The sequence below is a fragment of the Thalassophryne amazonica genome, chromosome 1 (assembly GCF_902500255.1).
Source record: "Thalassophryne amazonica chromosome 1, fThaAma1.1, whole genome shotgun sequence".
In the NCBI taxonomy this organism is placed as follows: Eukaryota; Metazoa; Chordata; class Actinopteri; order Batrachoidiformes; family Batrachoididae; genus Thalassophryne; species Thalassophryne amazonica.
Genome location: NC_047103.1, coordinates 131,821,471 through 131,893,559, shown reverse-complemented (window position 1 = coordinate 131,893,559; position 72,089 = coordinate 131,821,471). Strand labels below are relative to the sequence as shown.

Here is a 72,089-nt window from a genome sequence, read left to right as displayed (position 1 = left end):
TGCCCCGGTTACATGTGACACACACGAGTCATGCTATCAAATAGCTGATAGACTGGAGAAGACATAACACATGTTCATCAGTTGGACGGGGTAGTCTTCTAACTAATAATTTTTTGGGCCACCTTTCCTCTGTTGTGAGAAATAAATGCAAAGACACTAACATCCACAAAATTTACTTTTGATAGGAAAAAACTGACTTCACTTGCCACTTAGTTTTACCCTTAATGCATCCAAAAACAAAACACAAATTTATAAGGGTAATGTCTTTATGTATACAAATATGGCATAACTGCTGTAAATATATTTGTAGTTTTGCAGATATAGCTACTGATTCATTGTTCCCCAGTTTCCCCTATGACCAAAACTGTTAGATATATGACTATTTTTTTTATCTCCACGTGTGTGGTCTCTCAAGTTTCAGGCATACTATTGTTATTTCTACCCGGTTCTTTTTATGTAAAATTCTGCCCCTTACCAAAAACCAAACCATTGTATTCCTCATTTAGAGTTTATTCAAGATCACGTTAGAAACCAGGCCTGGAACCCCCACAGACAGTGTCCATCTTGTGAAAGGCCCCTAAAATGAGTCATACAACACTTTTTATACCTTGTGGGTGTTAACATAGGTGTGGTTTAGTCTAACATTTCTAATGTTACTGGCTCTCACCAACAGGGGGAGATCTGCCTGTGTCTGAAACTTGGACAGATGATAGAACGTCCAAACAAATAACACAAATACTTAATAGCTAACATAAAAAAAAAGAATTAGCACAGATATATATATATATATAAACTTCCATTTTGTGTGATATAATTTAAGATCTACAGTGAAGTTTTAGGCTAGAAGGTAGGCATAGTGGTTGAAGTCAGTTTGAAAAACAAGTTCAGTCTTTCATTTTAATTTCTCACCTAAAAAATGAACTGAACTTTGAACTAATTCAAAATTGAAATGGTGATCTATGAATGTGAACAGTTCACTTTGAACATGTGTGAACTGACCTTTGAACTAGTTCATGAAAAGTGTGAACTTGCACAACACTGATCAAGACTACACATGGACATTTTATACTTACTTCTCAGATTATCAAGGGCCAAATGCAGCTGCTTATTTCTTGCCAAAAGTTTAGCATTTGCTTTTGTGAGGTTGTTGACCTTCTCTTTCAGCTGTAAATAAATGCAGATTGTTCAATAATTATACAAAGTCAAAATGATTGCCACTATTGCCACTGGGTGTTTTATATGAGTTAAAAAGGACAATGGGGTGCTCACCAATGCAGTCTCCATGCCCTTGTCCATTACTTCATCATCATCATCTTCACTCTGTAACAGAATAATAATCATGATTAATTTTACCCTACTGAAATTAAACAAAGAGTTGTGATGATAAATAAAGCAAGCAAAGAACAATAAGAATTGTAGATGTAGCTTACCTCAGGACTCAAAATACATTCTTCTTCTTGTGAAGCCGCTGTGGTCTGTACATGTGTGGTAAAAAGAACAGTTTAATATGATGTGTATGTAAAGCATGCCAGTAAATGTAATTTATCTCTATATACTATTATACCATTCTTTGGAAATAATCATAATGTTACTTTATACATACCTTCTCTTTCATTTCCTTCTCTATAGCTCTTGCCAGTTCTTCTTCATCATTGTTCTTTGAAACCACTTTCTTTTTCTTCTTAATCTACAGAGACAAAATTATATTGCAGCATTAACAAAGTGAAATCCACACATGACAAGGACATACACAGACACTATCATAGTGCATTCATGAAGAAAACAATCCCTAAACTGTCATTAAGAGAGCAATGTTACTGGATGGCATACGCTGTCAAAATCACCATCAAATTCCAGAAGAAGTATTTCTTTTACCAAAACTGCACAAATGCTGTGAACTTATTTTCAGTTTCTCAATCGAGATAATGGTGAAATTTGCAGGACATGAAAGCATGTAAATTTGAATACCATGTTGATAAATTGCCTCAAATAGGCACAAGTATTGTTTGTTTTGTGTCAGATACAATGAGGGTGTCTATTTCAGGGAGGAAATTTACAGATCACTCATGATTCAAGAAGCAAATATAGAAAACGGTACCTGCAATAATGGACGATCATCTTCATCTTCTGAGGATGAATCAAACCTTGGGTTTTTCACTCTCACCCTTTTCTGGTTTGGTGTCTGCAAACATACATTTGTATTCTTTGCATACTTATTTGCTGCTTGGTGCAAGCTTGGAAGATCATCTGAAATAGAAGGTACATGAATGTTAATTCTGTAAGGTATTAGGATGTGATATTTAATTATTTTCACCAAATGTATTATTTTGCATGTTTAAAATCTAAATATATACCTCTCAAGGGTATTTCACACTGGACACTTCATAAGCTTCAGGTAACGCCTACCAACGCTTTAACGCTTCGGAAGCGGCAAGGGGGTGGAGATTGCTACATCACACTTTGGCTGTTTCCACAACCTGAAAAAAGTTCAGCGATCACCATGTTTCTTCAGAAAACTGCTCTATAACTGAGCAGTCCTGTGACACGTTTCTGTTTTGTACAGATCAGTGGTTTCTGCGCCGATCTCTTATGTAGAGATCAGCGGTTTCTAACACTAGTCTTCCGTGTTTTAGCTATGTCACAGCTCAGTGTCAAAAAGTTGGACTGGGTTGAACTTTGACCACGTCCGCCTGTCGACAAGCGGCAATGTGCGCTCCCGTCAGAAGCGTCGCTTTAGCTTTTGACGTGACGCTTCTTACGTCTCTAAAAAGCAACGCGTCTAATTGAAAATAATGCTTTTTAGACCAATTCGTGATGCCTCTGACGTGTCCAGTGTGAAAGGCCCATTACTTCTGTGAAAATTTCAACCTAAGTGTAACATACTGAGTTGAAAATGTCAAAAATGATTCATTTTTTTAGACCAATTTGCATACTATTTACATAAGCAATCTTTCAGGTGTGTAAATATATCTAATAGTTTACCATAATCAAAACATACACATAGCCATTTAAACATCTAAGATACACTGATTCTATATAATATAGGCATGTAAACTTGCAATAATAGTAATAAGGTCAATGACCTTGTTGATATGCAAATTAGAAATTATCTCAGTTTGACCATTTCAATTGCTCAATGGATTTGGATGGATTTTGGAGCAAAAAGATCCCAGTGTAAATGGCTTCAAAATGGTGTCTCAGAATTTCTAAGTTCGGCTTAGATAACAGTATTTTCTAATTTATAGGATAAAAATCATGATTTTTATTAATTAAAAAATAAATGTTAGCAGTCTATTTTTTAATTTTGTAATTATTTTATTTAATAGAAGAGTATTTAAGCTTTATAAAAATATATGGTTGTTGGGGGTTACTGCAGCTTTGTCATTACTTTATTATTATTTATTTTCTGTTACCATTTATTCCTGGAGCATGTTATCCCTAAATAAGGCCAAAAAGAATATGATGCCCCCTAAATAATACATAAGCTTGTAAGGAAACTAGAACCACCCATTGTGGTCATATTGTTGGGAAGGTGTCGTAGCACGGACCCACAACAGGGGGCGCAAATGAACGGACAATGAATAAGCTAAAAAGGTAACAATTTAATGTTGCGATAATACACAACGAAACATACTGTAATCTGCACAGTCAATTTAACACCAGGTGACGTGTGGGCAGGCTCGAAGATAGAAGACCCCTGACGAGAGAGAAGCCGCGTCCCACACGGCTTCCACCACCAACGGTCTGAAGAATACCAGAGCCGCCAAGTCCCGAGTCCCCAGGTGGCCTCTGTCTTCGGCTGTCGACCCTGGTACTGCTGGCAGAAAGCAGAAATATGATGAGTGAGTGTGAGTCCGCATACTCAGTAAATCCACAGTTAACGAGGGAGGAAGCGCCTCCACCTCCAAGCACATACTCGTGCAGCTCCTGTTTGAGCACTTATCTGGGTGGGAGGTGTTGCGAAGCCGTCGCTGAACACCTCAAACGCCACCTCCACAGACGAGTCTCACCGACAGGAAAACGGCTGCAAAGAAGAGTTTAGACAGATACACAGTCTTACGTTCACAGAGAAATTACCTTGGTAATGGTAGTCGATTTCTCGGCGGGGAGGTGGAGTTGCAGTCCGGCTTTTATGGTGGTGATGATGAACGAGTGACAGCTGGTGCAGAGGATGAGTGACAGCTGTCACTTCTTCTGGGTCTAGCGCCCTCTCGTGCTTGGAGCCCGCACTCCAAGCAGGGTGCCCTCTGGTGGTGGTGGGCCAGCAGTACCTCCTCTTCAGCAGCCCACACAACAGGACCCCCCCCTCAACGGGCGCCTCCTGGCGCCCGACCAGGCTTGTCCGGGTGTCGTGCGTAGAACTCGGCCAGGAGGGCTGGGTCCAGGATGAAGCTCCTCTTCACCCAGGAGCGTTCTTCGGGTCCATACCCCTCCCAGTCCACCAGGTATTGAAACCCCCGGCCCTTACGACGGACGTCCAGGAGCCTGCGGACCATCCAAGCAGGCTCCCCGTCGATGAGCCGGGCAGGAGGCGGCGTAGGTCCAGGTGCACAGAGGGGCAAGGTGCGGTATGGCTTGATGCGGGACACGTGGAATACAGGGTGGATCCGCAGTGAAGCCGGGAGTCGGAGCTTCACTGCGGCCGGGTTGATGATCTTGAGGATATGAAATGGTCCAATGTACCTGTCCTTTAACTTAGGGGAGTCCACACAAAGGGGGATGTCCTTTGTTGAAAGCCACACCTCCTGCCCGGGCCGGTATGTGGGGGCCGGGGAACGTCGGCGGTCCGCATGGGTCTTAGCCCTCGTCCGGGCCTGTAATAGGGCAGAGCGGGCGGTCCGCCACACCCGGCGGCACCTCCTGAGGTGGGCCTGGACCGAGGGCACACCGACCTCTCCCTCCACCAGTGGAAACAATGGGGGCTGGTACCCCAAACATGCCTCAAAAGGGGAGAGGCCGGTAGCAGACGAAACTTGGCTGTTGTGGGCATACTCGATCCAGGCCAGATGGTGACTCCAGGCCGCCGGATGCGCGGAGGTGACACACCGAAGGGCCTGCTCCAACTCCTGGTTGGCCCGCTCTGCCTGGCCGTTGGTCTGGGGGTGGTACCCGGACGAGAGACTCACGGTGGCCCCCAGCTCCTTGCAGAAACTCTTCCACACCTGTGAAGAGAACTGGGGACCACGATCTGATACAACGTCCGATGGTATCCCATGCAGCCGCATGACGTGGTGGACCAGGAGGCCTGCCGTCTCCTGGGCCGTCGGGAGCTTCGGGAGGGCCACGAAGTGGGCTGCCTTGGAGAACCGGTCCACTATCGTGAGAATCACGGTGTTGCCCTGGGACGGCGGGAGGCCCGTGATGAAATCCAGGCCGATGTGAGACCAGGGGCAATGAGGCACTGGCAGGGGTTGGAGGAGGCCCGTCGTCCTCCGATGGTCTGCCTTGCCTCTGGCGCAGATGGTACAGGCCTGGACGTAGTCCCGGATGTCGGTTTCCAGGGACGCCCACCAGAAGCGCTGCTGGACTACTGCCACGGTCCTACGCACTCCGGGATGACAGGACAGCTTGGACCCGTGACAGAAGTCCAATACGGCAGCTCTTGCCTCTGGTGGGACGTACAGTCGGTTCTTGGGGCCAGTCCCCGGGTCCGGGCTCCTTGACAGGGCCTCCCGGACGGTCTTCTCCACGTCCCAGGTGAGGGTGGCCACGACAGTGGACTCGGGGATGATGGTCTCGGTGGGGTTCGACAGCCCCGCTTTGGCTTCTTCTTCGTGCACCCGGGACAATGCATCTGGTTTTTGGTTCTTGGTCACGGGGCGATACGTGATCTGGAAGTCAAAGCGCCCGAAGAACAGAGACCAGCGGGCTTGCCTGGGGTTCAGCCGCTTGGCGGTCCGGATGTACTCCAGGTTCCGATGGTCCATGAAAACCGTGAAGGGCAACGATGCCCCCTCCAGCAGGTGTCTCCACTCTTCAAGAGCCTCCTTCACCGCAAGAAGTTCCCGATTGCCGACGTCATAGTTCCGTTCAGCGGGGGTCAACCTCCGGGAATAAAAGGCACAAGGATGGAGAACCTTATCAGCCTCCACGCTCTGGGACAGCACGGCTCCTATCCCTGAGTCAGAGGCGTCCACTTCTACTATGTACTGGCGATCAGGATCAGGCTGCACCAGAACTGGTGCAGTCGAGAACCGGCGTTTCAACTCCTGGAACGCGGCTTCGCACCGATCCGACCAGGCGAAGGGGACCTTGGTGGAGGTCAGGGCAGTCAGGGGGCTAACTACCTGACTGTAACCTTTGATGAACCTCCTGTAGAAATTTGCAAAGCCTAGGAACTGCTGTAGTTTCCTGCGGCTTGTTGGTTGGGGCCAATCTCTCACCGCCGCAACCTTAGCCGGATCAGGGGCGACGGAGTTGGAGGAGATGATGAACCCCAGGAAGGACAAAGAAGTGCAGTGGAACTCGCACTTCTCGCCCTTCACAAACAGCCGGTTTTCCAACAACCGCTGTAGGACCTGACGTACATGCTGGACATGGGTCTCAGGGTCCGGGGAAAAGATGAGTATATCGTCCAGATATATACGAAGACGAACCGATGCAGGAAGTCCCGCAAGATGTCATTTACCAAAGCTTGGAACGTCGCGGGGGCGTTAGTGAGGCCGAACGGCATGACCAGGTACTCAAAATGACCTAACGGGGTGTTGAATGCCGTCTTCCATTTGTCTCCCTTCCGGATCCGAACCAGGTGGTACGCGTTTCTAAGATCCAATTTAGTGAAAATTTGGGCTCCATGCAGGGGCGTGAACACTGAATCCAACAGAGGTAACGGGTATCGGTTGCGAACCGTGATCTCGTTCAGCCCTCTGTAATCAATGCATGGACGGAGTCCGCCGTCTTTTTTACCCACAAAAAAGAAACCAGCACCCATCGGGGAGGTGGAGTTCCGGATCAGCCCGGCAGCTAAGGAGTCCCGGATGTAGGTCTCCATTGATTCGCGTTCCGGACGTGAGAGGTTGTACAACCTACTGGACGGGTACTCAGCGCCCGGGACCAAATCGATGGCACAATCATACGGTCGGTGCGGGGGAAGAGTGAGCGCCAGATCTTTGCTGAAAACGTCAGCAAGATCATGGTACTCCTTTGGCACCGCCGATAGATTGGGGGGGACTTTGACCTCCTCATTAGCCGTAGTGCCGGGAGGGACCGAGGATCCTAAACACTCCCGGTGGCAGGTTTCGCTCCACTGCGTGACAACCCCGGACGGCCAATCTATCCGGGGATTGTGCTTCACCATCCATGGAAAGCCCAAAATCACTCGGGAGGTAGAAGGTGTTACATGGAACACTATCTCCTCCCTGTGATTCCCAGACACAACCAAAGTCACTGGTTGTGTCTGATGTGTGATTAATGGAAGCAGGGTGCCATCTAGTGCTCACACCCGCAATGGTGTCGGCAGAGCCACCAGAGGGAGCCCTACTTCCTTTACCCATCTGCTGTCCAGCAGATTCCCTTCAGACCCCGTGTCTACCAGTGCTGGGGCGTGAAGGGTTAAATCCCCACAAAGGATTGTTACTGGGATTCGTGCAGATTTGCGGGGTTTTCCCGCGTGCGTGTTATGGCCCACCCTTAGCCCAGTTTCTAAGGACGGGTGTTGTAGTTTGACCGTTTGGGGCAGTCCTTCTGCATGTGCTCACAAGAGCCGCAAACAAAACACTCCCCGCGGGCCAGCCTCCTTTGTCTGATATTTGATCTTAATTTGGCCCTGCTCGTGTCCATAGCCTCCTCAGCAGGGGGAGCTGTAGCCACACGGAGCTCTCTGGCAGTGAAGCGTGGGGACGACGTCACCTTGTCGGAACCGGAAGGGGGAGGGACGGCTTGTGCCCAGTCACGCCCCCCGGCCTGCTCCCGACGATGCTCGTTTAAACGGTTGTCTAAGCGTATAACTAAATCGACAAGCCCATCAAAATCCCGCGGTTCCTCCTTAGCCAGTACGTGCTCCTTAAGGACCGGGGACAGTCCGTTTACAAAGGCGGCGCGGAGCGCAACGTTATTCCAGCCGGACCTCGCTGCCGCGATGCGGAAGTCGACTGCATACTCGGCTGCGCTACGGCGCCCCTGTCTCATCGACAGCAGCACGTTCGAAGCGGTCTCGCCTCTGTTGGGATGATCAAACACTTGTTTGAACTCCCATACAAACCCAGTATAAGACGTTAGGAGCCGTGAATTCTGCTCCCAAAGCGCCGTAGCCCATGCGCGTGCCTCTCCTCGAAGCAAATTAATAACATAAGCCACCCGGCTAGCGCCTGATGCGTACATGACAGGGCGCTGTGAAAGACGAGCGAACACTGCATGAGGAAGTCCGCGCACGTCTCGACACAGCCCCCGTACGGTTCCGGAGGGCTTATGTATGCTTCAGGGGACAGTGGGGGGGTTCGTTGAACGACCAGTGGGCAGGCTCGAAGATAGAAGACCCCCGACGAGAGAGAAGCCGCGTCCCACACAGCTTCCACCACCAACGGTCTGAAGAACACCAGAGCCGCCAAGTCCCGAGTCCCCAGGTGGCCTCTGTCTTCGGCTGTCGACCCTGGTACTGCTGGCAGAAAGCAGAAATATGATGAGTGAGTGTGAGTCCGCACACTCAGTAAATCCACAGTTAACAAGGGAGGAAGCGCCTCCACCTCCAAGCACACACTCGTGCAGCTCCTGTTTGAGCACTTATCTGGGTGGGAGGTGTTGCGAAACCGTCGCTGAACACCTCAAACGCCACCTCCACAGACGAGTCTCACCGACAGGAAAACGGCTGCAAAGAAGAGTTTAGACAGATACACAGTCTTAAGTTCACAGAGAAATTACCTTGGTAATGGTAGTCAATTTCTCGGTGGGGAGGTGGAGTTGCAGTCCGGCTTTTATGGTGGTGATGATGAACGAGTGACAGCTGGTGCAGAGGATGAGTGACAGCTGTCACTTCTTCTGGGTCTAGCGCCCTCTCGTGCTTGGAGCCCGCACTCCAAGCAGGGCGCCCTCTGGTGGTGGTGGGCCAGCAGTACCTCCTCTTCAGCGGCCCACACAACACATATATTGTGAAAATACTTAACTCACCGCCAGTTTTCAAAATGTATGCGCAGCAGTTTTTTGCCTGGTAACTCTTCAAGTGGATCTCTTCTTTCCCAAGTTTCTTCATCAAATTCTTGTTTAAAGGCCATTTAACAATAACCTGAGGAAAAAGAAACACAAAGTGACAAAATATTACATATATAATTTGGGGCATTTTAAATTAATTTATTGCTGAGGTCTGTGTAGTCACACATTGTACCTTAGGGGTAACATAATGCGGTTATATTTTGTAATGGAATTCATAGGAAAGTAGAAATGAACACTATGGAATTTAATTATGCTGTAGATAAAAAGTGCCTGGTTGTTACAAAACATGAATTTCATCTTTTGTACTGTTAGCAAACAACCAATCAACAGGACAAATGAACTTGTACATGACACAATGGAGGGAGGGTGTCCTTGCATAAATAGGGCGAGCATTGCAAACAAATGGAGCATGTTTTATTCAATGGTAAAATGAGTTTCCTAGTCCAGAACTAGTGTTGAAGCAGGTCTTATAAATGCTGGTCGAAATAAGCGAGATTGGAGTTCCGAGTGCGCATGTGCGAGTTGAACATCTGGTAGGCAGCTCGGTATAAACAAACGCTGTTCGTCAATCGTGAAGCATTGTTGAATCGATTTAAAACTGAAATTGAATATTAACACAAAAAGTATTTACGAGATGAAACGGGCAGAACACAGCAGGACCGGACTTGGGAGTCCATTGTTTCTTTTTGTTGATACTCCCATCGGTGTTTACAGTGCCCCTGACGATTGCAGCGAGCCATTTCTCACTCCTGTATTTCTCAGATGGTATAATATAGAACTGCCGTTCGGGATAACTCCTGGTTGGCTGGTACAACCGGGAGCCCAAGCGCGCACTCGGAACTCCATTCTCTTATTGTGTGATGTCCGAGGCGATCACACGTAACACAATCCATACCTCTGTTTTACTTCCAATCGTAGACTCTGCAATCTGTTCATGGCCAACAATCCACTTGAATTTGCCTACTTCAACGGCATCTTTCTCAAAAAACTCAAAAAGGGCGTATTTCACCATTATACAAGTGTAAATGTGAAATAAAGGAAACAGACAAAAGTGACGCAGTCTTTCTCCAAGATCGGCCTCGTTTTGAAATGGCGCGATCCTATGAGCGCGTGGCATCATGGGATATAACGACCTATGACCCGGAGACAGATTCATCACTTATACGTGTTTATTTATTCACATTGATCCAAGTTTTAGATGTTTTTATAAAGAAAATTGAAAAGTTAATTCTATTTTAAATTTTTGTTTCATTTATTTATTAAAAATGTATTTATTGTGAATCATTGCGGGCGCTGCTCTGTTGTACGCATGCGCACATAACCTGATGGCCCCTCCTGAGCAACAGAGAGAAGAAGAAGCAGAAGAAAAACAACAACAACCCGACGGCCATATTTCGGTTGACATGCTTCGACAACGTTACAGACAATATGGGATTAATCCCGATATCTCTCTTCCGAGACAAACAAAATGTAATCGACAAAAGAGAAGAAGAATTGTAGGTGGTGAAACCATTGATCTCAATTGTTCACAGTCGGTTGCTCCCGTAAGTACAAAAGAGACCCGTTGTCTTATGTTTAGACTGGGGGGGTCACTAACAATCGGGCAGGGGGGAATTTGAAAAAAAAAAAAAAATTAAGATTTCTTTCATGGAGAAAAACACATGTAACATAATGCCACACCATTCTAATCATTGTCCACTTGATTGGCTTGTATATGGTTAGAAACAATGAATTTGGCATGTATATGGTTAATTTGTAGATTCTTGAATGTTGGCTATATTATGATCTACAGCATGTATAGAATAACCAGTTGAAATTGAAACTAAATTAGTATGGCTGTTTTCACTATTTGAATTGTTTCCATTTGAACAATATTTCTGTTTGCTTGAAGATAATTTGTATAGTGACTTTTTCCTTTTATTAATTTTATGAGAAATTGTTTTTAAATTTTGATAAACATCAATCAAGATTAAAAATATTAAATGCCACTTCTCTGCATACTTGAAATTCATGTTGCTAAAGGTGCATGTATCCTATATTTTTTTCCTAGGAGCATTCAAAGACTGACGAAGGGATTGATTGTAATCACTGTGGCACTGATGTTGAACAACCTGAAACTGACTTACCAATGAATGATCGAGTGGACATCAGAAATAGAGCTGTGTTTCAACATAGTAGCTCTCAAGAAGGTGGGGTGGTTTTAGAACAGGATGATCTAGTGGACAATGGAAGCAAGGATTCTCAATGAAGTAGACCAAGCAGATTCAGCAGACATGTGGTATGGTGATGTTGGATCTGATCATAACGTTGAAGATAACACTTGGCATATTGATGGCAACAAGGAAGGCACGGATGATTTGGGGCAAGACAAGGGTGGAGACTCAGTACAAAATGAAGAAATGGATCAGGGGGATGATGAGGACTGGCATGACAATGGAGTTGACTCTGGAGGAGATGATGAAGATGATGATTTTCAGCATGGTGATGGGGAGGAAGGAAATGAACCAGATGATAATTACCGGGTAAATAAGCATCATGACTGATACCAATTTATGTACCATATTTCCTCTATTATAGAAATAAATAGAAGCACACCTAAACCAAACATTGCATTTATTGCATATAGAAATGTTAACATACGAGGTCTGTCCATAAAGTATAGGTCCTTTATATTTTTTTCAAAAACTATATGGATTTCATTCATATGTTTTTACGTCAGACATGCTTGAACCCTCGTGCGCATGCGTGAGTTTTTCCACGCCTGTCGGTGATGTCATTCGCCTGTGAGCACTCCTTGTGGGAGGAGTCGTCCAGCCCCTCGTCGGAATTCCTTTGTCTGAGAAGTTGCTGAGAGACTGGCGCTTTGTTTGATCAAAATTTTTTCTAAACCTGTGAGACACATCGAAGTGGACACGGTTCAAAAAATTAAGCTGGTTTTCGGTGAAAATTTTAACGGCTGATGAGAGATTTTGAGGTGATACTGTCACTTTAAGGACTTCCCACGGAGCGAGACATCACGCAGCGCTCTCAGGCGCCGTCGTCAGCCTGTTTCAAGCTGAAAACCTCCACATTTCAGGCTCTATTGATCCAGGACGTTGTGAGAGAACAGAGAAGTTTCAGAAGAAGTCGGTTTCAGCATTTTATCCGGATATTCCACTGTTAAAGGAGATTTTTTTAATGAAAGATGTGCGGACGGGTCCGCGCGTCGGGACGCAGCCGGCGCGGTGCGGCGGTACAGGAAAAACACCTCCGTGTTGATGACCATTTGTAAAATCCAGGTGGTTTTTGATGGCTTTCAGTGGAGTGAGTATATGAGAAATTGTTTAACAGCTGGACATGTTCCAACTTGTCCTTAAGGCTTCCAACAGAGGTGTTTTTCCTGTGGCGGAGCGTCGCGGCGGCTGCGTACCATATTTCCTCTGTTAGAAGTGCATCTTGGGCCAAAAATTTAATTCTTTGTATAAAGGAATTTTAAATTATTTATACTTATTTTATTTTAACCATATACAAGATAAATGGCATAGGTAACCTAATTATTATGCAGTTCAAACAATATACTTTAGGTGTTTTAAATAAATACTGTCATTATTGATTTAGAGTAATTATATTTTATTAATACAAAATACATAAAGCTGAGGATTATGCATTTCAAATAAATAGGAATTATTACAGTAATGAATATGAATCATGTAAGGTTTATTTGGTAGGTTTGTATTAAAACTATCTAAAAAAAAAGTAAATGGGAATTAGTCATGTAATAATAACATAAATACATAAATCTTAAAAGTCAGGGTTAAATATTTCTGTGAGTGTAATAGTGTCGCAGTTAATGTTCGTATAATAAAAAATTAAGGCTCAACCAACTATAAACAGTCCATGTGTGATGAGTGCAGCCACATGTTAATCTAATGTGACTAATGTTACACCTTTCTGATGCTCACTGTTTTTTTTTTTTGTTGTTGTTGTTTTTTTTTTTGCCTTTTTTAGGGATTCAGCCTTGAAGAAGGAAATCTTCCAATTTATCCAGATGCACCCATCACCAAGTCACAGAGTCTACTGCTAATAGTGTCCTATGTCTTGCGGCATGGTCTTTCTGATAGTGCTTTGGATGATCTTTCTTTGATGAATATACACTGTCCAAACAGTGTTCCTACATCAAAGTATTTGCTGTACAAGAGTGTTGAAGATTCAATGTACAAGGTATGTTTATTTTTTTATTAAATCATCATCTGTACTGACCAATGTGTTTCATATAAAGGGAGTTATGCTGCATTTACACATAGGCAGAATGCATTACGAACGTCATATTTACTTCATTCTTGGCACATTCCTGACATTCTTAACGTGATCAGCGGCCAAGAATGTATACTTCGTGGCATTCATTACTTGTCGTCGTTATGTGTAAATGCAGCATTAGTCTGTGCTGTTATTATTTGCCATGGTATGCTAGTAAATCATGTTCTTGTTGGTGTATGGTGTTTTTTTGTTGCTATACAGATTGCTTATCATTGATAATGTTGCTCAAGCTTCTGTTGTGCATTAAAAAACGACCATGCTCTAGCAGGTTTCAATGTTCTTATATTCATACCATTCTTCTATTTCAGTTTCAGGTTCACTATTATTGCATGGAGTGCACTGCATATCTTGGCCCCGAGAAATTGACAAGGAATTGTACAAACTGCAGCAATGAATTCAGTGCAGACATCTCAACTGCAGAAGGTAGTTTTTTTCTCAGGATGCCCGTCAAAACACAGCTGCAAAGAATGATGAAAGTACCAGAAGTGGCAGCTGCCCTTGAAAATCGAAATATTGATGAACTCTTGAGAGAAACTAACATAAATGACATTGTTCATGGTAAACTTTATAAAAACCTTCTTCATGATGGCATAATAGGTCCCAATGACTTGTCATTATTGTTCAATACTGATGGAGTTTCTATTTTTAAATCCTCCAATTTTTCTGTTTGGCCTTTGTTTGCCACAGTAAATGAAATTCCACCACATATGCGCAGGAAACATATGATTATGGCAGGCTTGTGGTTTGGAGAATGTAAACCCAAAATGAATACTTTCTTAAAACCATTTGTGGATGAACTTAGAGATTTGGGAGCAGATGGTTTGCACTCACCTCTTGGCCAAACCAGGATTTTTGCTCTTTGCCTGTCAGCGGATGCACCTGCCAGGGCTTTAGTGAGGAATTCCAAACAGTTCAATGGGAAGTATGGATGCGACTGGTGTAAGCAGGAAGGCACACCAATACCAAATGGAAATGGTCCTCCCATTCGTACTTACCCATACAATGGTGAAGCACTCCCAAGAACTGACGATGATCAGAGGAGATTGTCAGTAGAGTCACAGAGAACAGGGATGTGTCAGCAAGGTGTGAAGGGGTCTTCAGTTGTCATGCAGTTACCACATTATGACTCTGTGAAAGGCATTTGTTCTGAATCACAACACACAGCTTTCTTAGGAGTTACTAGACATTTTGTGGGGACTTGGCTGGATTCAGCAAACAGAGCAGAGGCATATTACATTGGGGACGAAGTGAAGAAATTAGATGAGAGACTGCAGGATATAGCACCTCCAAGTGAAATAACCAGATGCCCCAGGTCTCTCAAAACGCAGAAGTATTGGAAGGCATCTGAATGGCAAGCTCTCCTGTTATATTCTTTGGTGGTATTTCAGGGAATTTTACCTGCTGTGTATATGAAACACTGGTTCCTATTTGTATTTGGTATTTATTACCTCATGAGTGAGTGTTTCTGAAAGGTTCGTGAGAGCAATGCTTGCCTCAGGATGTTTGTTCTGATGACTGAGCGTTTGTATGGAATAAGACATTGCACTTTCAATGTCCACTCATTGATTCATTTTGCCCAGTCAGTTATCAACACTGGCCCTTTATGGGCAACTTCCACCTTTGTTTTTGAGGGATACAACAGGACTTTGATTAGGTGTTTCCACGGTACCCAGAAAGATGGTTTTCAGATTTGTGAGACATTCTCTCTCATGAAGGTGATGACAGAGTTAGCAGTTAGTTGCATGGAGGAGAACATTGATGTGTCTGTCCTGTATACCTCATTGGCCAGCAGACACACTAAATCAAAATGTACAAACGTACTTTCAAATAATTTGCGTGCTCTTGGCAAAGGAGAGCAAGTTATTCTGCCTCCATCAAAGTTACTGGCTGCAAGCAGACTGACAGGGAACCAAGTGCACACTTCCGCCATTGTATATAAGAGATTTATTTTTCACCACCAGCTGTATTCCAGCAGTGACTATTTTCAATCTGCTCGGCATTGCAACTGCTATGTTGCATTTACTCATGGTGTGTATAAATATGGAAGAATTGAAACTTTTCTCTGTTAAATTGGGACCACCTGCATGAATGATAATGGTTTTTGTTTGTGTGATAAAGCAAATATCATACTAGTAAAGCCATTCAGCATTACACGAAGACCATCATTTGTTGATGCAAGGCTAGGCTGTTCATCTGACTTTCTTGTAAATATTGACCAACATGCAGATAACCCAAATATTTGTATTTATCCAGGAGACATCCTGCAAAAATGTATTTTTATGAAAACTGATGTTTCATCTTACCTGTGCCCACTGTTGTGGGCTGGGGTGTTTGGCTGGTTTGGTTTTTGTTTTCTGTTTCTCCCACCAGATGGTATGCATTCAGGACTGAGTGGCTGAGCATCAGGACCTCACCCTGAACACCTGAGGCTTGTTATCACGTGCAGGTCATCAGGACTCACAGCTGTGGTGTATTTTGTCATAATCAGAGATTACTGCATTTAAACCTTGAATGCACAGTGTGTGATTGCCAGAGACTCGACCTTGTGAGGAGACGTGTGAGATCGACGTCACCATCACGGACGCAGAGACTGCTCCAGGTTTGACGCCACAGTCTGTGAAGGAGGATTGGGTGAGGTCTCACGCTCTTCAGCACACTTCCTGAGGTAATTTGGTTTTGGTGACTTTTATGAAGTAATGACAGTGGATTTGGTGTCCCTCACACCTTGTGTTAGTGAGCTGTCACGTTATGCTAATTGTCTAATCAGCTTCTGCTGCAGTGGAGATTTGAACTGTGTTGTTCCGTGCCTGCAGGGTAAGAAGCTGATGTATAGATTTAAGCCAGGAAGTGTTTGCTGATTGCGTGCACCTTTGAGTTGTGTCTCTCTGTGTGGAGTTGGACTCACCTCATGTTTTCTTTCTTCACAGACTTGGTTTGTCGCGGCCACCTGGGGGGTGTCGGCGGGGTCCCTGGGTCCGAACTGCTGTGGCTCCAGACCGTTTGCGCTGCTGAGAGCGCGCCGTGTTTTCACCTCACCAGACCGCGGACTGTTTAGTTGTTTAGCATCACTACACTGTTATGTTTATTAAATTCTGTTATCTCTTGAACCGTGCTCTGCTTATTTTATGCTGGCTCCTTCAAACGCTGGGTCGGCCCTCCGACCGCGTCCGAAACATAACAGTAGTCTCTGGCCATTTAACAATGGACCAGCGGAAGCAGAGACGGTATTTTTTGCCGGGAAGGCTGCAACAGATGTTGGAGCTGATCCGGGATCAGTTGCGGGTGCGCTCCGCCCGGGTTGTGCGCGTTGGTGCGCGCATGGCGGAGTTTACAGCTTGGGTCGCGTCGCACCCCGCTGTTACGGATGTAGCCCCGTCTCCTCCCGTGCAGCGGGCTCCGACGCCTGTTGTAGCAGCCCCGGTGGTATTTAGTTTGCACATTAAGCTATTTAGTATAACCTGCTGTCGTTTGCAGCAGTGTGAATTGGTTTTTACTCTGTTACCACGGGGATTTTCTTATTTGGCACTTTGGCTCCCTCTGTTGGTGACAGAGTCACATTACCGTTCAGGTGCAAAGGATGGAAAACAATGTTTTTCCATCCTTTGCACTTGACGATGTAGGCCAATGGTAGTTTTTTTTATTGGTCTATTATCTGTTTCTTGTTTTAGTATGAGGTGTTTTTATCAGGGGTTAATTTGTTGTTTTTGTGGGTTTTTAAGCACTGTCTGTGGTCTGGTGGCGTGAAAATGCAGGCTGTCTGTAGCATTGTTTGACCCATGTGACTTTATGTTAGTCTGTTAGTCTTTCTTTTTTGTTTCTTTTGGTTTCACCTCCCAGGGTTTGATGGGATGGTCCTCTGGGGGGTGATGGGGGGGGGGGGGGGTAATTGGGTTGTTTTTTTTTCTTTTTTTGTTTTGTTATGCCCTCTCTTCTCCTCTGGCTCCAGCCGTGTGAGCCGTACATTGTCGGCGTTGCTGGAGTGGTGCAGTTTGGTTATGCTGGGCGTTTCCCAGGTAACCTCTGCACCCGGGAGGGGGGGGGGGTTTGGGGTATTTTTTTTTATTCCCTGTCTTCTCCTCCGGCCCCAGCCGTTTGAGCCGTACGTTGTCGGTGTTGCTGGGGTGGTGCAGTTTGGTTATGCTGGGCGTTTCCCAGGTCACCTCTGCACCCGGGAGGGGGGGGGGGGTTTGGGGTATTTTTTTTTTTTTTAATTCCCTTTGCAACTTCCAGCCTTGGCGCGCCTCTATGCCATTTGCCATTGGCGTTGCTGGGGTGGTGCAGTTCGGTTATGCTGGGCATTTCCCAGGTAGCCTCTGCACCTGGGTGGGGGGCGTTTAGGGTTTTTTTTTGTTACTTCCCGGTTCCACCTCCGGCTTCAGCACGCCTTTGAGCCGTACGCCATCGGCGTAGCTGAGGTTTGGGGCAGTGGAATATACCCGCAGCTGGTGGCTGGTTTAAAAGTCGGAGGGGTGGCGCCGTCTTGTGCCGTATGCCATTACCGCTGTTCCACTCCTCCCGGTTGACTTTTGGGGTATAGTCGTGGTTGGTGACACTGGACGTACTTCCAGTTTCCACTGCGCTGAGGGGGTGGGGTTGGGGTTGTTGTTTTGTTTGTATGTTTTTTTTTTTGTTTTTCCCCCAGTTTCCACCCTCAGGGTGTGACTGTGGTGTCCTCTGGGGGGGGAAAGGACTGTGGGTCCATCTAGCCGTAGACAGCCGGGGCTGGGTCTGTTGGTCATGAGGGGGGGCGTCTCCTGGGGTTTGATGGAACGGTCCTCTGGGAGGCGCTGGGAGTCCCCGTGGGTGACTTTGGATCCCAGAGGGACCTCGGCTGTGGTTATTACTCCTGGAGCTGGCGGGATGTCCTCTGGGGGTGTTGGTCCCTACATGTCATCCGGGGGGGGGGGGGTGTCAGTGTTTTTTTTTTTTTTTTTTGCTAGCTTAAGTTTGGGTTGTGTTTTTTCTTTTCTCCTCTTCCCGGGGTTTGATGGAACGGTCCTCTGGGGAGGGGGGGGGTTGGTATGGTTGTTTGTGTTTGTCTTTTTTTTGTTTATGACTAAGCAGACTTTAACACATAGTCGGAAGAAGGCTGAGTGCACAGGTTTAAGAACTCCTGGCCAAACCTATGCAAAAGTGAACTAAAGCAAGAGTCGACAGGAATGAACGCAAAAGGTGGAGACTCTAACAGGTTTGCTAAATGAAACAGAGGGCAAGACCATTCAAGTCAACAAAGGATGTCTCTGCACTGGAGTGTCAGCTGCAGAGCAGTCTGCTGCAGACAGGCTCAGGATGGGAAAGGATGGGCTCCAGGATGAGAGTGATGGTCTCGGCACAGAGTTCCCTGTTGACAGAGAAGAGGCAGCTGGGAGCGTGCGTTATCCAGCTGAGGGAAGAGCTGGAGAGGCTCAACATTGGGATGATCAATGACTGCATGAAGAGATTAACGTTGCAGGTGGAGCAGCTGATGATGGAGCTGTCATCAGAGCACAGTAACGCACAGCTCCTGGAGACGGGCCTTTCCCAGCTGGATCGTCAGCACAAGGAGCTGAAGCTGCAGGAGGTGTTTTTTGTTCCCAGCCAACATTCCAGCCATGGTCCCTGGAGGGGGGCTTTGTTTTTCCTGGCCCAGGTCCGTATGGTCGCCGGGAGGCTTCCCGTGAGGGTGGGGTACTGTTGTGGGCTGGGGTGTTTGGCTGGTTTGGTTTTTGTTTTCTGTTTCTCCCACCAGGTGGTATGCATTCAGGACTGAGTGGCTGAGCATCAGGACCTCACCCTGAACACCTGAGGCTTGTTATCACGTGCAGGTCATCAGGACTCACAGCTGTGGTGTATTTTGTCATAATCAGAGATTACTGCATTTAAACCTTGAATGCACAGTGTGTGATTGCCAGAGACTCGACCTTGTGAGCAGATGTGTGAGATCGACGTCAGGAGAACAATCTCACCATCACGGACGCAGAGACCGCTCCAGATTTGACGCCACAGTCTGTGAAGGAGGATTGGGTGAGGTCTCACGCTCTTCAGCACACTTCCTGAGGTAATTTGGTTTTGGTGACTTTTATGAAGTAATGACAGTGGATTTGGTGTCCCTCACACCTTGTGTTAGTGAGCTGTCACGTTATGCTAATTGTCTGATCAGCTTCTGCTGCAGTGGAGATTTGAACTGTGTTGTTCCGTGCCTGCAGGGTAAGAAGCTGATGTATAGATTTAAGCCAGGAAGTGTTTGCTGATTGCGTGCACCTTTGAGTTGTGTCTCTCTGTGTGGAGTTGGACTCACCTCATGTTTTCTTTCTTCACAGACTTGGTTTGTCGCGGCCACCTGGGGGGTGTCGGCGGGGTCCCTGGGTCCGAACTGCTGTGGCTCCGGACCGTTTGCGCTGCTGAGAGCGCGCCGTGTTTTCACCTCACCAGACCGCGGACTGTTTAGTTGTTTAGCATCACTACACTGTTATGTTTATTAAATTCTGTTATCTTTTGAACTGTGCTCTGCTTATTTTATGCTGGCTCCTTCAAACGCTGGGTCGGCCCTCCGACCGCGTCCGAAACATAACAGCCCACTGCCTTCTCGGTTCTACTGGGATTAAGTTGTGAATTGATGGTTACATATGAATGTTTTACATGTTAGCAGAACTTGGCCCTCTATAGAATGCTATAGGGCAGCCTATAGAATTCTCTCAAAGTCACCGTCAAGTCACTCTCAAGTCATTAATCGGCCACCAATTGTTTGCAAGCTCACTTGAGATTTGACTTGAGACTTGCCGATTCATGACTTGAGAATTATTTGACAGTAACTTCATCCCACCTCTGGCATATAGGATATAGACGGTCCTACAGTATTGTATACACTGGCGTACGGGTTGAACTGATATAACATATGCATGTGTAGTTTCAGTTACAGATGTTATAGTAACCATTTGAAGCAAACTGTCTGCATTAATGCTGACCTGTTTGGATGTTTACATCTATACTTGTGTTTGATGATACTGCAGTTTCCAAGTTCCATGGTTCTACAAAGAAAATGATATATGTGATTATGTATATACATTTAATAATTTTTAACTTGTAATAAAAGATATTGTTTAATTTGTAATGTTGTGTAACTTTTTAAACTTTGCCTTTATCTGCTTGTGTATAAGCGTGATGTGTATATACACACTTCTCAAATATATTATAGTTACAAGTGAACAAAAATTAATATCTCCTTGCTAGTACAGTGGCAACGTTATCTTTATAAAAATATGCAGACAAAATAAAAAAATCTGTTTTTTCATCCAAATTCCACATTTTTTCTATCAGATAATTTATCGGCTACATTTGAGTAGAATGCCAGAATTGATTAATATGGTGATTCTATATGCTGGCATGTCGATAGAAAGCTATAGGTTTCTATACGCAATGGCGCCTATAGGTCCTTATGTCTGTAGAATGCTATCGGTCTCTATAGGCCAAGACCCCTGTAGGTCGCATGTCTATAGGTGTTCTATAGAAAGCTATATGACCTCTATAGAATCCTATAGAAACCTACTGAACTTTTTCGTAAGGGGAGAAGTTTCCCACTGCCATACTCGACCATGAACTGGGACAGTTCTACGCATCAGTGCACTCCAAGTCTGGCCAGAGGCTGAAATACTGGTGGTTGACTCTCACTGCGGTATTGTATCACTTCCTGTTCCGGAGCACAGCGGTGTTTTGCTGTATCTGTTAGCTGTTTAATCTGCGTAGTTAGATTTATCTAGATAACTAGATAACGATTTGTTTCACAGTGTAATCTTCACGTACCTTAACCAAAGCACTCCCTCTGCTGAATCACCTCTAAATTATTTACACATTATTCACTTTGTGTGTTTTTAAGAATCCGCTAGCTTAGCTCAGCTACTAGCTCTTAGCCGGTTTAGCATGGTGGCTTCTCCTGTCTCTCCCGCACTTCTCTGCTCTGGGTGTGAAATGTTTAGTTATTCCTCGGCCTCCTTTAGCAGTAATGGTACTTGTAATAAGTGTAGCTTATTCGTAGCTTTGGAGGCCAGGCTGGGCGAATTGGAGACTCGGCTCCGCACCTTGGAAAATCCTACAGCTAGCCAGGCCCCTGTAGTCGGTGCGGACCAAGGTAGCTTAGCCGCCGTTAGCTGCCCCCCAATGGATCCCGAGCAGCCGGGAAAGCAGGCCGGCTGGGTGATTGTGAGGAGGAAGCGTAGTCCTAAACACAAGCCCCCTGTACACCACCAACCCATTCACATTTCTAACCGTTTTTTCCCCACTCGGCGACACACCCGCGGAGGAACAAACTCTGGTTATTGGCGACTCTGTTTTGAGAAATGTGACGTTAGCGACACCAGCAACCATAGTCAATTGTCTTCCGGTGGCCAGAGCAGGCGACATTGAAGGAAATTTGAAACTGCTGGCTAAGGCTAAGCGTAAATTCGGTAAGATTGTAATTCACGTCGGCAGTAATGACACCCGGTTACGCCAATCGGAGGTCACTAAAATTAACATTGAATCGGTGTGTAACTTTGCAAAAACAAGGTCGGACTCTGTAGTTTTCTCTGGGCCCCTCCCCAATCGGACCAGGAGTGACATGTTTAGCCGCATGTTCTTGAATTGCTGGCTGTCTGAGTGGTGTCCAAAAAATGTGGTGGGCTTCATAGATAATTGGCAAAGCTTCTGGGGAAAACCTGGTCTTGTTAGGAGAGACGGCATCCATCCCACTTTGGATGGAGCAGCTCTCATTTCAAGAAGTCTGGCCAATTTTATTAAACCCTCCAAACCGTGACTATCCAGGTTTGGGAACAGGAAGCAGAGTTGTAGTCTTACACACCTCTCTGCAGTTTCTCTCCCCCTGCAATCCCCCCAATACCCCATCCCCGTAGAGACGGTGCCTGCTCCCAGACCACCAACAACCAGTAAAAATCTATTTAAGCATAAAAATTCAAAAAGAAAAAATAATATAGCACCTTCAACTGCACCACAGACTAAAACAGCTAAATGTGGTCTATTAAACATTAGGTCTCTCTCTTCTAAGTCCCTGTTAGTAAATGATATAATAATTGATCAACATATTGATTTATTCTGCCTTACAGAAACCTGGTTACAGCAGGATGAATATGTTAGTTTAAATGAGTCCAAGATTTCTCACAGTATTACTAGAGGTCAGGGTAATGCCATCCAGAGTAAGGATCTGGTTAGACACCATGTTTCTAAGATTTCTGGGGCCAAGTACAATAACTTCAGTTTTATCTGAATTTAAAAGCAGGAAATTAGAGGTCATCCATGTCTTTATGTCTGTAAGACATTCCTGCAGTTTAACTAATTGGTGTGTGTCCTCTGGCTTCATGGATAGATAAAGCTGGGTATCATCTGCGTAACAATAAAATTTAAGCAATGCTTTCTAATAATACTGCCTAAGGGAAGCATGTATAAAGTGAATAAAATTTGTCCTAGTACAGAACCTTGTGGAACTCCATAATTAACCTTAGTCTGTGAAGAAGACTCCCCATTTACATGAACAAATTGTAATCTATTAGATAAATATGATTCAAACCACCGCAGCGCAGTGCCTTTAATACCTATGGCATGCTCTAATCTCTGTAATAAAATTTTATGGTCAACAGTATCAAAAGCAGCACTGAGGTCTAACAGGATAAGCACAGAGATGAGTCCACTGTCTGAGGCCATAAGAAGATCATTTGTAATCGTCACTAATGCTGTTTCTGTACTATGATGAATTCTAAAACCTGACTGAAACTCTTCAAATAGACCATTCCTCTGCAGATGATCAGTTAGCTGTTTTACAACTATCCTTTCAAGAATTTTGAGAGAAAAGGAAGGTTGGAGATTGGCCTATAATTAGCTAAGATAGCTGGGTCAAGTGATGGCTTTTTAAGTAATGGTTTAATTACTGCCACCTTAAAAGCCTGTGGTACATAGCCAACTAATAAAGATAGATTGATCATATTTAAGATCGAAGCATTAATTAATGGTTGGGCTTCCTTGAGCAGCCTGGTAGGAATGGGGTCTAATAGACATGTTGATGGTTTGGAGGAAGTAACTAATGAAAATAGCTCAGACAGAACAATCGGCAAGAAAGAGTCTAACCAAATACCAGCATTACTGAAAGCAGCCAAAGATAACGATATGTCTTTGGGATGGTTATGAGTAATTTTTTCTCTAATAGTTAAAATTTTATTAGCAAAGAAAGTCATGAAGTCATTACTAGTTAAAGTTAAAGGAATACTCAGCTCAATAGAGCTCTGACTCTTTGTCAGCCTGGCTACAGTGCTGAAAAGAAACCTGGGGTTGTTCTTATTTTCTTCAATTAGTGACGAGTCATAAGATGTCCTAGCTTTACGGAGGGCTTTTTTATAGAGCAACAGACTCTTTTTCCAGGCTAAGTGAAGATCTTCTAAATTAGTGAGACGCCATTTCCTCTCCAACTTACGGGTTATCTGCTTTAAGCTGCGAGTTTGTGAGTTATACCACAGAGTAAGGCACTTCTGATTCAAGGCTCTCTTTTTCAGAGGAGCTACAGCATCCAAAGGTGTGCTCAATGAGGATGTAAAACTATTGATGAGATAATCTATCTCACTCACAGAGTTTAGGTAGCTACTCTGCACTGTGTTGGTATATGGCATTGGCGAACATAACAAAGAAGGAATCATATTAAACCTTAAACCTAGTTACAGCGCTTGCCAAAAGACTTCTACTGTAATGAACCTTATTCCCCACTGCTGGGTAGTCCATTAAAGTAAGTGTAAATGTTATTAAGAAATGATCAGACAGAAGGGGGTTTTCAGGGAATACTGTTAAGTCTTCAATTTCCATACCATAAGTCAGAACAAGATCTAAAGTATGGTTAAAGTGGTGGGTGGACTCATTTACATTTTGAGCGAAGCCAATTGAGTCTAATAATAGATTAAATGCAGTGTTGAGGCTGTCATTCTCAGCATCTATGTGGATGTTAAAATCGCCCACTATAATTATCTTACCTGAGCTAATCCTTAGTCAGACAAAAGGTCTGAAAATTCACAGAGAAACTCACAGTAATGACCAGGTGGACGATAGATAACAACAAATAAAACTGGTTTTGGGACTTCCAATTTGGATGGACAGTACTGAATAAGAGTCAAGCTTTCAAATGAATTAAAGCTGTGTCTGGGTTTTTGATTAATTAATAAGCTGGAGTGGAAGATTGCTGCTAATCCTCCCCCTCGGCGCGTGCTACGAGCATTCTGACAGTTAGTGTGACTCGGGGGTGTTGACTCATTTAAACTAACATATTCATCCTGCTGTAACCAGGTTTCTGTAAGGCAGAATAAATCAATATGTTGATCAATTATTATATCATTTACTAACAGGGACTTAGAAAAGAGAGACCTAATGTTTAATAGACCACATTTAACTGTTTTAGTCTGTGGTGCAGTTTAAGGCGCTATATTATTTTTTCTTTTTGAATTTTTATGCTTAAATAGATTTTTACTGGTTATTGGTGGTCTGGGAGCACCTAAGGATCCTCCAAGGAGACCTAGCACCAAAGTCGTCGACTTGTTAGTATCCAAGTCTCACAACTATACAGTAAAACAGACAGCACCAGGGCCCCAAAGACTTGGACCTTTGTTCGCCTCCGTAGATATTGGCATCGCCAAACACCTCTGTCCAGCAATCTCATGACTCCATAAGGTCTTCCCAGGTTCTTTCCTTGCCAACAAAAGCATCTAAGTTACTGGTTTCCACAACCCTACTCAACATGCAGTCCATGCATGCATTGAACAGTGGCGGAGCAGAACACACCCCTCATGAACACCATTTTTCACTGAGAAAATCTCGGATTCTGCCTCCACTCTGCACAGCACTCACAGTATCTGGATATAGGCTGGCTATGATATCCAATAGCTTCTTGGAGATCCCATAAATTTTGGGATGTCCCAGAGAGCAGTCCAAACAATTGAATTAAATGTGTAGCAAAAATCAACATAGGCTGGAACAAAGCACTGCCGATATTAACACTTGCGTCCTATGAATACCCACTAGAATGCGGTCGATAGCTGACTTCTTGGGCATGAAGCCAGACTATTCTGGTCAATGAGCAGCAAGTAGCTGGAAGTGAATCCTGTTAAGGATAATCCTTAATCCAAATAAGCACTTTGCCTGGCATAGAGAGCACTGTGACACCCCTATTGTTACACCTATTGGATCACCAGACAAGTCCTTTCTGTAGGGATGATACCATGTCTCCTAGATTTAACCAAAAATTGTTTGCAGTGACAGGGCAATAACATCTCCACCCACCTGGAGGAGCACAGCTCCAATACCACAAAGCCCTGGAGCATCCCCCGCCCTCAGCTGTTTCACGGCGTTTGAGATCTCACCAAGATTTGGTGGTCCACAGTTTGAGTGGAGAATCACCTATAACAACCCTGGCACCAGAAAAATGCAAGGAGGATCAGCCTTGCACAAGTCTTTCAAAGTAGCTGGCTCAGTATGACAATACAGCAGAAGCATCTGTCAGGACTGAACCATCTTCTGCCATAACTGCAGTGGGACAAGGTGTAGGTCTTTGATTCCTCTGAAAGCAGAATTAAAAAATAAAAATAAAAAAAAACCCAGATGTGCCAGCTACACAGCTTAACCCCAGTTCAACCCCAACAAAACTGCTTTTCTTCTTCTGTCCCATTGTGTCCCCACTGACTTGCTTAGCTGCTAAGTGCACATGCAGGAGGCGCTGCACAGTCCAGACTGGATGGCCATCCACAACCTGGGCAGAAGGAGGGAGCCCAGCCGGAGCGAACAGAGGATTGATCCGGACTGACCGCAGGCAGGAGACATGGAAGACCGGGCAGATCCGGAGAGACATTGAGAGGTGAAGGTGGACTGCCACGGGATTGATTAACTGGTCCACCACGAAATGTACCAGGAATCGAGGAGCCAGTTTATAAGACCCCGTCTGTAGTGGGATGCCAGTGGAGGACAGCCACACCTCCTCCCCAGGATGATAGAGCGGGGCCTGGGTCCAATGGCAGTCTGCATGCGAAGAGCCTGGTCCCTGGATCCCAACAACAAGGCAGAACAGGCTGCAGCCCAGATCCTGGAGCAATGTCTAAGATGTGCTTGGATGGAGGGCATGGCCAATTCCTCTTCTTGCTCCAGAAAAAGATATGGCTGGTCACCTATAGAGTGCTCAAAAGGGGTTAGTCCTATGGTCATGCATACCTGTGAATTGTGGGCATATTCACTCCATGGCAGGTGTTCACTCCAAGCCTCAGGGTCTTTAGTGGTGGTGCAGTGAAGCGCCAATTCCAAATCTCGGTTGGCCCGCTCCTCCTGGCCATTAGCCTGGGTGTGGAACCCAGAAGACAGACTGACTGTCAGCAGAATGCCTTCCAGATGTGTGATGTAAACTGGAGGCCACAATCCAACACAATGTCCATTGGGATGCTGTGCAGATGGAAGATGTGGTGGACCAGGAGGTCAGCTGTTTCCTGGGCCATGTGGAGCTTGGCGAGGGGGACGAAGTGCACCATCTTGGAGAACCAGTTGACAGTGGTGAGAATCATCATGTGTCCATATGAAGGTGAGAGTCCAGTGATGAAATCCAAACCAGTGGGAGGTTGATGTGATGTCTTGCCTAGGGCACAAACAGAGCTGAACAACACAAAATCGTTGCAGTCCACAGCCATAGAAGGCCACCAAAAATGTCTTCTGAGATTATCCAGTGTACAAATTATTCTAGGATGAGAGGTGAGTTGTGAGGAGTGACAAAATTGCAGTGCCTGAGAGACCATGGTGGGTGGAATGAAGAGCCACCATGGAGGTCCCCCACTTGGGTCTGGATGTTGTGTCTGGGTGGCCATGATGCACTGCTTGATCTCCCAGGTGAGGGCCTCCACGATAATGGATGTGGTAGCAATGCCCCTGCCTGTTGAGATCCGTTTCTGTGGAAAACAGTTTGGACAGTGCATCGGGTTTTGTGTTGTTGGAGACAAGTCTGTAAGTAATGGAAAAGTTAAATTGTTAAAAAACAGGGCCCACCTGGCTTGATGGGCATTGAGCCTTTTGGCATTCTGAATGTAGGTGAGGTTCTTGTGATCGGTACAGACTATGAATGGTATGGTAGACCCCTCCAAGCAGTGACAACACTCCTCCAGAGCCTACTTGATTTCTAACAGCTCCCAGATGCCAAAATCATAAGTGACCTTAGCTGGCCTCATGGACATAATATGAAAGCACCTCCCCAATCCTGCTATTGGAGGTGTCGACCTCCACCGTAAACCGGTGACTAGAGTCCGGTTGCACGAGTATAGGCACAGTGGTAAACCACTGTTTAAGTAGTGTGAAGTCCAGGGCCACGGCAGGTGTCTTGGGGGAAGTGAGAGCTGTGAGGGCTGAGGCTACCTGACTGTAGTTACGAATGAATTTCTGGTAGAAATGTGCAAACCCGAGGAATCATTGTAGCCATTTGTGATTTGTGGGGAGTGGCCACTCAACCACAGCATGGATCTTCTCCAGGTCTGGACAGATCTGTGCATGGGCAATGATGAACCCAAGGAATGATACTGAAAGGAGCTGAAAGGCACACTTCGCGACCTTCACAAACAGCCAGTTCTCCTACAGCCACAGGAGGATCTGACAAATGTGTCATATGTTCAGCTAGATCTTTGGAAAAATTCAAGATGTTGTCAAGGTAGACAACCACGAAATGATCAAGAAAATTGTGTAGGACATCCTTTACTATGGCCTGAAATGTTGCAGGAACATTGGTCAAACCAAAGGGTAGAACCAGGTATTCGAAATGGCCCAGAGGGGTCTTAAGGCCATTTTCCATTCATCTCCCTCTCTCACACGAACAAGATGGTAGGAATTACGGAGATTCAATTTTGTGAAAATGGATGCTCCGTGGAAGGGCTCAAATGTGAAGCTAAGGAGGGGAAGTGGGTATTTGTTTTTGATGATTATGTTATTGAGCCCTCTGCAATTTATGCATGGATGGAAGGTGCTGTCCTTCTTCCCACAAAGAAGAAGCCGGTACCCACCGGAGAGGAGGAGGGTCTGATTATACCAGATTCTAGTGACTCCTGTATATACTGTTCCATTGATTCATATTCCCGGTGATTAAGATTGCATAGCCTACTTGATGGTAAAGTGGCACTGGGGAGAAAATTAATGGAACAGTCATAGAGATGATATGGGTTTAGAGATCAGGCCCTGTCTTTACTAAAAACAGGGCGAGGTTGTGGTAGGCTGTGGGTACCTGAGACAAATCCAGCAGGGTGTCAACAGAGGAGGGAATGGAGGACTGGCTAATGGAAATAGTGGAATGTAAACAGAGGGAGTGGCACCTCTCACTCCACTGGGTGATAATGCCGGTCGACCAATCCAGAGCGAATTGTGAAGCCGTAACCACAGATGCCCAAGGACTATGGGAGTGGAAGAGTAGGCAATGTAAAATTGCATCTCTTTGTGGTGGTTGCATGAAGTTATGAGGTGCAATGGGGCTGTGCAGTGAGTGATGGAGGTAAGGGGGGACAGTCAAGTTTCTGAACCCTGGAAGTCTAGGCATTTTCTCCAGGGGGACCCTGAGACTATCAACTAATTCTTGATTAATGAAACTGGCCTCCACCCCAGAATCAAGCAGGGCAGAGGTGGAAAAATGATTCTGATTATATTGCAGAGTGGCCAGAAGGGAGCCGGGACCTGCTCCTCTGCATGGGGCAGTCTGCAGATGGTGCCACAGGAATGGGGAGTGCCAGCCTGGCGGAGGGAGAGGTGACCTGTGTGACGGGAGAGACAAAGGACTAAGATGTCCAACTCCTCTGGGCTCATTGCCTACTCTGCTCCTGCAAGTGGTTGTCGTGACAGATGTACAGCACGATTAGGTTGTCCAGTGACTATGGTTCCTCCCTAATCGCCAACTCTTCCTGTAACCTATGGGAGAGCCTGTTGATAAATACAGCCCGAAACACCATAGCATCCCAGCTGGTCTCCACAGCCAGAATGTGGAAGATGACGGAATACTCAGCCATGCTTTGGGCCCCCTGGCAGATCTGGAGCAGCCGTTCGGCCGCTGTCTGCCCATGCAGTGGGTGGTCGAACGTCTTTTAGAGTTCTCTGCACAGAATGTCATGGGAAGCTAGGATCAGGGAGATCAAGGACTGGCCCTTTCACACAGTGACGAACCATTCCAGTGCCCACCTCCCTGGAGCAAACATGTCAGGTAAGCCACTTTGCTGTGGTCAGTGTTGAATTTTGAGAGCAACTGGGAAATTACTATAGAACACTGAAGAAGGAAGGATGAGCAGGTGGAAAATCCTCCTGAAAATGGTTCTGGATCACAGAATAGTGAGTCCGATGATGAGGTGACTGGTGAGCTTACTGTGGCTGTGGGTGGAGTACTGAGTGACTGTTCAGTGAGTGTAGTGAGCTGGGTGCTGAGCTGGTTTACCTGATTGGAAAATTGCTGGTTGCTGTCATGTAGTTTGGAAATTTGTTGCTGATGTTGATTAAGCATACCTGGGAGGAGAGCGCCTGGTGGACAGATCCTGTCCCAGCTGAGTCCATGTTTGGCCAGATCCTTCTGTTTTTCAATTTCAATTTATTTTCATTTATATAGTGCCAATTCACAACAAAGTTGTCTCAAGGCACTTCACACAAGTAAGGTCTAACCTCACCAACCCCCTTACCAACTGTTATGGTGAACCAGGAACTGGAGACAGACTCAAAAGCAATGAGGCAGTTATGGGTGTGAAAATACAATGGTAACAATTTATTTTAAAGCTGCAGAGTGTGTAGATGAGGTGGAGACTGGGAGGCAGAATCACTGGCGGACGGGTCACAGGTGCAGACAACCAGGTGAGCCAGTGGAGTGGGTGGCAGCTGCGGACTGCAACAAAAGAGAAAACACGGTGATGAGCGCACAGGGAGTAAAACAATAAAGAAATGCACGGGGAAACTAGCAAGGAGACTTTAACACAATTTAGAGGTCAGATTACCATTTCCATGGATTGAAGGATCTGGCGATGTCCTCCGGTTCAGCCCAGATTCTAATAGGTCACCGCTAATTGAGGCAGGTGTGAAGCAGCTGCAGATGTAATCAATTTGCTCCGCTGACAGGAAAAAAACAGAAGTGAGGGGAGACTAGTTCTCCACACCACAACAAAAATCCTGATGTGTATGAGATTACCAGCACTTATTGGCATATACAACTGAGTGTCATCAGCATAGCAATATGCCCAAGGGGTGCTATATAAAGGCAAAAATGCAGGGGCCTTAGACAAACTCCTGTGGAACCCCGTATGTCATGGCAACAAGGTTAGAGGTAACGTTATTGTACAGGATGCAGTGAGAGCGAGTGGTCACACGGCATACAACGATTCCTGAATGAAGGCAAAAAAGTTAAAAAGTCACAAACTGTTGAGAAAAGGTGGACGAACGAACTTTATCATTGAATAGCCTGCGAATCAAGTGCAAAAGGAACAAAAGAGGAGCAAAACAAAACCAAAGCTAATGCTGATCTCCATGCTTCAAACAAAACGCACCTGGAGCCACTGCTGGAGCAGTGTGTGTCTGCATCTCTGCATTCCAGTAATCGGCACTGGGATGGAGCTCATAGCGCCTGAGTCATGGAGAAGCTGCAAACAGAAGTGCGTGATCCGACCCACTGTTGAGCTCTGTGTGCATGTTGGTGAATCCACCTGCTCTGATTCCTCGTCCAGAACAAAAGAGGGATCATCTCCATCATCAGAATCCTCACTGTCTGGTTCAGACTCTGATGACACGCTGCACGGTCTGTCTTGCTCAAATAAAAAAAAAAAAATAACTGAAGTGCTTGCTCAACATTCATAAGAAGTCTCATTAAAAAAAACATCACCACACTAACCACATATGCTAAATACTCCACCAAAATTATACACACTGCAACCACGCCAAACATTTCTCAAATACCAAAACTCTAATCGCTGTCTGTATTCCCGAAATGCACCTGTGCTCAGCTTTTTTCACGTCATTACATTCGTAGATTTGCTTGCAGCTGCGTATGTTTGCATTTATTGTATATGTTGTTGTGTGGGCCGCCGAAGAGGAGGTACTGCTGGCCCACCACCAGATGGTGCCCTGCCATTTTGGCATTTTTTTTGGGCTCTAGAGGGCGCACTGGCTTTTGGGTCACCGTTAGGCTGACAGCTGATTCCCATCATCATCACCTCATCCATAAAAGCCTGGGAGAGACACCATAACTCTGCCGAGTTATCAGCTTACAACACAGGTAAACCTACTCAGCCGTTTTGTGCCGTACGCACATTCATTGTTACTGAAATCTTTGCAGTTGTGACTTATACTTGCAGCTTGTAGCCGAGTTTGTGGGAAGTTTGGAGGAGTTGGCGTCTCCACTCCTCACTTCTGACTTACTGAGTATAACATTTGACACTGCACGTCCTCCAGTTTTTCCTCTGCACTCTGGGAGTATCTGAATTTATTCCTCCAAGAGGATAACTGTGAGTTGCTGACTGTTTGCTGGGTGAACACTCACCCACCCTAACCTGTTTTTGCTCCTGCCAGCAGTGGCCACCTGGTGGACCAGGACTTGGCGGCTCTGGTGTATTGCAGGCCTCCGGCTGGTGGTGGAACTTCGTGGGTTCCGGCTCTTCTCTGGATAGGCGTCTCCTACCCTCGGGCCTGCCCACGTGTCACCATTTTGTTATTAACTGGACTCAGCATATTCGCCTTCTATTTGCATTTTTGCATAATAAATTATTTATTGGAATTCCTATTGACCGCTCATTTACGCCCCCTAACGTGGGTCCGTGCATTCACTTTCCCAACAAGATACCTCGGCCACGTCATGGACTCCGAGGGGCATTTACCACCTACTGACTGATCAATGGAAGTGCAAGGTGCGCAGGATCCACCAGGAGGATCGCTGGGTGAGCAGCAGCACATTCTGTCTAACCTCACTGCTCGGTTGGGTTTATTAACTGAGCAGGACGCTCACTTCAGCCATTGGATGGAGGCTCTCACCATGCAGGTAGACGCGCGCGCGCCAGGCGCGGCTGCAGCCGCTCCACCTCCAGTGGTTCAGCCGCCAAAAAGAGTTAATCCAGTGGTCGTTCAGAGGTCCCCCCCCCCATCGCCCGACGCTTACATAAGTCCCCCTGAACCATACGGTGGTTGTGTTGAAATGTGCGCGGACTTCCTGATGCAGTGCGCGCTCGTTTTTTCACAACGGCCCGTTATGTACGCATCTGAGCACAGCCGGGTGGCTTACGTAATTAATTTACTTCGGAGCAGAGCATGCACCTGGGCTACGGCGCTCTGGGAACAAGATTCACAGGTCCTCTCTACTTATACTGAGTTTATAAGGGAGTTTCGGCTGGTGTTCGATCATCCCAACAGAGGCGAGGCCGCTTCAAATATGCTGCTGTCAATGAGACAGGGATGGCGGAGTGCAGCTGATTACACAATCGACTTCCGCAGTGCGGCAGCGAGATCCGGTTGGAATGCAGTCTCACTCCACGCCGCCTTTGTAAACGGGCTGTCTCCGGCCCTAAAGGAGCATCTGGTGGCTAAGGATCAGCCGCAGGATTTAGATGGGCTTATTGATCTGGTTATACGCTTAGACAATTGGCTTGAGGAATTCAAGCGGGAGCGAGATGAAGGGCGTGGCCAGGTGCGCGCTGTCCCTCTCCCCTCCAGATCTGAGTTAGTGCTGTCCTCTCCCCACTCCAAAGCCAGGACTCTCCGCGTTACAACAGCTCCCCCTGCTGACATTGCTATGGAAACGAGCAGGGCAAAAGTGACAGTAAGGGAAAAACACAGGAGACTGGCACGTGGAGAGTATGTTTACTGGGCTCGAACGAGCATGCGCAGAATAAGGGGCCCCAGGTGGTTAAACAACAAAGCTCAACCTTAGAGACTGGGCTAAGAGTGAGACATACAAACCACACGAGTGTCCCACGCAAATGCGCATGACTCCCAGTCACAATCCTCTGTGGGGATTTAACCCTTACTGCTCCAGCACTGATTGACACAGGATCGGAAGGGAACCTACTGGATAGTAGGTGGGCTAAGGCTGTGGGGCTCCTTCTGGTGGCTGTTCCTTCACCATTGAAGGTGCGGGCACTAGATGGCACCCTACTACCAGAAATAACACACCAGACACAGCCTTTAATCTTCATTGTCTCTGGTAATCACAGGGAGGAGATTGTGTTTTATGTAACACCTTCTACCTCCAGAGTTATTTTGGGTTATCCATGGATGATAAAACACAATCCCCGGATTGATTGGCCGTCTGGGGTTGTGGCTCAATGGAGCGAAACCTTCCACCGGGAGTGTTTGAGATCCTCGGTGCCACCTGGCGATGAAGTTAAAGAGGAGGTCAGAGTTACCCCCAATCTCATGGAGGTGCCGGCTGAGTATCATGACCTTGCTGACGTCTTCAGCAAGGATCTGGCACTCACCCTGCCCCCTCACCGACCGTATGATTGTGCCTTTGATTTGGTTGCAGGCGCTGAGTATCCGTCCAGCAGGCTGTACAACCACTCACGTCCTGAACGCGAATCAATGGAGACCTACATCCGGGACTCATTAGCTGCAAGGCTAATCCGAAATTCTTCATCCCCGTTAGGTGCAGGTTTCTTTTTTGTGGGTAAGAAGGACGGCGGTCTCCGTCCATGCATTGATTATAGAGGGCTGAACGAGATCACGGTTCGCAACCGATACCCGTTACCTCTATTGGATTCAGTGTGCATGCCCCTGCATGGAGCCAAAATATTCACAAAACTGGATCTTAGGAATGCTTACCATCTGGTTCGGATACAGAAGGGAGACGAATGGAAGACGGCATTTAACACTCCCTTAGGTCACTTTGAGCACCTGGTCATGCTGTTCGGCCTCACCAACACCCCCACGACTTTCAAGCTTTGGTTAACGACGTTCTGTGGGATTTCCTGCACCGATTCCTCTTCGTATATCTAGACGATATCCTCATCTTCTCCAGGATCCTGACCCACCCGGAAATGAAATGTTCTTTGAATGTTCATTGAATGTTTGCATGAGAACGTTTGCAAACGTGGCATGAACACTGCATGAACATCATATGAACAAAGAATGAGGACAGGTAATGTCTGCATGCGAACATTCAATGAACATTATACAAACATTCACAAGTGTTCACAAACATATGAACAGTTGTGGCAGAACATTAAATGAACATTTGTAGAATGTTCAAATGCGAACATTACCTGTCCTCATTCTTTGTTCATATGATGTTGGTGCAATGTTCTTGCTCAATTACCTACAATTTTTGTGATTGATCCTATTGAGAACTAAAAAAAAATAAATAAATAAGTAAAACAAACTTTAGAAATGTTTTAAAATTAAATAGGTTTTATTCCAATAGTGATTTGCAATGTGGAATTATATTGTGGAACATATAAAATCAATAATGGAGAAACTTTTGAAATCACTTAATTGATAAGAGAGGAATTCATCTTTATAGAATTAAACATCATTGCTAAAAAGCACATAAAATTAAAAATTTTCAACGTTACGAAACATTTCTTAAACGGTAAACCACAAACGCTACTCCAAAAAAATGTTCAGACATAAGAATAAATCTTCTAGAATTAATAATGAAACCTAAAAAAAAAATAATAATCTATTGAAACATACAACTGTTAATACACATTTCAGGAGCAAAAATACATTCAACTTAAACATAAGTCACCACTTGAAACAAAAACTACAACAATCTTTTAGACATCTACATACAATTAATAAAAATCATATTTAAGAGCAAAACTGTGGACAGTTTTAACACAAACATTACTATCAAATTCCCTGAGAAAATTCCTATGGAAGTTTTTAATCACAGATTTGAAGACTCAGTATGACATTAGTCAGATACGACAATGCAACTGAACACACATTTTAAGAGCGAAACTGAACAGTTTAACACAAACATATTACAATCAATAAATTCTGAGGAAATTCACATGATGAAAAAAAATATATACAAAAATAATACAAAATTTTTAATTTAAATTAATGTTTGATCCCCAGATAAAAAGTTTCTCTGGAAGTAAAATTAAATTTTATCAAAAATATTCCACGTACAATGCAAATAAAATTATGCTACTAATCTGCCCATAAGCTTTGATATTATAGAATATAAACACCCTCATATCATATAAACTACCCTCAGCCATATGTGCAGTCTTCTTAATAATTATTTAATTGGTATATATATGTATACAGGTGGGGCCAAAAGTTTACATACCCTGGCAGAAGTTTAGTTTTTTTGGCCATTTTTCAGAGAATATGAACGATAACACAAAAACTTTTTTTTCGCTCATGGTTCGTGGTTGGGTGAATCCATTTACCGGCAAACAACAGTGTTTACTCTTTTCAAATCATAATGACAACACAAACTACCCAAATGAACCTGATCAAAAGTTTACATACCCCTCTTCTTAATACCATGTACTGCCTGTCTTTTGTGGTAGTTGTGGACGAGGCTCTGACGGTAAAGCTGCCACTGAATGTTTTGGACTTTATTTACATCAATTATGAAGAAATACAAACAATATGGCACTCTATGGTAAATCTGCATGGACAGTTCTGAAAAACTGAGTGACTGTGCAAGAAGAAGAAGAGTGAGGAAAGTCACCAAGACACCCAGACAACCCAGAAGAAGTTATAGGCTTACGTGGCTGTGATTGGAGAAATTGTGCACAGTGCAAGCTTTGCATTTTGCATCACCAGTTATCCCTTCATGATGAAGTGGTATAGAGGAGGATTTTCTTAAAAAGAAGACCTGAAACTTTAGCTACAAATAGCCAGAAGATACATCTGAGATGCAAGCCTGGATTTGATCTGTTTTGGTGAAAGAAAATCCTTCTGTGCTCTACTCAACTATGAAGCTAAGATTAGTAATGCAAAATGCAAAGCTTGCACTGTGCACAATTTCTCCAATCACAGCCACATAAGCCTATAACTTCTCCTGAGTTGTCTGGGTGTCTTGGTGGCTTTTCCTTGTAAATCACTGCAGAGGTGTTATCAGGTTGTGAAAACAGTGTTTTCAGTTTTCAAAGTGTTTTTCAGTAGCTTTTACATAATATATGATAGACATGTTAGATTTACACAGAAATGAAGCTGTTTTGAAGTGGATTCTGCCACGTTGGATTCGCAGCCAAAGAGAGACCAGACGTCACAGTGCCTCTCTACTGTGACTGGCTGTCACCCCCCCCCCCCCCCCCCAAAAAAAAAAAAAACACAGATTTGCAAGATTGTTAGTTTTTCAAACCTGTAATCTGGGTCAGGAAAAAGTTCAGGATGGTCCCGTCTATACTTCTTTGACTCTGCTTGGATAGGACATCTTAGGATTATGGCACAATTGCAGAAATGATGGTAGTACTGTCCATTGATGTGATATTTATTGCAGCCGCCATGACAACTCTAAATTTGTGGCACATCCCTGGCAAGGCTGCCTTTGACAGTTCCTGACTTGTCCTGGCTGCCAAAGATAAACAGGAGCCGTAGCGTTCAAGCCGCCCCTGACAATGATTGTTACTGTATCCTTCCCTTGTTCCATTCCAGGGGTGTATGCAGTCAAGGCATTGATTAGGGCATTCCTCTGGTGCCTGGTTCCCTTGTCCTCACCATCAAGTCTGTCATTAGCACTCTTGAGCTGCAAGTTGAAAATTTCCTTTGTTAGTCATAAGCAATTACATATAGTTCCTGTTCAGATACTGTATAATTTGAGGTACATGGTCATAACTGGTATTCAACTCAACACCTTATTGGACAGTCCCTATATTTTTAACAAGCTGTTTATATTGCTTCCAGAATTTTCTCAATTTAGTTATCAATTACGTATACCACACAGGTGAAAGCAGATCAGACAAAAATGATTAATCCTCTGTACCCACTGCTATTTGTGTAAAGGGCCTTTCACACCGCATGCTTTGAAAGCATCAGAGGCACCACAAATCAGTCTAAAAAGCATTATTTTCAATGAAACGTGTTGCTTTTTAGAGGCGTCTGAAGCGTCATGTCAAAAGCCGAGCTAAGCCAACACTTCTGCCGGGAGCACGCACATTCCTGCTTGTCAACAGGCTGACATGGTCAAAGTTCAACCCAATCCAACTTTTGCCACTCTGAACTGTGACAATCTTCACACTGTCTAATAGAAACAACGTGTCGGGTCCAAACATGGAAGACTAGCAGCAGAAACCACTGATCTCTACAAAACAGGAAGGTGAATGAATGAATGAAAGTAAGTCCCTTCGGCTGCTCCCTTGTTTGCACTCGGAGTCGCCACAGCAAATCTGAGGTGGATCTGCATGTTGAATTGGCACAGGTTTTACGCCGGATGCCCTTCCTGACGCAACTCCACATTACATGGAGAAATGTGGCAGGGGTGGGATTTGAACCCGGAACCTTCTGCACTGAAACCAAGCGCATTAACCATTTGGCCACGACTCTGAGTGATGAAAGTGAGCCATGGAGGGAAAAAAAAAAAAAACTTGAAAGATCTTGGCAAGGCCCTGGCGGGGTCTGGTGGTTGTCCCCCAGAAAATGTGAAATCTCAAATGCATTCTGGTTAGGGCTGTAGCTATCAATTATTTTAGTAGTCGAGTATTCTATCGATTATTCTGGTGATTAATCGAGTAATCGGATAAAAAGTACTTTTGCGTTTTAAACAACATCAATAGTCCAGGGCTGTCCATAAGCAATGGCACAATATCACTGCGCCAAAGTGTTGGCATTTTGCTGAAATGGCAATGGGATGTGGCCTTCCACTTTGTTTTCTCCAATTTGTAAAAATTAACCATCTTTAAGTTTTTTTTTTTTTTTTTAAATAAAGGTTGATGGACTGGGTCCCTGCGTGATTTTTTTTTTATCCCTCTTTCTCTTCGGCAGATGCATTTCAGCTGGAGGTTGAACATGCAGCATCGCAGTCAGTTTTTTATTATTATTATTTTATTTAAATTACCGTGTTTGTGAAGTGTTCTGTGTTGCCCAAAAACACAAAAATTAAAAAGTCAAACACTCAGTGTGAGTCTGAGGTAAACACAGAAGAAAGAGTGGACTTCTGCTGTTTGTCAATGTAGCTGGGGACAGAGCTATGACTCCACTGGTCTGAGAGCTCCTCACGCTGGGCAGAGAGACAGCAGCTGGCCACCGGGTCAATAGTCCCTCCCCACGTAGAGCAGAAAAATAGACAAACACACTGCTTCGCTTTAAATGCATAGTAAGTCTATTTCAGATGATCAGCGTGGACCATCTTTCTCTTAAAAGGCTTTATTTTACTCTATGTGTCACACTGGAAAGTGGTAGCTATCGTTGGTAATTTGATTAGCTGTTATGCTCGCCTTTTTCGTTTTTTTTTCTGCGGACGATGCAGCGCCACACACAGGCCTGGCATATGTACTACAACGTTAAACGAAGCTTCGAGGCACAGAATTTGCCTCGAACATTTTTTGTAATCGAATTATTCAAATTACTCGACTCATCATTTCAGCCCTAATTCTGGTGCTTTCTCAGGTCTATTTACCCACCAAAAGAATCTCAAAAAAAAAAAATTTTTTTTTTGTTTGGACAGATCACTTTTCTCACACCAGATAAGGTGGTAAACCTCAGTAGTATAGCATAGACGTCCTTCTGTTTCAAGTGTATGGTACCATAGACAGTATGCACACACTATGCAAATGAAACATTATGCAAGGGACATAGAAATTGAGTTTTTATAAAAAGGAATTCTGTAACTTTATAACAACAATAAATACACGTTAATTAAGTAACAGGGCCTGTAAATTATTTCTTTAAATAAGGAAAGTTAGTATATAAAACTTCATTACTGGCAGATTTTACTGTATTTTCAAATTATATCCTAAATAGAACAGAATATTTCTTGCCAGAAATTTTGAATATTTTGCTTGCTGAATGTGAATTTTTAGAATCTTCTGGCACAAGACACTATACAATCTTATTTAACCACTATAGTACAAACCTCTGGATATCGGGCTGATGTGAATCAACTGCAGGCACACACTCAACTGACTGATCAGATGGAGGATTCAGTGATTTAACAACTCTTAAGGCAGCCCGCATGGTTGCTGTGGGGGGAACAAACAATAATCCGAAAATATTATCAAACTTATCTTTAGAAAGTCTCTTTCTGGGCACTGACATTACTTAAACTTTAATTGCATCAACACCTAATAAAAGACAGAGTATATATTTTAGTCATGGTCATAAAAAGTTATGTATATTTTAAATTTAGCATTTATTTAAGCAAATAAGTCCCTTTGAGACCGAGACCTCTTTTATAAGTGACCTCGACAATTATAAAGTTTCCAATTCACCCAACCTGCATGTCCTTAGAAGTGAGATGCCGACACACACTTTGACACCTTTAGGCTTCTGGCTTAATATCAGAATAAATTAAACATGGACAAAATATGAATTAGGCCTGTGCCTCTCTGTGGCTAACGTTAGCTCTGTGCTAGTCAAAAATGTGTTGGTTTGGTTTCCATTAGTCCATGTCTGGCATAATCAAGCTTCAAGCAAGTTCTGTCTTTTCTGTCTAAAATGGGTTTGTGCTCACATCAGGTTCCATTACCTCCTGATGACTGTAGGAAGGCCTCACCATTTGAAGCTAGCTGCTAACTCGTGGTTGTGTTGGTTTTCTGTGATCCAGTCAATGATCTTCCAGCGTTAGTCTCCTCTTCTGCTCTCAGTGGTCTCTTAATCGTAGTATAGAGACTGAACAGGCAAATTAACGTCTTGAACATAAACTTTTATTTGCCAAAAGAGAACGGAGAGCATGCGGCACTGTTAGTTAGCTAAGTCGTCTTCTTCTTCTTTGTTAAACAGTGGGTTTTAACCCAACTCGGTGCACTACTGCCACCAACTGTTTGGTGGAGACCACTGCAAGCTTTTTTTTTTTTTTTTTTTTTTTTTTTTTTTTTTTTTTAACCAGAATGAGAATGTTGCATTTTACATACAGAAATGATTGTATCCAGGTGTTATATTGTGTACAATGTACATGTTTTACCCTGGATAATTATAATAGCATGCCTCACTGCAAACATGAATTGAGCAGCTGAAATTAAAGGAATCAGAAAGGAAGAAATATGTTGTTATGGTAACAATTCCCACCAAACACTGTTCGACTGTGACATGAAGTCATCCTCAAACGAGGTCTGAGCGAAACAGTAAACCCTGGACAAATGTTCATTCTGGAAATGTGAAATCTAGTTGATGTTCGACTGTAACGTGTGACTATTCATCTCATGTTCAGGATGTTTGTTTAAAAACGTCTGATAATGTTTGAACTGCAAGTCGTGAAGTGACCAGTAAAAAATATTATTTGTCTATGAGCTGTTTTATTTAAATGTCAATGTTTCCTGCTCATGCATGTTGAAAACATTATTTTGTAAATCAATTTTTAAAACCTTTAATGTATTTTTCCTTATTTCCAAAAATGCTAAAGATATTATGCTTTTAGAAAATTTGGCAAAATGTATGTAACTCAGGTCTGAGGGACCTCTGGATAATAAGCTGCCATTGCAATCTGTTTCCATAAAAAAACATATTTTTGGTAGCTGACAATCACAGTCTGTAGTGATGTAAATTTTTTTTTGCAAAAATTAATATTCCAATTAACAGAGTGCATGTTTATACAAGTTGCCCCAAGACATGTTTCTGAGTTAGCTTTGTCAGTTTATCACAGTAATCTTGAAATTCTATATTCAGTAGGCCTGAATAAATCATAAATCGACAAATTATTGGTTACCATGAGTGTTTAAATCATTTCCTATTGTTCATTCTACCTATGTTTGCACACATAATGTAAATGTAGTCCAACATTAACTTTCTGTAGGCAGTAAATGATATGTAATGTTTTCCTGTAATATGAAATTTTACAAAATTTTAGAATACGAGGTCTGTCAATAAAGTATAGGTCCTTTTTATTTTTTTCAAAAACTATATGGATTTCATTCATATGTTTTTACGTCAGACATGCTTGAACCCTCGTGCACATGCGTGAGTTTTTCCACGCCTGTCGGTGACGTCATTCGCCTGTGAGCACTCCTTGTGGGAGGAGTCGTCCAGCCCCTCGTCGGAATTCCTTTGTCTGAGAAGTTGCTGAGAGACTGGCGCTTTGTTTGATCAAAAATTTTTCTAAACCTGTGAGGCACATCGAAGTGGACACGGTTCGAAAAATTAAGCTGGTTTTCAGTGAAAATTTTAACAGCTGATGAGAGATTTTCAGGTGATACTGTCGCTTTAAGGACTTCCCACGCAGTGGGACGTCGCGTAGCGCTCCCAGGCGCCGTCGTCAGCCTGTTTCAAGCTGAAAACCTCCACATTTCAGGCTCTATTGATCCAGGACGTCGTGAGAGAACAGAGAAGTTTCAGAAGAAGTCGGTTTCAGCATTTTATCCGGATATTCCACTGTTAAAGGAGATTTTTTTAATGAAAGACGTGCGGCCGGATTGCAGCGTCGGCTCGCAGCCACCGCGACGCTCCGCCACAGGAAAAACACCTCTGTTGGAAGCCTTAAGGACAAGTTGGAACATGCCCAACTGTTAAACAATTTCTCAGATACTCACTCCACTGAAAGCCATCAAAAGCCGCCTGGATTTTACAAATGGTTATCAACACGGAGGTGTTTTTCCTGTGCCGCTGCACTGCGCCGGCTGCGTCCCGACGCGCGGACCCGTCCGCACGTCTTTCATGAACATTATGTGAATGTTTGCAAACACACTGAACATTAAGCATACTATAAACATTTGTTTGATTTTTGCAAATGTTTGCTTACATGTTTGTCTAATGTTTGCTTCCATGCAAACATTAGATAAACATCACAAACATTATATGAACGTTCGCAAACTTGCTGAACAGTAAATGAACATTCTATGAATGTTCAGTTGATGTTTGCAAATTTTCGCTTCAATGCAAACATTAGACAAACATCACGAACATTACATGAACATTCGCAAACTTGCTGAACAGTAAACAAACATTCTATGAACGTTTGTTTGACGCAAATATCACAAATGTTCGCTTCCGGGTGGGGAGACAGCGGTTATTGAAGAACCGGCTGTTCGTGAAAGCCGAGAAGTGCGAGTTCCACCGCACCTCTCTGTCCTTCTTGGGGTTCATTATCTCCTCCAACTCTGTCACACCCGATCCGGCTAAGGTACCTGCAATGAGAGATTGGCCCCAACCGGTAAATTATAGGTGCAACAGTTCCTAGGGTTCGCCAATTTCTACAGGAGGTTCATTAAGGGCTATAGTCAGGTAGTCGGCCCCCTTACAGCCCTGACCTCCACAAAAGTCCCCTTCACCTGGTCGGATCGGTGCGAAGCCACGTTTAGGGAGTTGAAACACCGGTTTTCGACTGCACCCGTTCTGGTGCAGCCCAATCCTAACCACCAGTTTATTGTTGAAGTGGATGCCTCTGACTCAGGGATAGGAGCCATGCTGTCCCAGAGCAGGGAGTCCGATAGTGTTCTCCACCCCTGTGCTTATTACTCCCGCAGGTTAACCCCCACAGAACGGAACTATGACGTTGGCAATCGGGAACTCCTGGCAGTGAAAGAGGCCCTTGAGGAGTGGAGACATCTGTTGGAGGGAGCTGTGGTCTCATTTGTGGTTCTCACTGACCATCGGAACCTGGAATACATCCAGACCGCTAAGCGTCTGAACCCCAGGGAAGCCCGATGGTCACTGTTTTTCGGACGCTTCAACTTCAAGATCACCTTCCTCTTCATGCACTGTCCCGGTTGCATGAAGAGGAAGTTGGAGCAAGGCTGTTGGACCCACAGGACACTATCTTACCGGAATCCACTATCGTTGCAGCCCTCACATGGGAAGTGGAGGGTGTGGTCAGGGAGACCCTGACACGTCATCCGGATCTCGGAGGTGGTCCTCCCAACAGGCTGTATGTGCCACCAGACGCTTGGACTGCCGTATTGGACTTCTGTCATGGTTCCAAGCTCTCCTGCCATCCGGGGGTGCGAAGAACCGTGGCAGTGGTCCGGCAGCGGTTATGGTGGCTGTCAGTCGAACCTGACACCATGGACTACATCTGGGCTTGTACCACCTGCGCCAGGGGCAAGGCTTCACATCAGCTGGAGACAGAACTCCTCCAGCCATTGCCTGTGCCTCGTCGCCCCTGGTCGCACATCGGAGTGGATTTCGTCACGGGTCTCCCTGCATCTCAGGGAAAAGACGGTCATCATGACGATAGTGGACCAGTTCTCCAAGGGGCTCACTTCGTGGCCCTCCCAAAGCTCCCGACAGCCCAGGAGACTGCAGACCTCCTGGTCTACCACGTCGTGTGTTTGCATGGTATCCCGACTGACGTATCTGACCGTGGTCCTCAGTTCTCCTCGCAGGTCTGGAGGAGCTTCTGTAGGGAGCTGGGGGCCACGGTGAGCCTGTCGTCCGGGTACCACCCTCAGACTAACAGTCAAGCAGAGCGGGCCAACCAGGACCTGTAGCAAGCATTGAGATATGTCACCTCAGCGCACCTGGTGACCTGGAGTCAACATCTAGCCTGGATCGAGTATGCACACAATAGCCAAATCTCATTATCTACTGGCCTCTCCCCGTTCAAGGTCTTTTTGGGGTACCAGCCACCATTGTTTCCGGCTGTCGAGGGAGAGGTCGAGGTGCCCTTGGTCCAGGCCCATCTCAGGAGATGCCGTTGGGTGTGGAAGAAAGCCTGCTCTGCTCTCCTGAACGCCCGGACGTGGGCTAAGGACTATGCAGACCGCCAACGAGCCTTGGCCCCAGCATATCAGCCCAGGCAGGAGGTTTGGCTCTCAACCAAAAACATCCCTCTGCAACGGACTCCCCCAAGTTGACTGACCATTTCATCGGACCCTTTAAGATCCTCAAGGTGATCAGCCCGGCCACAGTGAAGCTCCAGCTCCCACCTTCACTGCGGATACACTCGGTTTTTCATGTTTCCAGGATCAAGCTGTACCACACATCTGACCTCTGCATGCTCGGACCGGCGCCGCCTACTGCCCGCATCATCGACGGAGAACCAGCGTGGACGGTCAAGAAACTCCTTGATGTACATCGGAGGGGTCGGGGGTACCAATACTGGTAGACTGGGAGGTTATGGTCCAGAAGAACGTTCCTGGGTGAAGAGGAGCTTAATTTTGGATCCCGCCCTCCTGGCAGATTTCTACCGGGAACACCCGAAAATCCGGGTCGGGCGCCTCCTGGCGCCCGTTGGGGGGGGGTCCTGTTGTGTGGGCCGCAGAAGAGGAGGTACTGCTGGCCCACCACCAGATGGTGCCCTGCCATTTTTGCATTTTTTTGGGCTCTAGAGGGCGCACTGGCTTTTTCAGGTCACCGTTAGGCTGACAGCTGATTCCCATCATCATCACCTCATCCATAAAAGCCTGGGAGAGACACCATAACTCTGCTGAGTTATCAGCTTACCACACAGGTAAACCTACTCAGCCGTTTTGTGCCGTACCCACATTCATTGTTACTGAAGTCTTTGCAGTTGTGACTTATACTTGCAGCTTGTAGCAGAGTTTGTGGGAAGTTTGGAGGAGTTGGAGTCTCCACTCCTCACTTCTGACTTACTGAGTATAACATTTGACACTGCACGTCCTCCAGTTTTTCCTCTGCACTCTGGGAGTATCTGGATTTATTCCTCCAAGAGGATAACTGTGAGTTGCTGACTGTTTGCTGGGTGTACACACACCCACCTTAACCTGTTTTTGCTCCTGCCAGCAGTACCGGTCTGACAGCCTCGAGCGGTGGCCACCTGGGGGACCAGGGCTTGGTGGCTCTGGTGTATTGCAGGCCTCCGGTTGGCGGTGGAACTTCGTGGGTTCCGGCTCTTCTCTGGATAGGCGTCTCCTGCCCTCGGGCCTGCCCACGTGTCACCATTTTGTTATTAACTGGACTCAGCATATTCGTCTTCTGTTTGCATTTTTGCATAATAAACTGTTATTTATTGGAATTCCTATTGACCGCTCATTTACGCCCCCTAACATGGGTCCGTGCATTCACTTTCCCAACATATGTTCTGTCATGTGTAGCCCTTGCTGCACTTCTGCGTTCAGGTTTTTTTTTTTTTTTGCATTGTATAAATGCGCTCTGTTCTCAAAACGGTAAAGCAAACGGCCCTCAAGTTTGAAGATGTACAGGGTTAGGGTTAGGGACACACTGCTTCCTTGTCAGGGCTGGGAACATCAGTTCGTAAAGTTCAGCGTTCAGCACCCCCCACAAAAAAGTAGAAAATGTTTCCATTTAAATTCACAAGCAAACTTAAAACTGTCCGTCTCTTGATTCAGCATTGAGAGCGAGACAGAGGGAGAGGGACGCTGTCTGTCTCTCTGCCTTTTTTCAAAACCCTGGTGTTTCTGATCACCGGTGTTGTGGCTGCGTGATCAAGCAGTAAGTCACACGCACACACACGGTTTTGATTACCAGTTTTGATCACGGACGCACAGGCGCTGCATACATGTATCAGACACACGCACGCGGTTCACCTTCTCTCCAGCTGATTCACTCTGGATAAATGCATTCAGTGTTTGGATGTGTTGTAGCGCACGTGCACATACATGTGTGCACAAAACAACTGCCTCGTACATGATTGAGCGACTCAAACATTCAAAAACAATGAAGCCATTTGTGATCACACTGGGTTGTCTGTTTTCATATATCACACCTCTGTGGATCAAAGCTGTTCACACAAGAATGTCCACTTCTACTGGAACTTTTTCCACACTTGATGCTCAAAGTCTCGCTTCTGTAAACTGCCACCTGGTTTGCACAAACCAAGGCACAGTTCGCTCTAAGAGATCACAGCAGACGATACAAAATATTATTACGTCATGTCGGCCCTCAGCATCTCCATGGAAACAAACAAGGCTGATCGCGCTCCTGCAAAGCCCCCCTGCTGCGAACAAATACACAGCTATCAATGATCATTTCAGCCCTTAGTTCCACGGAAATGAGGTTGATCACACTCCTGCCAAGCCCCCCCCCCCCCCCCCCACTGAACAAATACCCAGCGAGGATCACTTCCTCAAAACTTTTGAAGTGTCACACTGAAAGGGCCAGCAGGCTCTTGTCTCTGTACAGGCTGGAGGATAGCAAGCCCTTCAGAGTTCATGGTCTGACTTTTTGTGCAGCAACTGTCTCCTCTGGTGCATGCAGTGCTGGAACAACACCACGATGATGGACTGCCATGCGGTGGTGGAGGAGGCTGAGAAATTCTTCTGGCCGGCCAGCACCACTTCATGACTGCAACAGCACTTGCCACATCACACGCAGTGGCAGAAACCCCACACCACACACACCAGCTCTGCCGTGGAGGAGCTGCATCTCTCCTCCACAAAAGAGCTCACAAACTGGCTTCTGTACTCTGTGAAAATATTCTGCTGGTTGAATGAAGCCAAACTAAATGCTAAAGTTACAAAAACTAAGCAAATGATAAGAAACCGTCAAGAACTACAGCAAAACGAAATACAGACAAATTGAGTTTTTTGCCGGCATTCGTTCAAATTTTTCAACAGTTTAAAAATCCAGACGAAGCACCAACTGCAGAAATGAAGCTGCGCAAAGGTTAAACAATGCCAACGAAAGTCAACCAAAGTCCAGATTTCGTGTTTCATTTGGGCTTCGTTGCCCTTCATTAAGTGCAGAGTGGCCGGGCCTTTAGGTAGGATGTGAACCATGCAAGGACATTCCCAGCAATCCCAAAATGATTCTATGGCCTATCAAGTAGAATACGATCATCTGCCATATCAAATGCAGTACTAAGATTTAACAGTAACACAACTGTAGTCAGTGGTAGGCACAGCTAACCAAAAAGTTAGCTTCGATAACTGGTAATCAGCTAACTGAAAAGTTATCTTTTTTTAACGCTAAACCGATGAACTGCCTAAAAACTTATCGGAAGCTACAGATTTCCGATATCTTTAAATTTTGTCTCCCATCAGCTACAAGAAATTGATTTTGAGTTTAAACACCACCAAAGCTTCTGGTAGCATTAATGGCAATCAAACTCAAACAGCCAATGAGTACACTCTGCCCCCTGCTGGAGGAAAGCATCATTTACCCTGACAGGATACAGTGGTCCCGCGATGAGGCAGAGGTCTTGAAATGGAAAGCAGTTTTGAATTATGGTTTTTAAAATTATTCCGGATAGAATAACTACATTAATAAATGTACATAGCGATATATAACACATATCTGTTCATTTTAAAATAATGCACTAATTCTGAAGATTTGAACATTAACACACAGATGCCCACAGGGAATTATGGATAACTAAACCTCCACTCATACTGACTGGTTGATTCATTCATTCTATGTAAAAACCAACACAAGTGAATCAATATAAGGTGTTGGTATTTACATATAAATGTGCTTTTGTAAAATATGTCATTTTTTTCATTTGTATAAAAAAAGAAAAAAAAATCAAAATTCCGCAAGACAGCGCCTAAGTGCAGGCGTGATGACATCACAACTCTATCCGGTTAGGGAGACAAAGTGTCTTTCAATAACTGTCAAAAAACTTTCTTGTGTGTTGGAATTGTGTGGCAATAGGAATTGCCTTTTGAATGCTTGAATAACGATGTCAGTCACACAAAGATATCAAATAATAGTGAAAACATGTTTGGTGCTGTGTTATAACAGATCAATCAGTCACTCAGTGAGGCGTCATAACATCAAGCCTGGTTCACATGGCAAGATAATTAGACCGATATCGGACTCGAGCTTCCCCTTCCGACAATCTTAAGGACACCCCGACAATTGTAATGACACTAAATATAATCTTATCAGATATTCCTGCTGTGTGTGGTTTGTACGCTCTGATCTGCTGAGAAGGACAGCTAAATGTGACATGCAGCGAATCACAAAACGAGGTGTCTGACCTGGGAATGTTCGTGTGTGAAATTTGTTTGTGTGTGTTGTTTTTACCCTGTGGCTGACACCACACACTGTACAACTAACCCTTTTTATTTTTGTCTCCACGTGTGGGGTCTCTCAGGTTTTGGAAACCTACAGATAAATATATATAATCCTGCGGTCGACAACACTGTGATATAACCGGTCGCCAGTAGATGGCAGTATTCTATGGATTTTGACGCCGGTTATATCACATGGCCTGAATCACAATTTTGGCTTATGGAAAAGCAACCTGGGCTTCTTCTGGCATTGTTACATAAAACAAACACAATAACAATGTCTATAAACCCAGAGAATATATTCACGAGAGTTTTAGGCACAATATACAAAGAGTTTAATGCTGTTGTCCATGTGGAGCCTGATCAGAGCGTGTCAAATGCATTTCTCCTGTCATGAACTTTTACCAATAATGCACTGTGCACACACCATGTCCACACTAAAACCTTCAAAATTAGTGCATTACTTTTAAAACTAAAACATATATCTGATATTTTCACTTTATGTATGAAACTTCAGATGTGACGTTAATTTAAATAACTTGTCCAAAATTAGTTTGGTTAAAATTCTAACCATAAGTTAAAACTCTGTACCACTGGATGACTTGGGTGTTATTGCCAGCATATTAATATGGGGTCAAAAGACATTAGTTTTTTTTTTCTTTCTTTGGCCAGTTCTCCATTGCGTGAAGAGGATAGAGCAGTTTATTCTGGAACCAGCTTTTTTCTTTTTGTAGAGGATAGAACGGCACATCTACTACACAAAATAAACTATGTCTGCAAAAATATTAGCATCTAAAAATTACTGGACCAAAACCTATCGGAAGATAATTGGTCCGATGATGATTTTCAAAGTTATCTGAAAAGCTAATCCAATAGTGAAAACATTATCTTTGATAATTAGCAGTTAGCGGTTAGCGGATTAGCGGAACTGTGCCCACCACTGACTGTAGTGGTGTCCGAATCCATTGCATCATTTACCAGTTTAGTAAGAACTGTCTCTGTGGAATGGTGTGTTCTAAATGCAGACTGCAGTGGCTCAAAAAGATGATCAAATCTTGAGTTCAGCTCATGAAAAATGGGAACATAAACATAAGTGTTACATTTATATTTTTTTCTTCAGTGTATTTTAATTTTAATGCCCTTTCATGGCCCACCTGCATTACCTTTGTGGCCCACTGTGCTGTGGAACAAACTGCTGCTGTCACTGCCATAAATATTTTGTCACTGCCATAAATATTTTGTGTGCCAGCATTAAAAAAGTAATTTTCCCAAATGATTCTTCCACCTCTAGGTTCAAGAATGTTCTCATGTCCAATTTAAAGGAGAAGAGAAATGAAAAATTATGTGATGAAAACACAACTTTGCAATGTTGCAGTTTTTAGTTTTGATTATTAAACCACTGCCAGAATGCTACTGAAACAACAACTAGCAAAAGTCTATGTGCTGAAACATTCCAGAACAGCGGTTTGTCAAGAGAAATCAGTTAATACTAAGGTTTCAAATGCACAAAATATAAATCAAATCAAATCAAATCAATTTTATTTATATAGCGCCAAATCACAACAACAGTTGCCCCAAGGCACTTTATATTGCAAGGCAAAAGCCATACAATAATTACAGAAAAACCCCAACGGTCAAAACGACCCCCTGTGAGCAAGCACTTGGCAACAGTGGGAAGGAAAAATTCCCTTTTAACAGGAAGAAACCTCCAGCAGAACCAGGCTCAGGAGGGGCAGTCTTCTGCTGGGACTGGTTGGGGCTGAGGGGGAGAGAATCAGGAAAAAGACATGCTGTGGAAGAGAGCAGAGGTCAATCACTAATGATTAAATGCAGAGTGGTGCATACAGAGCAAAAAGAGAAAGAAACACTCAGTGCATCATGGGAACCCCCCAGCAGTCTAAGTCTATAGCAGCATAACTAAGGGATGGTTCAGGGTCACCTGATCCAGCCCTAACTATAAGCTTTAACAAAAAGGAAAGTTTTAAGCCTAATCTTAAAAGTAGAGAGGGTGTCTGTCTCACTGATCCGAATTGGGAGCTGGTTCCAGAGGAGAGGAGCCTGAAAGCTGAAGGCTCTGCCTCCCATTCTACTCTTACAAACCCTAGGAACTACAAGTAAGCCTGCAGTCTGAGAGCGAAGCGCTCTATTTGGGGTGATATGGTACTATGAGGTCCCTAAGATAAGATGGGACCTGATTATTCAAAACCTTATAAGTAAGAAGAATAATTTTAAATTCTATTCTAGAATTAACAGAAGCCAATGAAGAGAGGCCAATATGGGTGAAATACGCTCTCTCCTTCTAGTCCCCTCAGTACTCTAGCTGCGCATTTTGAATTAACTGAAGGCTTTTCAGGGAACTTTTAGGACAACCTGATAATAATGAATTACAATAGTCCAGCCTAGAGGAAATAAATGCATGAATTAGTTTTTCAGCATCACTCTGAGACAAGACCTTTCTAATTTTAGAGATATTGCGCAAATGCAAAAAAGCAGCTTAATATGCGCCTTGAAGGACATATCCTGATCAAAAATGACTCCAAGATTTCTCACAGTATTACTAGAGGTCAGGGTAATGCCATCCAGAGTAAGGATCTGGTTAGACACCATGTTTCTAAGATTTGTGGGGCCAAGTACAATAACTTCAGTTTTATCTGAATTTAAAAGCAGGAAATTAGAGGTCATCCATGTCTTTATGTCTGTAAGACATTCCTGCAGTTTAACTAATTGGTGTGTGTCCTCTGGCTTCATGGATAGATAAAGCTGGGTATCATCTGCATAACAATGAAAATTTAAGCAATGCTTTCTAATAATACTGCCTAAGGGAAGCAGGTATAAAGTGAATAAAATTTGTCCTAGCACAGAACCTTGTGGAACTCCATAATTAACCTTAGTCTGTGAAGAAGACTCCCCATTTACATAAACAAATTGTAATCTATTAGATAAATATGATTCAAACCACCACAGTGCAGTGCCTTTAACACCTATGGCATGCTCTAATCTCTGTAATAAAATCTTATGGTCAACAGCATCAAAAGCAGCACTGAGGTTTAACAGAACAAGCACAGAGATGAGTCCACTGTCTGAGGCCATAAGAAGATCATTTGTAACCTTCACTAATGCTGTTTCTGTACTATGATGAATTCTAAAACCTGACTGAAACTCTTCAAATAGACTATTCCTCTGCAGATGATCAGTTAGCTGTGTTACAACTACCCTTTCAAGAATTTTTGAGAGAAAAGGAAGGTTGGAGATTGGCCTATAATTAGCTAAGATAGCTGGGTCAAGTGATGGCTTTTTAAGTAATGGTTTAATTACTGCCACCTTAAAAGCCTGTGGTACATAGCCAGCTAATAAAGATAGATTGATCATATTTAAGATTGAAGCATTAATTAATGGTAGGGCTTCCTTGAGCAGCCTGGTAGGCATGGGGTCTAATAGACATGTTGATGGTTTGGAGGAAGTAACTAATGAAAATAACTCAGACAGAACAATTGGAGAGAAAGAGTCTAACCAAATACCAGCATTACTGAAAGCAGCCAAAGATACGATATGTCTTTGGGATGGTTATGAGTAATTTTTTCTCTAATAGTTAAAATTTTATTAGCAAAGAAAGTCATGAAGTCATTACTAGTTAAAGTTAAAGGAATACTCGCTCAATAGAGCTCTGACTCTTGTCAGCCTGGCTACAGTGCTGAAAAGAAACGGGGTTGTTCTTGTTTTCTTCAATTAGTGATGAGTAGTAAGATGTCCTAGCTTTACGGAGGGCTTTTTTTTATAGAGCAACAGACTCTTTTTCCAGGCTAAGTGAAGATCTTCTAAATTAGTGAGACACCATTAAGCACTAAATTTCCTTTAGACCTTGATAAACCGCATCTGGTCTGAAAACCTCACCTATTTCCATGTTCCCTCCAAGAATTTAGCAAAGTGGAATGGACACAACCAAAACTGTATCATCACTGTGGCCAAGTGGCTAAGTGGTTAGTGCACTTGGTTTAGATTCCCGGTCCAAACCCCATCCCTGCTAGCTTTCTCCATGTAATGTGGAGTTGCATCAGAAAGGGCATCCGGTGTAAAACTTATGCCAAAATCAACATGCAGATCTACCCTGGATCTGCTGTGGTGAACCTGAGTGAAAACCGAGGGAGCAGCCAAAGGGACTTACTAGTGTTAGCCTCTGACAAGAAAATGCAACATTCTTGGTCCATCCCAAGTTGACCTAATGTGCCTCACACCAAAATGTACTACTTGATTTTATATACTTCTTATCTTGTCCTGTCAAACGTGAATAGAATAGTATACAACTAATGAATGTTTATGAGTGCAATGTTAAGAATATTTCTTGGGGTGAAAGATGGAATGTTCCATTTAATTCAGCTTCTCCTCCTTGAATGGAACATTAGGTGGAGACCCTCTCCATGCAGGAGCTGCTGATCTGAAGTGTGGTGTGGTTTCCTCCCTCCCTCCTGAAATCTATGACCATCTCCTTGGTTTTGATGGTATTCAGCATGTTGTCTGTGGAACACCATGCCTTGAGCCTCTGGATCTCCCCCCTGTATGCAGTTTACATTTCTCCTGTGATCAGGGCCACCACTGTTGTGTCGTCAGCAAATTTGACAACAATGTTTGAGTGGTGGGAGGGCATGCAGTCATATGTATATAGTGCATACAGGAAGGGGCTCAGCACACAGCCCTGAGGGGACCCTGTGCTAAGTGTCATGGTGGAGGAACTGAAGGGTGCCACTTTTTCTTTTTGTAAAGGAAGGAAGAAAGTCCTTTATCCAGTCACAGGTAAGGGTGGAAAGTCCAGGTCAGTCAGCTTTTTGACTAAAAGGTCCAGCGGGATGGTATTAAAAGCTGAGCTGTAATCCACAAAAAGCATCCTGACGTATGTCCCAGGTTCCCCCAGTTGGCTCAGGGTGGTGTGCAGGGCACTGGTGATGGCATCAGCTGGTGACCTGTCTTCCCAATAAGCAGACTAGTGTGGGTCAAAATTAGGAGGGAGGTAGTACTTGAGGTAGTGGGGGACCAGATGCTCAAAGCACTTCACGAGTTCAGAGGTTAGTGCTATCAGCCTGAAGTCGTTAAGGCAGGTTATGGCTGACTTCGTGGGGACAGAAATGATGTTGGCAGCATTTAGTCAGGCTGAAACAGTAGCCCGTCCAGGGAGGTGTTTAAGATCCTTGTCAGGCCTGTGTAACTCGTCCAGTCCTGCTGCTTTGTGTGAGTTTACAGACTATAGTGCTCTCCTCACCTGATGTTCCTCTAGTGAGGGTGGGTTAGCACAATGGGCATGATAGATTAGAGGAGTTGAGCGGGATCTTTTTGTCTCAAACCATATGTAGAATAGATTGAGTTCCTCTACCAGCGAGGCATTCACACTGATGATATTTGTCTTGTTACCCTTCTAGTTGGTAAGGTGCTCTAAACTCTGCCACACACTGCCTCAGGTTGTTGTCAGCCAGATGGTTCTCTATTTTCAGTTTGTAGACCATCTTAGCTGCTTTAACTCCTCTTCTCAGCTTTTCTCTGGCCACACTGTACAGGTTTTGATCGCCGGACTGAAAACTGAGATGCGAGCTCCCAGGTGTGCCCTCACTTTAGCTGTGATCCAGAGTTCTGACCTTATTTGCTTGTCCACTGTGACAGTGTCAGTGTCCTTGATGGAAAAGAGAACTGTCTCTGTGTACTCATTTAGATCCCAACCAGTCTGTGTTGCCAAATCAGTCCTGAAGGTAGCTGAGTGCTCCTTCTGGCACGCTGGATGAACTCCACTTTCAAAGCAATACTCCTCCCAATGTTGGAATAGACCTTTGCCCAGTGTGTTCTTCCCTCTGTGGGGCAATGCACATATTGTACAAACTTTGGAAGAAAAGTCTTTAAGCAGGCCTGATTTGAAATCCCCAGCCACAATAAATGCCCCCTCTGGATGAGCCTTTTGCTGCCAGAGGATAGTGTCACAGAGCTGAGTAGTCCACAGATGTTGTGTCACAGATGTCACAGATAGTGCACAGATGTTTGGCTTGGGACTCCGACAAGGTGTGGTCGCATCTCCTCCACTCTCCCTTAACTCTCTGCTTTAACCTTCTAGTCCCTACTTCACCAGACTTGTGAATTCCTCAAAACTATATTGGATTCTGGATCTATTGGACTACTATTGGATTAACCATGGAATTGATCAGCTGGTCTCTGAATGCTATTGACACAATTTTTCTACAAGAAGGTCAGGACCGGGGATCCTGCCTTCCCAGATGGAATGTATCCTGCAGGCTATGTCCTCGACTCCTGGAGTTCCTGGCGTGTGGCATGCCTTGGTGCCTTCTCTGTGGAGGACGTTGAGGACCTATTCATTTTTGGTCTTATGGTAGCAGGGCTGGTACTTTTTGGCTTATGTGCTGCCCTGATCTACCGGAAAATTGGCAAGATGGCGGCATCAAGAACCACGGGCCCTCGCTTGTCCGTCATGATTAATGAGGTTGGCAAGGCAGTGCATTCTCAGACTGCAAATTGGATGACACCTTGGAGCTGATGCATGCCTTGCAGTTGAAGCTGAAGGTTTCGGAGGCCCGTGAATATTCTTAATTCAAAGTTAGGAATATTCTTAATTTATAATTGGGATTTGGCTGAGTGTGGGGAACTATAAAAAGTGTTTTTCACTGCTCGGCTGCAACACTACAGGCTATCTAGCATCAAGGTCAATTGCCCACTGTTTTTCCTCCAGTGGAATTTATCCAGGCTCTGGTGAGATTATTTGGCTCCATTCTTATCTCAACCCACAAGGACAATAAACTGACAGACTTACACATGGACCAAAACGTGCTCCAGCTCCTCTTATCACTCTCTGCCCCTCCCTTCCTGTGGCAGGCCTTGTCCTCTCTCAAGCTCGCCTGGCGGCGTGACTTATAGTTGCAGTGGTCTTCACCCACTTTGCCTCTATTCGGATGACGGACTGCTTCAAGTTTAGTGCACATAAACAATGTCAAATGTATATGTGTTGTCTTTAATTTTGATGTGTGCCATTATTACGGTAAACAAGTAATAATTGTGGATTAATTGCTGTATCTTGTCTGAGGTAATTGGAGTGTAAACATAATTGCCCTTTTTGGGATCAATAAAGTTGTCTGAAGTCTGAAGTCTGAAGTCTGAGAGAGCAATGCTAACACTAGCTTTGGGTGGTATGTACACAGTGGTGATTAGCACTGTTGTGATCTCTCTTCATACAAAAAAAGGCCAAAAATAATAGTCATTGTCTCTCGTTCTGGACAACAGTGGATGTACGAGGTCTGTCAATAAAGTATAGGTCTTTTTTATTTTTTTCAAAAACTATATGGATTTCATTCATATGTTTTTACGTCAGACATGCTTGAATCCTCGTGCGCATGCGTGAGTTTTTCCACGCCTGTCGGTGACATCATTCGCCTGTGAGCACTCCTTGTGGGAGGAGTCATCCAGCCCTTCGTCGGAATTCCTTTGTCTGAGAAGTTGCTGAGAGACTGGCGCTTTGTTTGATCAAAATTTTTCTAAACCTGTGAGACACACTCGAAGTGGACACGGTTCGAAAATTAAGCTGGTTTTCTGTGAAAATTTTAATGGCTGATGAGAGATTTTGAGGTGATACTGTCGCTTTAAGGACTTTCCCACGGAACGGGAAGTCACGCAGCGGTCCCCAGGCGCCGTCGTCAGCCTGTTTCAAGCTGAAAACCTCCACATTTCAGGCTCTATTGATCCAGGACATCGTGAGAGAACAGAGAAGTTTCAGAAGAAGTCGGTTTCAGCATTTTATCCGGATATTCCACTATTAAAGGAGATTTTTTTAATGAAAGACATGCGGACGGGTCGCGCGTCGGGACGCAGCCGGCGCGGTGCGGGCGGCACAGGAAAAACACCTCCGTGTTGATAACCATTTGTAAAATCCAGGCGGCTTTTGATGGCTTTCAGTGGAGTGAGTATATGAGAAATTGTTTAACAGCTGGACATGTTCCAACTTGTCCTAAGGCTTCCACAGAGGTGTTTTTTCCTGTGGCGTAGCGTCGCGGCGGCTGCGAGCCGACGCTGCAATCCGCCCACACGTCTTTCATTAAAAAATCTTTAACAGTGGAATATCCAGATAAAATGCCGAAACCAACTTCTTCTGAAACTTCTCTGTTCTCTCACGATGTCCTGGATCAATAGAGCCTGAAATGTGGAGGTTTTCAGCTTGAACAGGCTGACGACGGCGCCTGGGACCGCTGCGTGACTTCCCGTTCCGTTATTGACAGACCTCGTATATGATCCTGCTGTTGGAGCACCAGGCTTGCTGAATGTAGATGGAGGAGTCCTCCTCCTCTGCTCTTACCAGAGATGTCTGTCCTGTTGAAGTGGTGCATAGTGTGGGCAGCAGTCCTCAAACATACCCCCCCACCCCCACCAGCAATTGATCCAGCTTGTTTGTTTTGTTAACAACGGACCTGGCGTTGGTAAGGAAAATGCTTCCAAAAGCAGTTTTGTTCATAATCCGCTACTGACTAAGCAAGAGTTTACAAACAGTTCACAAATTGCTGGGTTGCAAACTAGAACTGGGTTTGAACTTTGTCTTCAGATGTAAAACAACAAATTTTTTAGTTGAGGCCAACATGCACTTGATTGCTTAGTTACTATCACTATGCAAAATGAGAGAGAATTTGTACAGCATTTTCATTTTATTGGTGAACATCTGTGTATTGTTGTTGTGCCTCCACTTGCCCCTGTCTCTTGCCTTTTTGTTTTTGGGTTTGTGTTCAGGTCCTGCCTCTGTTCTGTTTATGGTGTATGTTTGTCTGTTGCCTGTACCCCCTTTGGGTTTTCAGTGTGTGTGTGTGGTGTGTGTGTGTGTGCCCCGTGTTTTGTGTCCTTATGTGTGTGTCTGCCGCGGTCTGCCATCCATGTGATCAGTCTGCTGTCTGCAGTGGTAGGCACAGTTCCGATAATCCAATAACCGCTAATTAGCAAAGATAAAGTTTTTCATTATCCGATTATCTTTGTCAGATAATTTTGAAAGCCATTATCGGAATAATTATCTTCCGATAAATTTTTGTCTGCTAATTTTTAGACTGTAAACACGGTAAACAAAGGTGAACAGACATGTAGTTCTACTCTCTGCAAACAGAGGAAAGCTGCTTCTAGAAGAAACCCTCATTATCCTCTGCAGGTAAAGGAGGAACTAGCCACAAAAACAACAACCAAAAAAAAAAACAAACAAAAAAACTCATTTCTTTCTAAACCCCATACTGATATGCAGCCAATGTCCAGAGGCATACATTTTTACTTAAGGTTCAAATTTTAACCAAACTTATTTCGGACAAGTTATTTAAATTAACATCACTTCTGAAGTTTTTATAAAGTGAAAATATCAGATATATGTTTTAGTTTTAAAGTAATATGCTAATTTTTAAGGTTTTAGTGTGGGCATGCTGTGTCTAGGTGCATTATGGGTGATAGGGTAATCTCAGTACGTTCACGACAGGAGAATGTATTTGAGACACTCTAATCAGGACAACAGCATTAAATTCTAGTGCCTAAAACTCTCTTGAATATATTCTCTGGGTTTATAGACGTTGTTATTGTGTTTGCTTTTATTAAATTCCATGCATCTTAAACGTAGCAAGTAGCAACACAGATTATCTGGAATTTTGTGTTTGCAAGTTTTCAAAGTCTCTACTGCCATCTACTGGCCAGTAGTGTTCATGGCAGTATTCAAACTGAAGCTGGGCAGACACTATGATATTTTCAATCACTGTACTCAGTTCCTCCTCAAACTGTACCATAGAACCGCACGGTGTAAAAGTTCAGAGCACACGATTTATGTTCTCACACACACTGTATGTTCAAAACCACACGTCGACTCATGTTTCCAGAAGCAAAATGTAAACAGAAGCTTTTTTTAAACTCAATTTACAAAAACTCTCGATGGGAGACATCAAAGTTTAAAAACAAAACAAAACAAAACAAAAACATTACAAGACAGATCTGCGGTGCACAGTCACAGTGTGAGAGGTGGTCGTGAGATGTTAAGCGCAGCTGGTTACTCCATGTATACTAAATGTATGCAGGACGCGACGATTAACCTAAAATTGGTGCATCCAAAAAATTCTGCACGAATGAAAAATCAGCTGAAAAAAGGCCACACAGTGTAAACCCAGCTGAAGTACTGAACATCTGGCACCAGTAGATCATGGCAGTGTTCTATTTATTTGACACCGGTTATATCAGATGGTTATCTAATTACCAACTTTTTTTTGAAAATGTCTTTTTTTTACAAATAAAATGGCATATTTTCAAAAGCCACATTTATTTGTAAACACCAGCACACGACACACGTCACATAACAATGTTGGTTTACATTGAATGAATCAACCAATCAGGGTGAGCAGAGGGCCCATTTACCCAGAATGCCATCTGTCTGTGTTTGTTACAAAACTTCAGAATTACTGCATTATTCAACATTAAAGATATATGTTTATATCATTAACTTTGCACAAATGACAGAATTGACATTAATTGAGTTATTCTATCAGTATTCATTTTATTTATACACCAAACCATAACTCAGCACTACTTTATTTTCCAAGACCTCGGCTGACAGCAGCACTGTGATTGGGTAGAGAGTTGAGCTTTGTGGCATCCTCCAGTTTGCTTCTGTGCTTGAAGCCATGTAGTAAACTGAAACTTCCCCGCAGGGGACAGGATGCTCAAGGACACGAGTGCTGATTCATTGTTTGAGTCTGCTGTTGCTTTTGATACTTCCAAAAGCGATCATTGCATTAAAACTCAAAAATCAGCTTGTGTTAGTAGTTGCAAGTGTACTGGAGACAATACTGGAATTTACTGGTTATCTGTAACTTCTGATACATTTTTGGGCGGTTTATCATTTTAGCTTTATCGAAGATAACTTTTCAGTTATCTGATTATCTGTTATCGAAGTTAATTTTTTGGTTATCTGTGCCCACCACTGGCTGTCTGTGTGTTCTTACATTCCCCAGTTCCAAATTCATGTAAAAAGGCACTCGGATGTGGAATTCTCCTCTGTCTGATAATTCCAGCTACAGATGAGCTACAAATGACTGGAAATGATGTGGACACACAGAGAGATAGTTTATTTGGCTCCCTGTCAAATGGAATAAACATGACATGGAAATAATGTTTATGGGAGCATGTGTGCGTGAGGCCACAAACGCGGTGGGCTCAGAGCAGTGCACACACATTGAATTTAAAACAAATTAAGTGCACCACGGGTGACAATGTGTAACATTCACAACTTTATCCATGTGTTTATTGACAAATACTGAACACAGGGAGACAATCAGGGGCCTGTTAAGATGCACTACTGCTCCAGTTTCACCATCAATAAAGAATTTGGGCACACACATGCCCAAATGTGCCCACGCTGGTTTTCGTTCAGAAACATTACATGAATAAACTATATCCTCACAAAGTAGCCATCCATCGTGCACCGTACCAGCCCCTAGCCTGGTCCCAACCCAAACCAATGCATTTGCGCATAACATATGATTTGTACATTGATGGAATGAAATTGTTTCCTCTTAACAAAGACAATTTCATCATGTGATGGAGCCGTTATAACAATGTATGTGCAGTCAATAGCTCCGATTACATTAGGAACCGGGTTCGCTGCAAACTGTGCTTTCATATTGGAATGTGATGTACCTGGGTGACATTCATATGATTGCATTCCACACAGCTGGTATGGCTTGGCTCTAGGTTGACTGGCACACTCCTGACTGAACAGCCAGCTCCAGCTGGAATGCCCCTGTTGCCAGGAAGCCTAGTGTAGTCAGCACCTGTGTGGGCACAGACAACCCCAGGCTCCTCACTGTATGGCCCTCTAGCGCGGACCGCAGTTCTGTGTGCAACTCAACTAACAGTGGCCTTGGTAATCAAAATCAGCTTATACAACAATTATCATCATTTAAATCCACACGTTCCCTGAATACACACTTACCCCGGATTGCACCATGTGCAAGGTTCTCTAACAACACTAACACAGCCATTGTTAATGCCATTTTCCTCATAACTTTGCGCATGCTTTTATATCCACCCATATAATTGCAAACGTGAGTGTGTCAATTGTTGTCTGTGTGTCAAGTGTGTCTATGGTGTGCACATCACTCTGATGACTTCTTGTTTCACACTATTAACATATTCCAAGCATCACCTCTACGTGTCAGCAGTTGACCCATAGCTGTAGAAATGTAGATACACCAGCTTTGATTTTAGTGTGACACACCGCACATTTCCATGGTCATTTTACTTTTGATATGAGGTCTATTAGAAAAGTATCCAACCTTATTATTTTTTTCAAAAACCATATGGATTTGAATCACGTGTGATTGCGTCAGACAAGCTTGAACCCTCGTGCGCATGCGTGAGTTTTTCCACGCCTGTCGGTTGCGTCAGTCACCTGTGAGCAGGCTTTGAGTGAGGAGTGGTCCACCCCCTCGGCGGATTTTCATTGTCAGGAAATGGCGGAATGATTTGGGCTTTTTTTCCATCAGAATTTTTTCAGAAAACTGTTAGAGACTGGCAGTTGGAAACCATTCGAAAATTGATCTGGCTTTCGGTGAAAATTTTACGGGCTTCACAGAGAATAAGGACTGTTACTACAGCTTTAAGGACGGCTTTAAGGACGGCTTTAAGGACGCTCGGCGCGCCACGCTCCGTGCCACCATCGGGAGCCACAAACCACCGGATCATTTGTAAATGGATGGCTCTGTGGATCCGAGACCATCGTGTGCACTTTCTCTGGTTATCACAAGAGCTGGACATCAACCATTTTCTGGCAGATTTCACTTTTAACAAGAGATTTTGTCATGGAAAGCCGAGCGGAGGCTTCGTGCGTCACGACTGATTTGCTGATGGAGCGAGACAAAACCACCTCCATTTTGGTCTCACAGGACGGCTTTGAGATGGTGTTCAGACAGCTGTCGGTGGTTTTTCCATCGAGTGATTATCCGAGAAATTGTGGATGTGCCTGGACATGCCAGAACATGTCCCGTGAGGCTGCATCACGGCGTTGCTGTGCGCCATGCGGCACCGCCGTGACACGCGAAGCCTCCGCTCCTCTTTCCATGACAAAAACTCCTGTAACAGTGGAATGTGCTGTTCATTTCCAAACTGGATGCTGTGTTTTATCCGGGACGTCGTCTGACTAGCACAGGAATTGTGAAAAGACGTGGACATCAGCACTTTTTCGGCACATTGAGACAGACGTGCGGAGGAATTCCGCTCGTCGCGGCGGTGCTGCATGGCGCAAAGTAACGCTGTGATGAAGCCTCATAGGACATGTTCTGGCATGTCCAGGCACATCCACAATTTCTCAGATAATCACTCGATGGAAAAATCACCGACAGCTGTCTGAACGCCATCTCAAAGCCGTCCTGTGAGACCAAAACGGAGGTGTTCCTCTGTCTCGCTCCATCAGCAAATCGGTCGTGACGCGTGAAGCCTCCGCTCGGCTTTCCATGACAAAATCTCTTGTTAAAAGTGAAATCTGCCGGAAAATGGTTGATGTCCAGCTCTTGTGATAACCAGAGAAAGTGCACACGACGGTCTCGGATCCACAGAGCCATCCGTTTAGAAATGATCCAGTGGTTTGTGGCTCTCGATGGCGGCACGGAGCACGGCGCGCCGAGCGTCCTTAAAGCCGTCCTTAAAGCCGTCCTTAAAGCCGTCCTTAAAGCTGTAGTAACAGTCCTTATTCTCTGTGAAGCCCGTAAAATTTTCACCGAAAGCCAGATAAATTTTTTGAATGGTTTCCAGCTGCTTGTCTCTAACAGTTTCTGAAAAAATTCTGATGGAAAAAAAGCCCAAATCATTCCGCCATTTCCTGACAATGAAAATCCGCCGAGGGGGTGGACCACTCCTCACTCAAAGCCTGCTCACAGGTGACTGACGCAACCGACAGGCGTGGAAAAACTCACGCATGCGCACGAGGGTTCAAGCTTGTCTGACACAATCACACGTGATTCAAATCCATATGGTTTTTGAAAAAAATAATAAGGTTGGATACTTTTCTAATAGACCTCGTACATCTGCACATTAACATGGAGAAGGATGTACGCCATGTTTTTGTGTGTATGCAGCCTTTGTACATGAGACCTCTGGATTAAAACACTATGGATTTTGCAACACATCCTTGTGTCCTGGCTGCTTGCATATCAGGGTCCTATTTAACTTTATCTTGGCACCATATCGTAACATTGCATTTTCTAATGTGTTTCTTTAAATTCCCATATTAAATTTCACTTTTCTCCATGTGAAAAAAAAATGGATTTAAAAGGTTTGGCATTGCACACAAGAAAAATGAAGAACTTCAGTCATTCACTTCATGGTATTCAAGTAGGTTGAGTCAGGTGAAGTGGACTTGTTTAATTCTTTGCAGACATTTCACTCTTTATCCAGACAAACTTCCATCAGTTCAGAGAAAAGGAAAAAAGAGATTGTGGACAGATCAGACAGAATGTATAAAGTGGTTTAAAATAGAAATCTGATGATGTCTTTCTATTTTTGTGCAGTTGTGTGTGTGTGTGTGTGTAGGCTCCCTCAAATGTTATTGTATTTGTCCCTCAGTTGATAGAACCCCTGGTATTCTTGAAAGGCTCTTATTGACAGGCTTGATGCTTTTACTGGCACGTGGCCGACACACTCCACATGTAAGCAAATGCTGAAAGTGTGAATTGTGTATTGACCTCTGTGAGCCTGTATTGATTTCAAGAGCAGAAGCATTGTCTCTCCACTGGTTGAATTTTACCACAGGATGTCCACCTTCTGCTCTCAGGAAGTCCAATAATATAAATATAAAAACCAAAACAAAACAAACAACAATAACAACAACATGAAAACTAATAAGTCAAAAAAACTGTGACTTTTTTTATTTATTCATTATTTACATTTAAATTTACATTTATTTAATTTTTTTAGGGCTGCACAATGGCTTTGTGGTTAGCACTGTTGCCTCACAGCAGGAAGGTCGTGAGATCGCATTCCACCTGGTCCTTTCTTTGCATGTTCTCCCTGTGTTTGTGTGGGTTCTCTCAGGTGCCCTGGCTTCCTTCCGCTTCCAAAGACATGCAGGTTAGATGAACTGGTGACTCTAAATTGACTGTAGGTGTATGAATGACTGTGAATTTGTTTGTCTGTCTATATATGGCCCTATAACAGACTAGCATCCAATCCACAGTGTATCCCGCCTTATGCCCTATGACTGCTAGGATAGATTCCAGCCCCTGTGACCCTTGATTGGAATAAGCAGGTATAGAAATCAGTGAATTTATATTTTATTATTTATTTATTTAATAGCTAATGCAGGGAGTTACCAAATGTTTATGGCAACAAATTCTTTATGAATGCATTCTGTCCTTGAACCTTTGATTGGGTCATCTGCATCAAAAGTCTGACTTACCCTGAAAAAAAATCATCACTTTTTTTAGCCAGCTTTTCTTTTCTTTTCTTTCTTTTTCTTTCTTTTTTTTTTTAGATATGTCAGCGTTTGAGTACATGAGCATTTCCAATTCATGGATATGTCTTGGACTTCATTTACACAACTCATTCAGCATTACACATAGTATGGTAAAGCATGGTAAATCTTTTGGTCAGGTGTTGAAGTCAATAAGGTGGACTGAGTGCACTGAGGCAGTGGTAAAAATGACAGCAGGGGGCCAACTTATGGGCTTCTGCCTTCAGGGGATGTCCTTGGCCAAGAGCCACATCAGGGTCCTATGCCAGTCTGCATGGTGCCAGGTCCAGTCCTTGGTGTGAAGCAGTGCACAATGGGCCAACCTCCACACCCTACAACAGTGCCACGGGTGGGTATGCACAGATTGGATGGCCAGATCCGCAGCTGGGAACAGTGGTGGATGGTATCCCGGGAGCCCTCAAATGGTGACAGTCCAGGGACGGTGCTCACTTTGGTTTTGTGTGTGTACTTCACCAATGGCAAATGAGTTCTCCACATGGTAGGGTGAGAGAATGAGACACAGCATATGGTAGATTCAAGTTCTTTGTTGGCCCATTCTGCTTGGCTGTTGGTCTGAGGATGGAAACCAGAAGATAAGCTGACTGAGGCCCCAAGAACTGTACAGAAGGCTTTCCATACCTGGCAGGTGAATTGGGGACCTTGGTCAGACACGATGTCCAAGGCGATGCCATGCAGACCACAATGTGGTACACTAGGAGGTCAGCAGTCTCCTGGGTGGATAGGAGCTTGGGCAGGGCCATGAATTGTGCTGCTTTGGAAAATCTATCCACGATAGTTAGAATAACATCGTGTCCATTTGATGTGGGAAGTCCAGTAATGAAACGAAATGAAATGAAATGAAATCAAATCAATTTATTTATATAGCACCAATCACAACAACAGTTGCCCCAAGGCACTTTATATTGCAAGGCAAAAGCCATACAATAATTACAGAAAAACCCCAACGGTCAAAACGACCCCCTGTGAGCAAGCACTTGGCAACAGTGGGAAGGAAAAATTCCCTTTTAACAGGAAGAAACCTCCAGCAGAACCAGGCTCAGGGAGGGGCAGTCTTCTGCTGGGACTGGTTGGGGCTGAGGGAGAGAACCAGGAAAAAGACATGCTGTGGAGGGGAGCAGAGATCAGTCACTAATGATTAAATGCAGAGTGGTGCATACAGAGCAAAAGAGAAAGAAACACTCAGTGCATCATGGGAACCCCCCAGCAGTCTAAGTCTATAGCAGCATAACTAAGGGATGGTTCAGGGTCACCTGATCCATCCCTAACTAGAAGCTTTAGCTGATATGGTGATATGGTACTAAGAGGTCCCTAAGATAAGATGGGACCTGATTATTCAAAACCTTATAAGTAAGAAGAAGAATTTTAAATTCTGTTCTAGAATTAACAGGAAGTGTTGGGAAAGTGTAAGTACACGGACCCACAACAGGGGGCACAAATGAACGGACAATGAAGAAAGTCAAATAACAAAGCTTTACTGTTGTGAACATGCACAACAAACACAACAAATTACAATTTCGGTCACAAGTCGAATTCCAACGGTGTCGTGTGGGCAGGCTCGACGATAGGAGACGTCTGTCCAAGTCGAACCGGAACCACCCGATTTCCTCCGCCACCGAACCCCGGGAATACTGGAGCCGCCAAGTCCCGAACTCCCAGGTGGTCACTGCCTCCGCTCGTCGGATCCGGTACTGCTGGCGAGGAACAGAAACAGTCAGATGTGGGTGCAGCCGCACCCACATCTCGTGGGGTGGAAAACACCACCTCCACCTCTAATCAGACACAACACTGTAATGTAGGAATAAGAGTACTTATCCAAATACGTCCTTCTCAGTCTTCAGTTGTTTTACACACAAGCAACAACGTATTAATCCGTATGGCTGGCTGAGTTCGTTACCTCCTTGGTAGAGCGATATCTCGGCAATGAGGTGGAGATGCCGTCCAGCTGATATACCCCTCCGCTGATGATTCCTGCAGTTTAACTAATTGGTGTGTGTCCTCTGGCTTCATGACTAGATAATGCTGGGTATCATCTGAGACTAGACATGCTGTTCAGAGATACCTGATTATTTTGATTCACAACTACAACATAAAGTAACTGCACACACTAAAACACTCCACCAACCACACTAAAACACAAGCATGGCAAATATCACAACTTTTAAAACTGTTGTGTCTGCTTTTCACTCCACACAAAATTACAATTTTCGTCTCTCAGCAACCAAATTACGTAGCTTGGAGATCATTATTGATTTGGTAATATATTTTACACCAGTGATAAAGAAAAAAAAAATTGTATTTTTTTACCTGTTTGCTGTCGCAGAGAGAGGGGCACGGAGGAAAAGTCCCGCTCACAAAACGCGAGCGCGCACACACACACACGTGGGGTTTGTGCTTGTCATCAAACCCACATGAAGTTGGTGAATGTGGTTGGTCAGCTTCTGCTTTTTCCATCAATGGTAACACCCCTTTCTCCTCCTGCAGATTTGGGAGTCCTGTTTCATTCCAGCCCTCTTGCTGCTGCAGCTGAAAGGAGGAAATTAATCTTTTTGCTGCCGCTGTCTGCAAAACACCCAACAAATATGACAATATTATCGCCCCAAAAATGCACATAAATTATTAATCATAATTCAAGTTATACTTGGCCTATATTAACAAAATTTTAAAAGTGCTTTGGAGGTTGAAGTCTCCATTTTCAACATGCATTCAAACAGACCCTCAAAGTGGAGCAGATTGTGTGCTATGTCCCCTTAATTAGGTCATGTGACTTTTGACATGAGGGTGCATCATTCGACTCCAGAGGGTTAAAGAGGAAAAAAAACATATAAGTCACACCTTTATTCTGTATGTGAAACTCACTTTTTAATACAGCGAGTTTACGGACAGACAAGAGCACAGTGTAGCACATGTGCGCACCACAACATATGCTATTACTGAAAGTAAGGACTTTAACAAAAAAATAAGCATGATGGACAAATAAACATGATGGACAAAATATGGGATGTTATTTGTTGCAGCTTGGATAAAAGAAAATGCAAGATGGAAACAAATGCAGAAGTAACAGTGGATTTTCGCAGGAAGCCCTCAGCTTGTGGTATGCACCAAAAAGGCTTTATACTCCAAAATAAGCAATGGAGATTGAGAAACAAATGTGTGGTGGACAACATATTGGTATTGGAGGTTATTTGATCCTCTCTGCACCCGACCCCCATGGCCCCCTCTGCAGGTGGTGAACCCACAGAAGGGCGGGCCCACGTCGCTCTTTCGGGCTGAGCCCGGCCGGGCCCCATGGACTAAGGCCCGACTACCAGGCACTCACGCGTGAGCCCCAACATCAGGACTGGCTCCAGGGTGGGGCCCCCGGCTCCGCCATACCGGGCGACGTCTCGGTCCTTGATTTTTTACTGGTCATGGAGGTTCTGAACTGCCCTTAGTCTGAACCATCACCTAGGACCTGTTTGCCTTGGGAGACCCTACAGGGAGCACAAAGCCCCCGACAACATAGCTCCTAGGATCATCCAGGTACGCAAACTCCCCCACCACGATAAGGTGGCAGCTAGAGGGGGAGGCTTGGGAATGCCTTGGGGGTCCCCCGGAGGAGCTGGGGGAGGTGTGTGTGGATCGGGAGGTCTGGGCGGCTTTGCTTGAGCTGCTGCCCCCGCGACCCGAATCCGGATGAAGCGGAAGAAAATGGATGGATGGATGGGTTATTTGATGGAGATGAACACATATTGCGGACACAGAGAAATACTACAATAACAATGTTATCCTATTTGATTTTTAAATCAGATCCTTTAGTTTGGGATTTTGTGTATTGTGTATGCTTATTGTTGAAAATTATTGTGTTTAGTTGATTTATTCCATGGAAAGCCCTATATAATTAGACATCATTGATGCTATTATTTTTAAATGTAAAAGTGATTTTTCTGTATATAGGTCACACTGGAGAATAAGTCGAGGACCTCCCAAACTATTAACCCTCATGTTGTCCTGTATGTCAAAATGACCCACCACAATGTTTAGCTGCAAAAAACCCACTCTTTTTTCAACTTGAAATTTTATGACTTTTCCTAAAGGGACCCCAACATTAAAAAAAGTGAAACTCTGGTTTTGTTTACATTTCCATATGGGCTGTACACCACTAGAGTCCTAAGATCATCTTATGGGTCATTTTTGACCCGTATGTTTATATAAGCATTACTTGACAGAAAAAAGTTCACAGGCCACACACACACACACACACACACAGAAAAACAAAGAAGAAAAAACAAAGAAACTGGATTCCTATTGATGTACAAATTGAACTTAAATTACACCTGCACATCTGACCTGCAGCTAACCCCTCACATCACACAGATCCCTGTAGCGCATGGCCTCAATTCACCTAATTAAATAAATACATTAATTCTTTCTCAACAAAACCTGAGGTTTGAACTGAGGACAGAGACTGTGTTTTCACTCTCAACTGAGAAATTCCTGTTGCCCATCTAGAAGATAAGCTTTGGACACATCCCCCCGAGGGCCCCAACTCTTGCTCCACAACAGGCCTGTAACGCAAAGTTCTTCAAAGGAGCCCTTGCTTGTTTATTGGTTAAATTTCGGTCACTATGAATTACATGACATTATAATGGTTTCACGTCAGAATCTGAACTTATCCAGGCCCGAAGAGTCGACCATTTATGGCCTCATGCCAAGGCCAGAGCCTCTTAAGACTGCAAGAGGATCTCTCCCCTGATAAGACATGGTCATAAACTTTGGGCCTTGACAACCACCTATTATCTCTAAGTGAAGCGAAAGACCTTTGTTTAAAATAAAAAATTGCATCAGTATTCCTTTATTCATATATAAAAATTTTATTGACATGTGTTACTTGTAACTGATGTGTGTTTAAGTGTGATCTTTCTGCATTATCAATATTTTGATGATGAAGTATTCTGTTTATTCAAAGGATGTGTTTGACTATTAATAATGTGTATCCCTTCAAGTGTCTTAGAACCAATAGTATGCCAAAATAGTTAAAGTGTTTAATAATTGAATCATTTTTGTCTGCCTTTCTAACACATGAAGTTTTCTGTGAAATTACACACCCTAAATGGGACGTAAGTGTTATATGGCTGGGGGGGCCTGGCTGCCGGTTTGTTTGCCTTTGGTTTCCTCCCAGGTGGCGTGCATTTGGGACTGAGTGGCTGTGTTGCTGAGGCTGTCAGGACCTCACCCTGATCACCTGCGACTCGTCAGGACTCACAGCTGTGGTGCATCTGGATGGATTGGAACATGTTGGCATTTAAGACTGGAGTGCACAGTGTGTATTTGCCAGAGACTCGACCTTGTGACCAGACGGGTGAGATCGTCGTCTCGGGAGCCATCTCATCAACAGCGGATGCTGAGAACGTCCAGGTTTGATGCACAGTCTGTGAAAGAGGAGGGGGTGAGGTCTCACGCTCGTCAGCACACTTCCTGAGGTACGTTAGATTTTGTGACTAACAGTTATACAGTCAGTAAATGTGGTGTCCCTCACACCTTATTGTATTGAGCTGTTTGTTAGTCATGTATCAGCTTCCACTGCAGTGGAGTTTTGTGAACTGGATGTTCCATGCCTGCAGGTTGGGAAGCTGATCAGTAATCAAGCCAGGAAGTGTTTGCTGTTTGTACACCTTTAAGTGTTCTGTGTGTAGAGTGTGGACTCACATAATGGTTCCTTCTTTCACAGACTCGGTTGTTGCGGCCACCTGGGGGGTGTCGGCGGGGTCCTTGGGTCCGAAACAGCTTCTGGCTCCGGACCGTTAGCGCTGCTGGGAGCGCACCACGCCAGACCGCACCTTTTGTTATATTATCACTGTTATGTATTAAATTCAGTTAGCCTTTGAACCGTGCTCTGCTTATTTCATACTGGGTCCTTCAAACGCTGGTCGGTTCTCCGAGCTGCATCCGACACATAACAGTAGTCTCTGGCCAAACATCACGGACCCAGCGGTAGCAGAGACGGTAACGCGCCGGGAAGGCGGCAGCAGACGTTCAGTGGTTATCCGGATCAGTTGCGGGGCTCTCCGCCGGAAGGTGCGTGTTTGAGAACCCATTACTGGCTACTGATTTGTGCTCTCTTGCAGCCGTGTTCCTGTGTGTGCCTTATCCGTGGGTCGTGGTGGAGTGGTGACTGGCGACGGCTTCGACGTCACACTCCGACCGGATAAGAGGTGTAAACGGGAGCTGCAAGAGGTGCGTTGTAATGGGTTCACGCGCACGGCGGAGCCCTGTTTTAGCAGGGTCGCTGGGCTTCCTGTGTTACAGTCGTAGCCCCGTTTCCCCGGACAAAGGTAACTACTGCGTCTGTTGTATCAGCTCCGGCGTTCTTTAGTTGAGCACATTTTGGTTGTGTGTTGCACTCAGCTGCGCACACAAAAGCAGCTCGTTTGTTTTTTCTGTCGCCAAAGGGGTTTTTTCATTTTTAGCACTCTGGTTCCCCCTTGTGGTGACTGAATCACGTTACCGTCAAGCTCTTGAGTAGGAACAGGTGTGTTCCATTTGGTTGAGCTTGACGGTATAACTCACTGATTTGTTTTGTGTTAGTTCATTTTGTGTGGGTGTTTTTTGAGTTGGTTTTTGTGTGGGATTTTTTTTTTTGTTGTCCACTATTTGTCTGATTTTGATGAAGCACAGTGCCAGTCTCTCAGCAACTTCTCAGACAAAGGAATTCCAACGAGGGGGCTGGACCACTCCTCCCACAAGGCGTGCTCACAGGCGAATGACGTCACCGACAGGCGTGGAAAAACTCATGCATGTGCACGAAGGTTCAAGCTTGGCTGATGTAAAAACATATGAATCAAATCCATATAGTTTTTTTAAAAAATAAAACGGTCGGTTTCTTTTCTAATAGACCTCGTATAGCTGCAGAAGGATGCACGCTGGCCCCTGGTCATCTTCCACAACTTCCTTGATGTCTCATCATACAATGCCTTTGTGATATGGCAGACGATCCACCTAACCTGGATGGCTGAGAGGAAGAACAGGAGGAGGATTTTCCTGGAGAAGTTGGGAAAGGCTCTTGTCACCCCATGCATCAAAAGAAGGGAACGCCTTCCCCGCACAGAAGCCTCTGTAGCACTTGTGAGAGCTGCTCAGGGAGCTGAATCTTGTCTTGAGCCACCTGAGGCTGCAGCTGGGTGAGGCAAGAGAAAAAGATACAGTTTCTGCCCCTGGAAGAAGGACAGCAAGATGAAACTTGTGTGCTGCACATGTGAGAAATACATCTGCAAAGCCCATGCTCACGTTTGCACATAGTGTCCCACATGTGCTAAGGGCCCTGTCCCACTGGGGAGAGGATTAATTGGGCATGAATTGAATATACAAATTGCGGGCATTCGTTGTCGTCCGCAAAAAAATGGCCAAAATGACAAATGTCCCAGTATGAATTACGGATATATTAATAGACGGGCTCCAGCACTCCGTGACTCCTGATTGGAGTGAGCAGAGGTGTGAGTTTCTTCGGACCGGGGTCCGAGTTCTGTGCGAGCTGCTGCATGTTCTCAGCAGCAGCTTCAGAGGAAACAAGACCTTTGGAAGCTTGGAGCGGGCCCGGGGCGTCGGCTGGATCTGGGGCTGGCGGCGGCTGCGTCCGAGGCTGGCGGCGGCTGCGTCCGAGGCTGGCGGCGGCTACGTTCGAGGCTGGCGGCGGCTACGTTCGAGGCTAGCAGCGGCTACATCCGAGGCTAGCAGCGGCTGCATCCGTGGCTGGGGCGGAGGCATCGGTGGAGGCGGTTCATCCAGGCCGAGGCATCGGTGGCGGCGATACATCCAGGCCCGAGGCGTCGGCTACATCCGAGGTTAACAGCGGCTACGTCCGAGGCTAGCAGCGGAGGCATCGGTGGAGGCGGTTCATTCAGGCCCGAGGCATCGGTGGCGGCGATACATCCAGGCCCGAGGCGTCGGCTACATCCGCGGCTAGCAGCGGCTACATCCAGGGCTGGCGGCGGCTACGACCGTGGCTGGGGCGGCTGTGAACGAGGTTAGCCAACGTGGAGGGTGGGTGCGGCTACCGGACCTGTGGTGGTGGAGGCTACTGGTGAGAATTGTTTTTGTAATCAATAGTGGCCATACTGAGCCACGACAGTCGGCATGGCACCACCCAGGGAAAACAGATAAACTCGAGGAAGATATAGAGGAGATAAAGACCTCATTAACCATATATCAAAAGACATGTCTAT

The 72,089-nt window shown here is 44.6% G+C and overlaps 1 long non-coding RNA gene across 1 annotated transcript; it reads right to left on the bottom strand.

Moving 5' to 3' along the window:
- Window positions 1–35,094: 35,094 nt before the first annotated feature.
- On the bottom strand, window positions 35,095–49,811 carry LOC117520400. Its single transcript, XR_004563636.1, has 3 exons — window positions 49,798–49,811; window positions 47,935–47,943; window positions 35,095–35,247 (listed from the first exon to the last, which is right to left on the bottom strand). It is a non-coding gene; the product is annotated as an uncharacterized LOC117520400 (long non-coding RNA).
- Window positions 49,812–72,089: the final 22,278 nt, after the last annotated feature.